Source organism: Tachysurus vachellii, chromosome 5 (genome assembly GCF_030014155.1).
Source record: "Tachysurus vachellii isolate PV-2020 chromosome 5, HZAU_Pvac_v1, whole genome shotgun sequence".
Classification (NCBI taxonomy): Eukaryota; Metazoa; Chordata; class Actinopteri; order Siluriformes; family Bagridae; genus Tachysurus; species Tachysurus vachellii.
In genome coordinates this window covers 14,050,980-14,123,068 of record NC_083464.1, presented here as the reverse complement: position 1 = coordinate 14,123,068, position 72,089 = coordinate 14,050,980, and the positions used below count along the sequence as shown (strand labels likewise).

At 36.4% G+C, this 72,089-nt stretch overlaps 4 protein-coding genes across 6 annotated transcripts in view; 1 reads left to right on the top strand and 3 right to left on the bottom strand.

Moving 5' to 3' along the window:
• cenpw (centromere protein W) overlaps nt 1-250 on the bottom strand; it is a 10,256-nt gene extending 10,006 nt beyond the window's left edge. The window contains exon 1 of the mRNA XM_060869892.1: nt 56-250. Within this exon, the coding sequence (XP_060725875.1) occupies nt 56-142 (87 nt within the window). The 5' untranslated portion in view covers nt 143-250. The remainder of the gene's footprint in view (nt 1-55) is intronic.
• A 22,603-nt stretch (nt 251-22,853) lies between these two features.
• trmt11 (tRNA methyltransferase 11 homolog) lies at nt 22,854-37,922 on the bottom strand. The gene is made up of 13 exons (XM_060869198.1): nt 37,779-37,922; nt 37,496-37,561; nt 37,159-37,232; nt 36,706-36,787; nt 36,521-36,613; nt 36,139-36,273; nt 35,698-35,854; nt 34,279-34,359; nt 34,006-34,170; nt 31,953-32,025; nt 31,038-31,172; nt 26,242-26,362; nt 22,854-23,591 (listed from the first exon to the last, which is right to left on the bottom strand). The coding sequence occupies exons 1-13, from the start codon at nt 37,902-37,904 to the stop codon at nt 23,439-23,441; spliced, it is 1,461 nt and encodes a 486-aa protein (XP_060725181.1). The 5' UTR covers nt 37,905-37,922; the 3' UTR covers nt 22,854-23,438.
• On the top strand, nt 37,852-39,741 carry si:dkey-29b11.3 (actin-binding Rho-activating protein-like). Of its 2 annotated transcripts, none has more exons than XM_060869199.1 (2): nt 37,852-37,945; nt 38,817-39,741. In XM_060869199.1, exon 2 carries the CDS (start codon nt 38,924-38,926, stop codon nt 39,380-39,382), a length of 459 nt encoding a protein of 152 aa, XP_060725182.1. In that variant the 5' UTR covers nt 37,852-37,945; nt 38,817-38,923; the 3' UTR covers nt 39,383-39,741. The 2 variants fall into 2 exon arrangements, with proteins under 2 accessions (XP_060725182.1, XP_060725183.1); XM_060869200.1 differs by having other exon boundaries at nt 37,917-37,957.
• A 4,962-nt stretch (nt 39,742-44,703) lies between these two features.
• On the bottom strand, nt 44,704-49,070 carry hint3 (histidine triad nucleotide binding protein 3). Of its 2 annotated transcripts, none has more exons than XM_060869890.1 (5): nt 48,908-49,070; nt 47,368-47,485; nt 47,111-47,180; nt 46,881-47,007; nt 44,704-45,451 (listed from the first exon to the last, which is right to left on the bottom strand). In XM_060869890.1, the coding sequence occupies exons 1-5, from the start codon at nt 49,034-49,036 to the stop codon at nt 45,413-45,415; spliced, it is 483 nt and encodes a 160-aa protein (XP_060725873.1). In that variant the 5' UTR covers nt 49,037-49,070; the 3' UTR covers nt 44,704-45,412. The 2 variants fall into 2 exon arrangements, with proteins under 2 accessions (XP_060725873.1, XP_060725874.1); XM_060869891.1 differs by lacking the exon at nt 44,704-45,451 and adding an exon at nt 46,482-46,644.
• Between the last annotated feature and the right edge of the window lie 23,019 nt (nt 49,071-72,089).

The following is a 72,089-nucleotide window of genomic DNA, read 5'->3' as shown; positions in this document are numbered from 1 at the left end:
CATAAACAAGTTCAACGGTAACTAACGTTAACTGACATTTTTACTCAACACTTACCATCAAGTCTGCGTTTTTTCCAATACGTATTTCCGATTTCTTTTTCATTTGAGATTTTAAAACTGCTCTCGGCGCTTTCTTCAACATGACTGACTTTATAAGTTACGCTAAAAGACACGTAAATACAAACAACACTTATAATTGTTTTGAACCTGCCCGCGCGTTACTCTCGTCGCATAATGATGACGCATTAAAGAGTCGACAACGGACGAATACCAAACGCCTCTTCTTAAGCTATGTAGTCCACTAGGTATGGCGTGTAAAAACAAGTCATTTATAGTAGCTGTAGTAAACATATAAAGGGAGTGAGATGTTATTTTAGATACAAGCAGTTTTAGAGTCAAAATAATGGTGCTTGGCGGTAAATCCGGATGATTTCGCCTTTTGTTTTCTTTGATAGATGACAAACAAACAGAAAGTGTTTGTACTTCTTGCAATTTTAGGCACATTTAGACTTTTGAGATTAATGCGACACTATAACGTAATATAACGCCGTTATTTCTGACTTTTTAATTTTTACACTCACTCACTCACTCACTCACTCATTTTCTACCGCTTATCCGAACTACCTCGGGTCACGGGGAGCCTGTGCCTATCTCAGGAGTCATCGGGCATCAAGGCAGGATACACCCTGGACCGAGTGCCAACCCATCACAGGGCATTAATTGTTACAGTGGTATTAAAAAAAAGATAAAACAACAAAACATTTAAACTGTCTCAAAAAAGTCTGTCCGACTCAGTTCATTTGCTAATTTATTAGAAAGTGCCTCCAGTTTAAAACTGAAGGTGGCATGTTCGATATACTATTTTATGAAAAATACCTTATTATTTAGGATAAAATTTTAGGAAGAAGCGTGAATGTATGTAGTGGAAAGTGACACGCGCATGCGCAGAAACGATTTTCAACATCTAGTTATTTTTGTATTAATTTATTTTTCAGTTAATTATTTCCGGGATGTGAGAATTTGTCAGAACAGGCAAATCATACAGGTGAAACCTTTTGTATAGTGAAACAGTATGATGGGCCGTAATTATTATTATTATTATTATTATTATTATTATTATTATTATTGTTGTTGTTATTGTTATTATTTATTTATTGCTTTCTGGTTGTGTGACACTGACAGGCTGATATTTGTCTATTTTGTGCTTCATACTAAGGAAATGCTTTTTTTGCTTTTTTACATCTTCCTTCATCTCAGTGTCATTTGACATCCACTAATATGGCAAATGATTACAGGCTTCTGTAAATTAGCATTAAATGGAAGGTTACTGCAGGTCTATGTGGCTGCTAGGTTATAGCCAAGGTGTTCAGTGTTATATCATTTACTACAGCAATGCATTAGGTAGTTCTTCTAAAGTACAAAGCACATGAGACATCTGCAGATCATTTGCCAAATTAAAAAAAATCTATATAACATATAAAATGTATCTGAAACTCTGCCAGAACTTTGAGTCCATTTTAAAGGCACAGGGTTTTTTTTGTTTTTTTTTTTTTATAAAAAAAAAAAAAAAATGTCTCTACTCTTTTGCTAGCTTTCTGCCTAACCCCAGGTTTTATATATCATACTTACTAATTGTATGTATCAGCTATACCTTCTCGCATATTCTCTCAGTGAGTGTTTAAATAACAAACATAAAATCACTAAATTTAAAAAGGGTCTTGTGCTAATATGTCAGAATGATAGATGGATTTGTACCAAACATTAATGCTGATTAAAGTTGTTATTAAATTCTCACACAGCAGTACAGATTAAATAGTACAAAATCATGTCTTGCATTCGGTAAAAGGTTTTTAAAAAAATAGTGGCCTGAAGTCTCTTTCCATATTATTCTGTTTGGATTTGGGATCATTTATAAAGCTACAGATAAATTACAGATGATGAAGTCACTGTTTACTGATTAAACAATAAAACATTATGGGTGGCTGAATGCTGGCAAAGAGCTGCAACATGGAATAATATATCCATTTGTGATTGTTTATTAAAAATGGCTTTGTTGCTTTTGTTTCAATTTCCTTTTAATTTCCTTCTGAATTACATACAATTATCATGATGCCCACATAAATCATTTCTGAATTAATTTAAATAACTCGCACACTTTAAAGTTAACTATAACAGACTGCAGTGAAGGATTTTTGTAACAATCTTTGACTATCATGAGTTTAAAGTTGTGAATGGGGGTTGAATTTTAACTCAATTAACCAAGCAAAAACATGACATTTAGTATACAATACATATCCAATTTATTTGGAAAATATGAGATTAAAAGTTTCTTAATGCCAAATGCCTTTCTTTTTGTAGCTTGTAAGTGGAAAGCACCTTATTTTCCCACTTTTTGGTTCAGCATCATTCTAGCTTTCTCTGAAATTGCGTGATCAAAGGTCTTTCATACATCATTAACTGCTAAAACAACTCCCGTTATAAAGCTTTATCACTCTCATCTTCATGCTCTGCTGTTAATTCCATTTATTCTGCACACAGTAAGCTTTGCAATTAAGCTGCTATAATCTCACTATAATATCCTGCAGTGTGTTTTGGGGAAACTACCCAAAAATACTGTTGTCAGTGAAATACTGGGGATTTAGATGTGTGCCATAATCACTCAAAAGTGCCCAAGTGACACAGATTTACAATATTCCTCTGGATATCCATGTTTTGATAAATCAACTAATGAGGGCAGATGGATCACATCAGCCCAGAAGACAACATATATTTAGCCTGGTAAATTACCTTGTCCAAACATTTTCCCAATGTGCATCTAATTTATCAGGTCTATAGTGAGGGAGAAAGGACTTGGTCCAAGCATCTGCTATCCAGGCTTGTGCTCTGTTCAGCCTCATATTTACAGTTTACAGGTATGTTTGAGTATCTGTTTCTTATTTTGTTCAAATCTGAGATAAGAAAGAAATATTAGGTATTACATTATTCTTCATGTCAAGCCTTCAGTATCTTTTTTGTTTGTTTGCGTAACAATATAGTACCTTCTATAAACTATAAATAGTACTAGAACTGATACTATTGCAGCTAACACAGATTGATGGTTTAGTGAAAAGGTCTTGAAACATTTAGTGCCTTGTTATATGTGATACAGAAAGTTCAGATGGCTAAGTCACCTTTGGGAAATAACAACTATCTGCAAAGCAACTCTCATGTTTAAGTTATCTGCAAATTCATACAGCAGTTGTAGAGTCCAGGCTCGCAATACAGCATTGCAATTTAAAGCAGGTGCATAAACGCCATAGTATAGCACACAAACTAAAACAGAATATATGTTACAGATTTTCCTGTCCCTTCTAAATATCACAACAGCTGGGGTAATAAGTTCCACACATGAGTGAGTGATGATTAAATAAAGATGTTAGTATTTCTTTGAAGGTCCATTGGTTTGCATTTCATTGAACCTCATAGTTATGAGTACAAACATTTATACTATTTATATCATTTGAAGAGTGGACTATACAGAGAATGTAACTGTAGATACTGAACTGAACTGAATACTCACTAAAAAGTCACTGAAGTGGTCAACCTCCGAATTTTTGATGAGTAAATGTTGCTATAGAAAATGAAAATATCAAATGGCCTACATGTGTTCAGATGTTATTAGATATACATGCCTATCAGAGTCGGTATACCATCCAAAATCACTACAGTCTGTTTGGCAAACACATGCTATCTGATACACTTAAATGTAGAGAAAAATAATAGATGTCAAAGAATAAAACTTACAACTCCTGAGTTGCATTAGCCTTACCCATTACTGAAAATAAGCATTTTCTACAGTTTTTCACAAAAAAGTTTTTCTTCCTTTGTTCATGGGCAATTTATACCCACCAGCAAGCTCCCCATCGCACAACAGCTTCCACTCAGGTTTCCGATAAGAGATACACAAATCCAGGCTCTGCATCTTTACAGTATAATATCCTCAAAGAAGAGCATTGCCTGAGCTATCTGCCCTCTTTCACATATATGAGCTCACAGATGCCATTGATTGGCTAGTGAAGCTGTGATTGACAGTGGAGAGAAAATGCAAACCCTCCCACCCAGACAGCACACCTAATTTGGCTCTCTTGACCTGCATGTGATGTTGAGTCACACCAAAAGACATTAGCTCTAGATTATTTTTTTCCAAGGGATTTCAAAATCAGCAAAAATATATTTTACTATTAACATGTGTTCTTACTCTAATGTGATAAGCATATTTATTTGAGTTGTATATTGAATCCTTTAGGTTGATATTTATTTGAACTAATATTTATTTATACTAGTGTAACAAACCTTCTGACATGGCAGGTTGTAAATCCATCCTAGAACAGGAGTCTAGGATAGCATGAACTATGTATGCCTGGGAACCATCGACCTCTGTGGGTGGCACAGAGTCCTGGCTGGTATTGTAGTGGGGGCAACTTCTGCAATTGGCCTGGGCCTCCTGATGCTGAATTGCCCTCTGGAGTTGAACATGAGCACCCTCCAAGACTTCTCTGCTCCTTTGGTGCAAGTCATCTAAGGCTGAGACATTGGGCGGTTCATCCGACCATGGAAATAGAGATGGTTCCTATCCAAGGATGCAGTGGAATGGGGTGAGACCAAGTTGACTGTGTCAAGGAATTTTGGGCGTACTTCACCGATGGGTGTAACTCGCACCAACTCTACTGTTCCGGACTACAATGTGCCTGTAAGTAATACCCAAGTTCCTGATTAAGGTACTCAGCTTGGTAGTTATACTGTATATAGTGGAAGGTAACTTGACATCAGACTGACATTACTTAGCAAACTTTTGCAGAAAGCCTTCCAGACCTTAGATATAAACACGACTACTATGTGTAATTATGAAAAACATGATCATCAGTGCCCTGGCAGTTTCCATCACTGTGGGGAGTCCCTTGAGTGGCACCATCTTGCAGGCCTTGGAAAAGCTGTCCCCTGCTACAAGCATGATGGTATAGCCCTGTGAATTCGGGAGGTTGATTATGAAGTCCACAACAATGAGTAACTAGGGAGGAAAGCGGTATGTGCAGTGGTTCCAGTAGGCCTGATGGCATGATGGGGCATTCATGAATGGGCACAGGTGCTGCAGGCTTCCAAATATTCCCAGACATACTGTAGCTCGCAGGTGAGGGCCACCAGAAGGTGTTTTGAGCGAAAATGAATGTTCTATGTATGCCTAGATTTCCTGATGGCCTGAATTGTCTGTTGTCAGAGGGCACATAAAGCCAATTTGGTTGGCACTCCGGGGGGCTTGTAGGTTAACTGACTTGGGCACATTGGATCTCTTTCACTGTATCCCAGTGTATAGGGGCTATCACCAATGAGGCCTCCTCAATGTATTTCTGCATAGCACATGTTTCAGGGACAAAGAGGGGTAGATCTTGCTCTTAGGAGGGGCTGAATTGTGAAGGAGTCTGTGCTGTCTGTGTGGAGGCAGCTTGGCAGCCTGTTAATTGATGAGACCCTAAAGGAGTTCGTGGTACCACAAGGAGCCATTGAAACACAAGAATGATGGGGTTGGCAGGTGAGGACATCATGTACAGCCTAGCTCCTCCTCGGAATAACCCGACCTGGACCTTGATAGGAGTCAGCCATGCGAGTAGCCATGGTGTAGCCATCCTGCTGGACTGATTATCCACTGCTGTCATCTTCAGGGGTATAGCGCATGATATAGTCGGTGGATTTCTTCAATTTGCTGGCTGTGCATTTTGTTTACCATGGAGCAGGAGTCTGTTAAAGCTGAGATAATGCTATATAGTGATAGTGATCTAACAGTGATATAGCTAATCTGCACCAGTAACAGGAGACTATAAGGACTGGTGTAGAGCCTCACCTTGGTCTTTTTTGTGGGGCCGGTCTCTTCGAGCAGCTAGCGCAATGGTGTCCTGCTTTGCCACAGTAAAAACAGAGCTAGAGGTGCAATCATTGCTGACGTTCCTCAGGTGACACTTGTATTCTGTCAAGCTGCATAGGTTCTGGAAGGCTTGGAATGGGTAGGTCTTTCCTTCAAATCGTGGGAATGGGAGTGATGATTGGCTGGATTGCTGGTTCCTGAGGAGATTATCCAGATAGATAAATATGGATTACAGATAAATTGAGCATGTTATATTTTGGTCCCTCCTGGAATATTGCCTTCAATGCTGTGTCATTCCTCCAACTCTGAGCTTCTAGGGTTTGGAACTTGCCCACATAATCTGCTGCTGAGTCTCTGTCCTTTGCTCTTTGCTTTTCAAATAATGTATTACTGTCCATTATGTGTCCAGCTATGTGAATTGCGGTTATTCATCTATATTATGTACCGTTTATCTAATACAGAGCCTGTAAATATAATATAAATAATAATATAATATAATATATAATAAATATAATAAACCTGTATGTTTATGTATATATATATATATATATATATATATATATATATATATATATATATATATATATATATATATATATATATAGTTTTAAAGATGCAGAGATTGCTTTAGTTGTGAAACAATAAATATTCAAAACTATTATTTTGTTTGTGTCTATTCTCTTCAGTATCATGTTCTTGCTATTCTATTTCCATATCATAAGTAACAATGCCTCACAGTTTCACTTTCCATGCTGGTGAGAATGCTGGATATCTTGAGGAGAGACCAAAACAATGTGGTGGGACAGTGTGGAATAATGTTTCAAAGTAGAAAGTTCTAGTAGTACCATGTGGTCCAAATTTATTTGTTGTCAAATCTAAGGGTTTCATATAAGGAGGGGGTGAATAGAAACAGGACAATGTTTTTTCTCATACAGTATACATAAATGTATCTTCTATATGGTTTGATTTAATTTTATATAGGTAGTTTTGGATGTTTCATTGTTTTATTTTATTTTTTGGTGTGTATTGAATTCACTGAACATGTGAAAAATAAGTCCTATAAGAAATTGACATATGCTGATCAACAGATTCACTGCTCCTACCCTGAAATATGAATTATTCAGTCTGGTGGTATTGGGTGTACATCCTGCTATACATCTGTCTTCAGCATTTCTATTTATGCTACTAGAATAACTACTTTACCTAACTGCAAACCCAATCCATCAGTCTTGTGCTTATTTAACTAAACGTTTCAACTCCAGAGCCGAGGAGTTCACTGAGAGCTTTGTCCGTGTGGCCTTTGAAATCCAATCTCTTGTGGAAGCGAGCTGAGGAGTATGGCTCTGAGAGAAAGTGGAAACAGTGAAGAGAGATGGAACATTTGTTTGCATTCCTGCATGGTGTTTATGTTCTGTGTGGTACAGTGCCTGACCACAGACCCAACTGTGGTCGCACAAGCGAGACACTACGGAGCTCCACATATTAAGAATGATAAATATTGACAAGGTTATGGATTAAGAGGGGGTTGTTCGCTACTTGTGACAAAAGGTTTATGATTGAAGAACAACTAGCAGCTATCAAAGGATTGCAAATTCATTACGACAATGAAAAAGCTGTCAAGGTATAGAATGTGTGTTTCTGTTGTGAGAAGTGTTGTGCTCATTCCATCATTCTCTAATATCTGCACATCTCACATGCTTTATATACATATCTTATTTCATCAAGCTTGCAGTAATATCTGTTTATTGTCTGTAAGACCGCAGTGGTTCTCAGTTTAACAATTTTTCCACTTCCTGACCATTTATCCAACTCCCTCTCCTGAACCTCCACTGCCCCCCATGGAGAGAATAATACTCCTGTCTCACTTCATGCAGTATGTTATCTGATGACATTCCTGGGTGTCAGAGACACACTGGAGATTCCAACAGCTTGCTGTCTTATCAGAACATCATGAGCTTTCACAAGATGCACTGACTGCATCCCTTCACCAGTGTTTCCCTCTCAACAGCCAGAAAACAAGTGTGGAGTGTGGCTTTTTTTTTTTTGCCTAAAAGCATTTCATCATGAAACTATGCACAAGCACTAGAACAAGGATTTATTAGATGTCTCAATCGGTTGAAGTGATTTGACCATTTGTATAACAAACTCTATAAAAGGGTATTAAAAGAACAAACGCATAGATTTTAAATCTTTGAAAAGAAACATGACAGAAAAAGACAAGGGAGAGACAACTATCAAAATCAATCATTCAGAAGAACTTTCTATTGATTTGCACTGACCCTTCTCTGTAATATTTCTTTTCCAAAATCATTATAATTAATGTCTTTGGCTGAAAAGACATTTTCCTTCTCTAACATAACAAAAATCATTAATAGTAGTCGAGAGACATGACTGCCAATGTTTATTGCTCCTCACCAAAGTCATTTGTCAGTTGGATTTAAGATGCCAGCAATGTAAATAATTTAAGCAACAATTCAATGTTTCAGATTCATTTTTATTTATTTGCCCACAGTCATGTCTTGTAGTCATGTAGTGTATCATACAATCCTTGTGATCCAAGGATCTATTCCAATTAAGGCAAATCCCAGTGACTCATTTTGTTTGGCCCTACATAGGATATAAAATATTCAGCTCCATTTTACCTTACCAGGTGGTATTCAGGCCCTTGTGTGCAGTCAAACTATTTTCACTAAAGATTAATTTGTTATCACATAGTGAAAGATGCCTCATCATCATACCACATCTATAGAACAGTGTCTGTGATTTTTAGTTCAGTAAAATAACAAGTGTGAGATCTTTGCAACCTAACTATAGTACACCAGCCTGCATAGTTGTGGACAGACTGTTCTGCTGGTCTGATCACATCCTCTGCTAACCTTCTCAATCATTCAATGAACAGTGCTCTTCGGTTTTCCTTACATGTGGCACTAATGCACACACAGAGTGCACAATTCCAACCGTATTTATTGATATCTTTCCAACAGCATTGTTCAGCATTTCCAAACAGTATGGTCGACTATTAATTGCTTAACTATCAGTGTTTGTGTTTTACCAGCCCAAATAAATCTTTCACCAGTTTTATACTTTTTCCAGTAAATTACATTGTAGTTACTGAATAGTTCATATCTGTTAGTATTATTTAAGATGAATAACAGAATAATAAGAGTTTAACCAGTTAAAAAAATTCTAAGCAGTTTGGACTAGCACTATGTTCATTATTTTGGTGTGTGTCTGTCTGAAACATTCTAGAGTGAGAAGGAGCACAGTTGATGGTTGATGGCATTTTTGGGGGAGTGGAGTGTTCAGGTTATCATTGCAATGCTTTTCTGATAAGTCAGACTGATTATTCTTTCACATTAACAATCATTGTTGCAAATTCAATTAACCATAAGACACAAACACACACACATGCACACACACACACACACACACACACACACACACACACACACACACACACACACACACACACACACACACACACTGACAGACAGACAAATCCAGCCTCCTACTGTCTCAAAGGATCTACCCGGGGGATTCGAGCCCATGATCAAAGTTTTTTTCTAGGATAAAATCAAGTAAATCTTGCCATCTGACTGTGAGAGCCATGAGAGCTCCTCCTGACAAGAATGTGTGTGAGGTGAGGCATGGTGCCCTTTGTTATCTTAACAGTTTGTTTTACGTGCTTGGGTTCGCTGACCTTAGAGTGTGAACATATGGAACTACAGGACCAAGATACCTCTTGTGCTCACAGTACCCCTCATTTAGTCTCCTCATTTTGAGGGCATCTCCTTATATGATTTCTATCAAGCCTTATCTTACCTAGCTCTACAGTTCAATGTGTTAATTGCTTGTTCTTGTGATTTTTTTCTACAAAGGTCCTACTCTGGTTTTGGAGTTCCTCACAACATCATGTAAGACGAGACGAGAGAAAACAGAGCTGTTGGTGATATGTTTAAATCAACATGGCTAATAAATCCTCCCTATCAGTAATTTGTTGTCTGACCCATGACTGGGTGGTGAAATTAAGCAGATCCAACAATTTATCATCGTCATAGTGCTACTGAAGGAGACATTATAGATCCTGGTAGGTTATTGTTACTTCGTCTGATTAGCAGCACCTGCTAATACTGTATGCTCATGCCAGTTGGCATGTTGAGACTAAATAAAGGGCATGGGCATTGTGGTATCATCTTCAAAAACAGTTGGCAGTTTCCATCATTCCCTCAAAAAAAAATGTTACTGACAAAATTTCAACAGTGCACACTAGGCCCACAAGATGTGGATCGGGCTACAGACTATTCTTCTATATCATGTCAATCACATCTGACATTAAGATACCCACTAAACGTTAATAAATAGGCAAACATAAACACCCAGGAGCACAAGGCACTAGCAGCTCACACCATCTGAAAGTAATAAACAAGGTTGCTAACACACCATCTGTGCTAATAACAGTGTGTCTATGAACCGGGTCACATGCTTTTTTGCACAGAGATTAAAAGAGGAGATTCCTGGAGCTCTGCCTGGCTGGTCAGTGCTTGTATCCCCATGAGGGGAAGGCAACCTTGGGGATTAGGCCAGTGTTGGTTCAGGCGGGTCCTGCGAAGACAGACAAAGATTGTCATACTGCCAGAAGCTGGAGTCACTGAGAGGTGAAAGCTGCTGGCTGAGAGGACAGGCAGGAAAGGGGGACTCGACCTTTGCATGGAAAAGACACCGGTCGAGGTGAGGGTCATAAAGGTTGCCGCAGAATCTTATGAGTGATGAATAGCACAGAGGCCAGATTAATGTGCTTATTATTGATGATGGAAACATGATAGGGGAATTCAGGGTCCTGACGGAGATACACTAGGTGACTCACCAAGGCTTAGGGGAAGGGTGTAGATCATAGACGGTTACTTATGTGGCATTTCAGTTTCAAGGATAAACAGTAGTCACAAGCTTTGCAGACGATATGAAATTCAAAGCCTAAAGATGCCACCAGTATTTTATACTACTTCCAATGTTATGGTGTCTGTTTAGATTGCTAGATATGAATACAAATGAATATTTCATGTCACTGGATGGCTGGCAGGTGCATGGGCTATTCAGTTTCAGAACAGGTCCTCTGTGACCCTACCAAAGAGGGACAGAACCCTTCAGCAGTATTTACCCTGACAATGAGCCCTTGCCATCCAAAATGGTGTGTGTGTGTGTGTGTGTGTGTGTGTGTGTGTGTGTGTGTGTGTGTGTGTGTGTGTGTTTGTAGTTTGTAAGGAATTACCTCATGCAGAGTTGCTCTTGTTTCTTCTGCATGATGACCTTGCCCTGACCTGGAAGAGTATCTTTTTCACCTGTCTACACTGGAATTCTACCTTCATCTTTATTCAAAACATATCTTTCAATGTCTCATAAATAAAGCTTTTGTTAATTCACCACATTTGAATAGCTTTTGTTTATTCTTGTATGGAAATCATTTGTGTTTATAGTTTTCAGGCTGACCAGTATTCAGTGTTCTTGACCCACTGTGGCTGTATTATGAGTATTATACATATCTCTCCCTGTAGCACATAACTGAGGCTACAGATTATATGCTGATTAAAAATGTCTTCAGCCTCTTGTTTTCTGTAGCTTGTTAGTTCAATACAATCGCCACCAAATCCACTTTGTATGATTGTGTGTCATTTTTGTTTGATTGTTTGTCCTGTTACCATATGCTGCTTATTAATAGCCTGAGATAATTTCTCATTATAAATGTAATACCATCACATTAGTAAACAAATATTCCAAAAAAATTTAAAAAAAAATTCAAAAAAATTTAGCTTGTGTCATGATAACTGAGTGGTCAGTTGCAAGACACTTGAAACAAACCTTTAAAAAAACAGTTGTTGGGGTGTCTAAAAGAAACTGCTATGACAAGAGAAAGATTGGACAGATGAGTGGCAAGGCCAGAAGGTGAATCCTATGGTTCAATGGCATACGGGCTCTGAGTAATTGAGGCATGAAGCAGAATGTCCTTCACCCTATACTGAACAAGAGTCACTGTAACCAGAGCACCAAGGAACACATTACCTCAAAGACTTTGTAGAGCCTGACTTGTGCACGCAGGACCAAACAAGGGGAAAAAGGGATCATAAGCATCTATGGATCTAGTGATGGAGATGTCCTGGGTATAGTTGGCCTTTTTGGATCTTCAAAAGGCACAGGTGAGAGCAGCATTGTGCTCTCTGGCTTCTCACGTTACCCTTTCAACTCTCAGAGGAGGAAGGACATCAAAGAAGAAGCTTAAAAAGCCTGTCACTGCTTTCCTCCACATACCTCTGCAAACTGCGGCTTTGCTCTCCTTTAGTGAGGCCCACAGCTATAAGGCAATGGTCTCTAACTGTTTTCTCTCAGACCAAACAATTGAAAACTTCTAAAGACCTTTTAAATTTGTCTGGTGATGGATGTATTAGAAATCTCTATGGACCTAAGGGTCTATACCAGTTCCATTCACAGCAAATGAAATCTGTTCAGCTACACTTTTTATGCTCAGTTTGAAACTACCTAGCCATTTTTTTTAAAAACCTGTCAGTCATAAGGCATTATTATTACAGCAATGAGATATTTATCAGAAAATCTAAAGAATGTTTATTTCCCCCACATTTCTCATGTTCCATTTGCTAGCACAAACTCTTGCGTTGTTGACATGGGATGAACTTTTAATGCTCACTGGCAAGCAGCTGACAATGCTGGCTAGAACTGAATGTGAATATAAACATAGTAAATTTCCTTAATATAAATCAAACAGGATTTTACATTTTCTCAAAATATGGCTTTTGACCAGGTGCTCCAAATTGTGGCATGGCATTCATGCATGTACAATCCAAAGAAATATCAGATCGGTGATTTTTTGCTACTTGGAGGGGAATAAAACAGAATTGTCCAATCTTGTTAGAATAAAGAGTAACAGTCTAGGGCCTATAAAGTTCCATTTATAGATCACCTGACCGAGTGCTATGTAAAGAATTAACCTACTAATGCCATACAAAGCATGTATCTGAAAACTAAAAAGGCACTATTGCACAATAGCTATTTAATGCTACATCATATTATATTAATTTTGCTAATTGGACAGTAATTTACAGTATAAGATCTGCATCACTATAAAGCATTAGTTAACTGATAAAAAGCTAAAAAAAAAAAAAAAAAAAAAAAAAAGAAGGAAGGAAAAAAAAAGATCCTGTGATATACTATATATTACATAACTGCTATGCTTATCCTTGCATTTGATCTACATCTTTTCTACATTTTGGGGTGCAGTATATAAGCATTAAGGCCTTTCTTGATGGCAACATCTTGTTTCCCTTAAAAGAACAGAAGCTCAAGACTGTCAGACCAACATCTATAAACAGGGGATACACAATATCTGAGGAGCTCATGATTCATCTTGAAATTCCTGAGCCAAGTTCACAAAATCCAAAAAAGTGGCAGGGGGCTTCTGATGAGAACATCTGCACAAATGGGGCTCACTGAGGCAGAATAACAAGGTCTAAGCACAATGAAAAATAACTTAAGCAAAGAAATCATTTATGTGCCGTTAAAAATCAAAATCAAATTCTTATTCAAATCAAGCCAAGTCTCATTTAGATGAAAGGACTGGTTATGGGATGACAGATCAATGTGCCTTTCATGACTTCCTGAAACTGCATTATGAAAAACAATTAGCTATATCATTCACAGATAGATAGATAGATAGATAGATAGATAGATAGACAGACAGACAGACAGACAGACAGAGAGATAGATAGATAGATAGATAGATAGATAGATAGATAGATAGATAGATAGATAGATAGATAGATAGATAGATTAAGTATATAAATATCAACTAGACTACACAAATTTATAACAAACAAACAAACAAATAAATAAATAAATAAGTCAAGCATATCTCTGACTGTAATATTCTGCAGTGTCTAGATTCCTAAAGCACATTTGTTTGATTAACTGTATTTTTTGGAGAAACTAGATCCTGGAACAATACAAGTAAGCCTTTGATAGATTGCATATAGTACGCACATATTCATTAATATTCATTAAAGGATGGTTCTTTTGATATTTAATAGATTATGTCTATGTCTATTTAATATATTATGTTATGTCCAAAATAATGCATGATGTTCTTTTTTCCTGGGCCAATGGGCCAAATCAAAGCCAACATTCTGAAATTCAGACTACTGGGAGATACTAACAAACAGAACCAAATATCCATGCACTGTTAGACAAAAAAAAAATCGAAAAATATTGCTGCAAGCAGCGATGGCGGGCCCTCACACGTTTTTTTATCGCTAAACGGTGCCTCCCAGAAAACAATGCACGGTGGGTAAGTGCATCAAGTGGGTAAATATCAGTGGACTATTTTATGTTGTTACTGACCCATTTGGGGACTTTAGGTAAATGAAACCCCACATTTTAGACAAACGGGGGCGCTAGTGAGCCACTTAAGAGACACACCTTTGTCTGACCTTTTTGTCCACACTTAACAGCCGACAAATGTGATGTATATGTCAAATTTCAAGTTAATCTAAGCACGCCAAAAGCCTTAAATATGGGACCCCAATTGGGACCCCAATTGGCCAATGTGTGTGTGTGTGTGTGTGGGGGGGGGGGGGGGGGGGGGTGTTTAAAAAATTTAAACACCCGGGGAAAAACAATAGGGCTTCGCACCATTCGGTGCTCGGGCCCTAATAAAAATAAATAAATAAATAATACTCCCGAGCAAAAACAATAGGGCTTCGCACCATTCGGTGCTCGGGCCCTAATTACAATCTTAAAAGCAAAGGTAAATGTCTCTAATGTCTGCTTTTCCTATGGTTACAAATAAATTAACAGGTAAATATATCAAACTCTAAAGGGAAATGATGTGGTGTTGCACTTGCTATTTTATGGTTTGCTGGGTTTTAGATTTCCAGGAGAATCTATGAAACCTAACTGCAAGAAGACCCTGAGACTGTTTATTGTGGTGCTCCTTGATTTCATTGCTCTGATTTATTAGAACAGAGGCCCACAAAATACACTGCCATGCAAAATTTCAAAATGTTCCTGCTCCAAGCACATCTGATTCAACTCATAAATGCCTGGATAATTAGCTAAAGTGCTGGGTCAGGTGTTTTAGAGAAACAAAACCTGGAAATTGGCCAGACACTCAAATTCCAAAACTGGAGTTGAAAATCTGTAAGAGTAAAACCAAACTACTCAATTTTACGGTGTAGATAGCACACAGGCATGGGCTTGATAATGTGTGTCATGTGCCATCAGCTGCAAAGCACCATATGTACTTGGTGAGGCTCAAGGCTTCATTTTTTATGGTTCCATCTGGCAGAAAGTGATGAGGTGCTAAGTGTCTCATAAACTACTCACTAAATCAGGTAAAGATCTTTCAAATCAAACCCCTCTGCTAACTGCAAGTAAAATACATCTACTTTCCACTGATATTGAAAGAATCACTCCATCCAATGGCACATTTAGGAGGCATCATTCATTTTGGGAATTTTTTATTTTTCACTGAACATGAAGACTGATGAAAGAGAGGGATATTAGCTTGAAGATTGCCCGCTTCAGGGAATCACATAAACACATATGTCTTCTGGTTACCATTGACAGATACTCCTGAAACCTTTCTCTCTGTTTCTTGTTTATTATTTTCATTTGATTTCAGAGAACCCCTGGGTTACATATAAATTACACCAACATGGGAATAATCTATCTTTCCTAGCAATCTAATACAACAACAAAAAAAAACTTTTGTGCCACCATCATGGCTTATGTACTGATGAGTAGTTTGCAGAGCCACTGTTTTTTTTATATTTTTATTTTATTTTTCTGAAACTTGTGGAAAGTTGGATCTGTAAGCTCTCCACATATAAAAATTCAGGGCCATTACAGGAAGTCAACACCAATAAAGTTGTAGAGTTTAATATTTTTCAAAAGTAGTAATAATCGAAAGGCTCCTACTATGGCACCCAGACAAAATAATTCTGAATGAATGTGAATAGCCTGCTGAGAGCAAAACGATTTGTGAGACATTGCTTTCCATCACCCTGGCCACAGAATCCAAACTGTAATCCACAATTTTCCAGCAGCACATATTATTCATGCATAGTTATATTTTCTATGATTTTCCTGTAGGTTTCCTTAAAATGGTGTACTGCTAGTGTTGTAAAGGAGAAAATACATTGTAAAGTAAAGCTATTAAACTTTATGAAAACTTCAGATTAAAGCTATAAATATATGGTTTCAGTTTGGGCATTCAAATCAGATTATTAGCTGTTAACAAAAGAGCTGTGATGTGAATATTGCTGTGAGTTTGATTCTGTCCAAAGTAAAATGGACAGAAGAGTATGAAGTGAGGCTGTGGCTCACTTCTTTGCAGCCCAGACAGTAGTGACAGTGACAGTCATGAAAACAAAAATTACATTTAGTTTCAATTGTAATGAACAAGGTGGATTATTTACCTCATGGTCCTTTTCAAACTAAATACCTTGATAAATATTCACTCAGATGTCACCTTGGTGTGCTCTGCTGAGCAGGTATAAGATATAATTTTTCATTTTTACATTATCTCTTGACTAATTAAGCATTCAAGCAGCTACCGTTTGTGTTGAGTGTGATTTTTATTTGCCATTATCTGCAAGGCCTCTATGCTTGTACAAAAAGGCTGGGAACTTAACGTTAGAGCCTGTGATGGAGGAGTCCATTCTGTACATTCCCAATTCAGACAATCATGAAAAATTGACAACATTAAAAAACCCTCAATGCAAGACCAATGAAATCAGAATGCAACTTGAATTTATTATTGTTTCCCTCTTGTGTTGCTACATTAATAGCTTTCTGAACTATTTGTCAAACTATTCATTAGTTTGGGAACTAATATAATCAGTAAGTATGGGATCAGTGCTAAAGGATCTCCATATAGTGGTTAAGATAATAGGCAGTTTGGAGGATGAAGCACAAAGGATGAATTGCCATTTGCAGCTGTGGTTCATAGACTAGCTTGTGTTACAACATTTTTCTCCTAAGGTTTAAGGAGAAAAACATGAGGCTGCACATGAAACCCAAGCCAACTGCCAGACCAAACAAAAAAAAACCACGATCGGTGGAAATGGGCCATTTATTTTTCCTTTCTTTGTTTGTCAACTTGAAAGAAATGTCCGTGCAAATAAAAAAGTATTGGGTTCAAGGGTGAGCTATGTGCCAAACCTCAGTGTAACTGACAGAAAAGAAAATGCTTAAAGAAAATCAGTTTAACCTAATTCTCTAATCATAAAAAAATGTAAATCACCAGACAAACCAAAAGACAATAAGTTGTACTTTAATAAATGCTACCTTGTAATTTACTTTGGCATCTGGCAAAGTAAATTTTGTATTTTATACGCCTCTTTAAAGCCATTTAATTTTAAAAATGTTATTTATTGTTCTTAACAGATCTATCTGAGTAGTACTGTATTTATTATGAAGAATGTGATTTAGATTTACTGTAAGTTTATATTTAAGTTTTTAATGTGTAACATCCATGAGTCTGATCTGAATCTCATCACAATCTGAACACAACTGGATAAATTCTCTCACTCTCACTCACTCATTTCCTACCGCTTATCCGAATTACCTCGGGTCACGGGGAGCCTGTGCCTATCTCAGGCGTCATTGGGCATCAAGGCAGGATACACCCTGGATGAAGTGCCAACCCATCGCAGGGCACACACACTCTCATTCACTCACGCAATCACACACTACGGACAATTTTCCAGAGATGCCAATCAACCTACCATGCATGTCTTTGGAGGAATGGAAACCCCCGAGGCACGGGGAGAACATACAAACTCCACACACACAAGGCAGAGGCAGGAATCGAATCCCCAAACCTGGACGTGTCAGGTGAACGTGCTAACCACTAAGCCACCGTGCTCATCAAGGTGAAAACCAAGACTCCATGTAAATGTTCCATTACTAATGGTTAATTAGACACTCCTTATTTGTAAACATTCCTCCCATTTAGCATCTAGCTTTATGGGCCCAAGAGCCAAGTTCATCTTTTAACTGGTGAAGGATTCACAGAATTAAGCTTCACCTGGACAAAGAGTTTGATGTAGGATTTGATGAAGACTGTGGCTAGACTGGATGCTTCTGTATCTCTTACTCCTGTGGGTCATAAACAGGTGGTACTGTGTCTCAGCCAGAAAGGGGCATGTTTACCTATACAGATGCACCTACCTTGATAAGGGTGTGTAGCTGTGAAAGAGAAAACAACATCCCTGCAGCGTATGTATTTCCTGGCCTTGGCTAAAGCATGCCCTCATCGTGAGTGCATTCCACTATGCAAGGCAGCCATGAGAGCAAAGTTTGGCAGCTATACCTCCACACACACACACACACACACACACACACACACACACACACACACACACACACACACACACAAAACCAGTGCACCCTCCCCATGTGCACTCAGACGTCGCTGAAATACAAACTCAACGACCCTCACAGCAAACACTTCAGAACGAGAACAGTTTACCTCAAAAAGATACCATTTCTCAAGTTCACATAAGATTTAACCTGGAAAGGATTAGTAGAACTACTATGGAATGTAATGTAAAGCCTCTTTCACCAATTAGTGAGGAAGTTATAAACATTACTGCATTAAAGGTTTCGCTTATCTCACACTTTTAAATCAAATATGTCCATGCAAATTCTGAACTATGGCCAAAATAAAGAACATCAGATAATATTAAGATTAAGAGCATTGACTCTTAGTCTGAAATCACATCTGCTTGCATAAAAAACGCAGTATAAGGTCTGCATATATCAAATGACAGAACTAAATCAATTATTCTACTGAAATATCAAATATCATAAACATAATTACTGGTAATGGACAGACTGACTTAGATTTCAAATGTTAACCTCATAGTTTTTGTTTCAAAATTAATGGCTTTGGAAACAATAGGAAACTGTAAGTGAACAGAAAGAAAAAGGTACTAAAGATGGAGTAGTGGATCACATTTGTCCTTTCATCAAAAAAATTACATTTATTTCATTTTAGCTAATAGAGCTGCTTTTAATCACTTTTTCCTCTTCCACCCAATTCTGCTGTATGCTAAGGCCCTCTTTACAGTTTATTAACCCTTTATACTCCCAGGATGGGAATGGCAGGTTCAGTTCTATATTCTTTAATCATTTTTCATAATAATTAATATTACTTTAAATTAATAAAAAATTGATTAATGAATATAAGACGAACTGAGTAAGCAAGTTAAAAGAGCTTTAGGTGCTGTGATGTGTTGAAAACAGACCCTCTGTGTACTAAAAAAAAACCTTGTTGTATAACGGTATTGTAATTAAGCCAGGATAGCGGAAGCAGACTTCAAGTTGTAGGACAGGCCGGTCATTGACATTGTTCATTTCCAGATCACTGACCTGTCCACATCCAAAAGGACATATATCAAATGTCCTATGTTTCATATCTCCAGGATTCCAGACATTGTTTCTTTCATTTGGAGAGGGAAGTGTGAAACAGTCTGGACAATATTAAAGGAAATAATGGGATTGACACAATCATTTGGTAGACTTACACTAAGCCAGACAGAATGTACCACTGAAGTTTTTGATAGCTCTTGAAATTACCTCAGTTAATTAAAAATCAAAAAATATTGACAATGACCCTGTAGAAAACTACCAGGTTTTGGGGAAAAAATGTAAAAACCTAAAAGAGTCACCATGAATTCTTACCACTATTTGCGGCAATTGAGTTGTCACATAGATATCCTAAACTAATTTGGTTCGTAATTAATCTTTAAATTGTACCTTTTAGTTTTAGCCCAAAATGAAATGAGTGGCACTGACCATGATTCACATTTTTGCTTCCTCCCAGCTCCCCAACACACCTGTACCAAGAACACTGAAAATGGACCCTGTGCTTGTGGCCCAAATACTCCAAACATTCTGGTGGTTTAAGAATTGTAAGAGAAAAGGTGTAGTTAATAAAACACTTGTATAGGTACTGTATAGAATGAATGGAACACTTGCTCTCATGTTACCATCTGCAGGGCAGTTTAGGTAATCACAGGTGACCTAAGAAGGAACAGTCACAAGAAAGTTACCACTTTTGACAGTTTCTGTATTTTATCAACAAACTGGCTGCTGCACTCCTCATTATATTCTCTACATTTTAATTTCAGTGCTAAGAGCAATAATGTCAAATCTATACAACATGTTGGTCTAGATCAGGCAAGCACGCCTGTTGGAGAGACAAGGTTTTCTTTGGACAGCAACAATGCACAACAGGCAGCCCAGGGGCTCTCACACATCTGGTGTTAGTCTTTGCGCACAGAGGCATATGTTTTCATTGAACTTAGCTGAAATCCTCCCACAGCTCCAATCATTCAAAGCCAGTAAATGAGGAACTTTATCAGATCGGCGCTAGGGGCACTTAATTGGACTTTGCTTCATGCTGCCCACCCTGTGTCTTTGAGTCTCTAAAAGAGTGATGACTATATCAGCCTGGCCTTAGATATTGCTCTTTAACCATTACAAACATCTGACTCAGCATTTCAGGGAGCCTTTTCACAATAAACCAGAAGGCAGGGACAGCAAGTTGATATACAAAATATACCACCAAAAGATACCTATTTAACAAGTTTCCTCTGTCACGGTCAGTCTATGCAACTGAGTAAAATAGATAGGAATATAACGATATTTTATACTGTATTTACACTGTAACCAATATACAACACAAATGTTGGAACAACACACAAGAATAACAGTAGCGGGTCATAAGAACAAGCATAAACATATATTGGACATCTTAAACTAAGTGACTACACTTCGCAAAATTAAAATGACAAATATTCAAAAAAGGAGGTCTTTTTCTAGACCTGGTGTCAGTTGTTACATGGTAGCAGATTTCCGTGCTGAGGATAGGGGAACAAAAACAACAAGCTTGGACTACACATCTGTTCTTCTGTATGGACTGTTTGTTTACTTGGGTTGAAGTGAAGGAGAGAAGGGGGAGTCCTCATGGCTTATCCCAAGAAGCCAGAAAGGGAATTTGAAAAACATATACACACTGAAAAAAATCCCTGTACATCTAGCATCATGGGACTGCCTTTCTTTTGGACAGTATATTCAAAGCAATAGCTCATTGATAAACATGTGGAAGCACAGAACACCACAAATTGTGGTGGAGAATTCTGAGGTGGATAATTGCATGGCCACTTGTAAACTGTGGTTGGGAAAAAAAACAAAAGCTGCTGACAAACTGTGAAGAATATAGAACTAGAGGGTAGATATTTGGTCTCGCCTCGGCTATTTGTTCTCTTCTTTCCCTAAACATATTGTGGAGTGTGTGGGTGAATGAGAAGCATTTGTTTTTTGCAACCATCTGTATGTAATAAAGCAGTCTTCTCTGTCTCCCTAAGTTTGCTAAATGAGCATGTGCTTGTTGTTTTTGCTGGTTATTAGTTTTATCGGCTGTTCATGAGAAACCAATTCAAACTTTACAGCTCATTTGCAAACAAAAAGAAGGTATGCAGATTAATGTCAATTAGGATATTTTCAAAGACTAATAAGAGTGAAAGCCAATCCCCAAATATAACACTTAATAGGAGTAAGTTATCATATGTAGCTTTTTTCCTAGATTACAACACGCTTTAAACATTGTGACTGACACGTTAAACTCATGCCCCAGAATGCATTATTTGTGCAACATAGCCAGCTAAATGATTAGAGTATACAGACATACAAATTCCTTTCAAAAAGTAAAAGCTCCATCAATATTCCTTCAGAAAATGTACATTTAGATGACAATATGATGGTCACTTAAGTTGATTGAAGAGTGATTGGCCATAATTAATGATGCATACAGCATACAGAATGGCTCGTAAGGTTTTGTTGGTGTGGAATGGTTCCCAAAACAGTTTAACTAGTTAACTATTATTTTACAATGAGGAATCACCAAAAGCACAACTAAATACTGTAGGTTTGGGTTATTAACTATCTGTATGCTATATGAAAACAAAATTCTCATTCCAGATTTTGTCCAACTTTGTTGATACAATAACCTCCACTCTTTTGAGTAGGTTTCCACTTGATTTTGGAGTGTGACTGTGGGGATTTGCTCATTCAGTCAAAAGAGCATTAATGAGGTCAGGCACTAATATCAGGTGAGGAGATCTGGGGCATGTCAACGATCCAATTTATCCCAAAGGTGTTCAGAGGGGTTGAGGTCATATCTCTGTGCAGGCTACTTCAGTTCTTCCAATCCAACCTTGGAAAATCATGTCTACATGAAGCGCCTCTTGTGCACATTGTCCAGGCGCGAACATGTTTGGGTTAGACCCCTTGTGAAGGGAAACTGGAACTGCATAAACATCCTATACAATTGTGTGCTTCCAGATGTGACAGTCAGGTGTCCTTAAATGTGTAAGTTGAGGATCACAGCCACTTCATCTCCTCAATGGCAGAATTATTACTACAGACGTTATTAATAAACGTTTCTATCAGATTGTGGCATTGATATCTGTTGAGGATCTATTGGCTGATAATAGCAGCTGCATTACTGAGCTCTCTAGACATGCTGGACTTGTGGACATTCATGAAGTGGGACTCTGTATGCCAAAGCATTTATTACAAATACTGCATTGTCATAAAGCGACATACTGGAAGATCCCTGTACTTACCTACGTGCTTCATCCACAAGTGTGGAAGTTATATGTAGTTCACAGAACATTTTCATATGAAGCTATCAGTATTGTGTGCATGTTCAAAATACTAATGTTCAAAAAGCCTCTCCAAAATACATACTACTGTCACCTCTAATAATAGACTGCTGTCTCTTTAGACATTTGACCATCAGACAAACAAAATGAGGGAAAACTTGAAACTAAAAAAATTATAACAAAAAAAAAAATAATTATGAGATTCGTTGACAGTTGGAATGTACTTGCAGTAATGCAAGCCTGTACAAAACGACTTCTACCTGAATACAATCCTTGCAGAAACACTTGGATATGCATCCTTTTGATTTATAATATTAGATTAATGTCCAACCAAAGAAGAACCATTGCTTTCCTTAATGTTCATGGATCAAATTTATGTTGAACATAAGTCTCCCAAATGATTTTCTTGGAGTTAAATTCAAAAGTGATTCATTAATCAGCTATCTTAACTAAGTTCATACAACAGGAAGCAGCAGTCCATCATCCTCCCACAATGTACAGTAGGTGAAACCGCCTCTACATCATTGCTGCATTTGCTACGTGAAAGGGATTACTGCAATCCCTTTCACACTTTATCTAAATACTCAACAATAATGCAGTAATAAATAACATCAGATCCCTTCGGGCTGGCCTGAGGTAAGATATAAATGAAAGCACATTTAAAAAACAGACAAGAAGCATGCTTTTTTAATTGAAATCACATTCTGAGGTAATGCAAGTTTTAAAAGAAGTCAGAAAATGAAATTACAAAGAACGGTATTAAAACAAATACACAGTATAAATATGCTCATTTCAAAACTTAAATTTCATCCATCATTCTCCTTTGTTTGATGCAGTTCTTTTCCGCTGCCTTTTCCGTTCTTTTTGGTGATGCCACTAAAGTATTTCTCCCTGAAGGAGTTATGGCCTTGGTATGGGTTGAAGCGTGGGTCTGCTAACTGTGCTAGCATATCTGCCTTCTGCAAGAAAACACAAGTGTATGTCAATATGACAGCATATTTTTTTATTATTTGATATTTCATACTACTATTAGGCCATGATGTTTTTGGCATAATGTTTGACTTGCTGTCCAAGCAACAGTATTTATTAAACACTTTTGGTGAATGCAGCAAGATGTTCCACACACAAGACTTGTTTTCATTTTGCATAAATCCCATAATTGCACAGACATTATTAAAAAATGGACACATTTTCAACATAAGATTATGTTGTTCCAAATTACTGCAGTCTAGAGTGCCCCCATATTCTCTTTTTTTGTTGTAAATATAGTCCCAAAAGAGGGCTGTTAGTCTGTTAATTTTGTAAATTCATTAGAATTCAAGAACTCCACAAATGATACACCACCACACCAAGGACAATTCACTAACAAAAGCAATTTCTATTCTGCTATTTTGTTTGTGTAGCTCTTAAATCACAGTGAAATGAGTAATGACAAAAGTATGAAGCTCCTCAGTTTTTCCTGTATGAAGTTAAGGCCAGGTTGTTAGTAGGGCCTAGTGATGGAGGCCAGGAAGAAAACACATAACGAGGTGCCAGAGACATGAAGAACTGGAAGTGACTAATCCACCATTTCGCATCATCAGTGCCACCTTCAACTATTTCCATCCATTTTACACGTCGTTTCTGCCAGTCAGGCTGAAGCCAGTCTAACCCCAACACCAAAAACCCCAAATAACAGACTGAGTTAAAGTGAAGCAATAATGAGAAGAGAGTGAGTACGTGTGTGTGTGTGTGTGTGTGTGTGTATGCGCCTGTGGAAACGATGGGAACCAAGCCTTCATCAAGCCCTTAGTGTCGTTTGACAAACTAACACAGTGAAGTTTCGAACAACCTCACAACACTCTGTATATCTGATACTAGTACAATACAGATCCAGTTTTCATTTCTCAATTACTTGTATCTGTTAATTAACCAGGAACACTTATACAATGTTTAACATTTTCACATAAATCACCATCTTACACTACTAAAATTTTAACTAAAATTGAGACGGGGATAAATCAGCTTTGTTTGTTGTTTTTTATGGCAAAAATCTAGGAATAAAAAAATGTCAACGATTTATTAGCAATTTTTTTTTTAATCTGATGGATACAGCCAGCAGATACATTTATTGCATTTAGCAGCCACTCTTTTCCAGTACGACTTACAGGAGTGCATTGTATTTTCTTTCGAAAACATATCCTCATGCTAATTCACTAGGTCAAAGACTAATAATGCAGTCAGTGTAAAAATGCCTGTTGAACAAAAACACAAGAAATTACTCTTATTTAATAATAGACAAAGTATTAGTTTTGTTTATTTTTTTTTTTTCAATAAAGAGGTAGTGCTTTAGTCTTCTTTTAATGACAGGGAGTGACTCAGATGTTTGGACAGCCAGGGGACCTTCATTCCACAATCTGGGTGACAGAACAGACAGAAGCATTGATGCTTGTCTTCTTTGTGCCCTAAGGGGTATTGTGTCCAATCAAGCTGTGCTAGAGGCACATGGTATAGAGCTGGGTCTGATTTTAAAGTGCATTAAAGTAGGGGTTTGCTGGTCCTTTTTGGCTTTGATGCTATGATGCCTTTCAAACTTTACCCGTTTTCTATTTTAAATATATTTTGCCAGATTTTAAGTTGCTAATGTGACTTCTTTATTAGTCCAAAATCTTTCCTAGTTATGATTTTCATGTCATGTCTAATTTCTGTCTTGTTCTATTTGAAGATAAATCACATTGTGGGTATTCTCATAAAGGAAAAAATAACTATGAAATATTTTTGATTTAAAATGACTAAGAATGAGTATGAAATGACTGATGTGGAATTAATATTTTTTCTGTTTTATATACAAAAAAGGTCAAGTGTATGGAACTGTGTTTCAAGGTATGGAAAATGGAAATTCACATAACGCTGTCCCATTTTCACATGGAAGAACACTGCTGCCTTTACTGTCTAACCAATCACATGATCTGAGCATTTATTTATGCATTAAAATAGCACACAAATTGCTAAATAAAACATTTATAAAGAGACAAAGTTTCACAAATGTTGAATTTAGTACTACTGTTTCAGCAGGAAGCAAGCCTCATAAAAAATGACTGAGAAACTCTGAGTGGATAAATTACAGATGGCTGAACTTACATGAAAAATAACATATGCCATGCAAACTAAATATTTATTTCTAAGAAACCCAAAGCAAAAATATACTCTTGGCTGAGAACTGCAGTCGTGATCACATGAAAGTGATCAGGTTCTCCTGAAAATAAGGTGGGGGAAAACAGCAGCAATGGTATGAGCTATGAAATGTGACACGTTATGTGTTTCCAGGTCTGATGTGTGAGCTGCTTGAGACACATGCCAGTCTTCACAGATAAAATACTGCCCCTTTATGTGTGAATGATTCACACAGGCATTTATGGGAACAATTTGGGGGTTTGAAGTGAAACGGTTGTCAAATACAAAGATTAATTATTTTCTGTACAGTGTATGTTTGAGACATTAAAGTGAGGTATAAAAAAACGAGTCAACCGCAGCCAGATGGTGAGATTTGCAGGATTATTAACCAACACATCTGAAAACATACATTCTACATCTGAAAACATACGAACACCCACACCCACAGAAACAAACCTCTGGTTCCTTGGTCTTCCCCATAGTGATAAGCCTTCGAGATGTGTGGCTGGACAGAGTCTGCTCACAGTTGCTGATAAGTGTGAGGCAGGGATGTGACGGCACCATCTCGTCACAGTACCTATGACACAAATGAAACGTATTATCAATCGTCACGCTATGTTTAAATGACTGTTCGGTTTCTATGTGTGTCTGACATGGAGCCTGGATTTCAGCAACAGCAGCAAGTAACTCAATTCCATACAAATTAGAAGCCACAAATCCAGACTAATTGACTTGATTCCTGTTGTGGATGTAGTCTGACGTTTCTTTCAGTTTCCTTCAATTTTCCACAAACAACTTCAACTTTAATTCCTCCAGTGACTGGATCTGAATTACTGAACAGTATACAGAACTGGAACTATATACAGTAGAAATTATGACTATATGTAGCTAGTACACTTTGTAGCTAGTTGCAATATAAGATAGCTTTGCTTAGTACATCTAGCTTGTAGTGTAAGATCAGATCAGATCAGATCAGATCAGATCAGATCAGATCAGATCAGATCAGATCAGATCAGATCAGATAAGATAAGATAAGATAAGATAAGATAAGATAAGATAAGATAAGATAAGATAAGATATACCTCTATTGGTCCCACAATGGGGAAATTTCTCTGTTACAGCAGAAAAGAGAAAGAAATACAAATATATAAAAAAATAAATAAATAAAAGACAGCACAAAAGCCTAGTACATCAAATGTACATCAAACAACCCACTTTTATTGGGGAAAAAAATGTACATTTATTTCATTCAAATGTGTCCATCAGTTGTTTGTGATTGAATTGATTAACATCAACAATTTTTTGTTAGCCAAATTTTTTGTACATATATTTTTCATATACTATATAATGTTCTCATTTTACTTTATTATATCTTATTTCTTAGTGTTAATTGGCTCTATTTTTATTTTAAGGATAATCATAAAAAGCATGTCACTACATGTTGTACTGTGTATGATTGTGTATGTGACAAATACAATTTGAATACATCAACATGATTTGATCATGTATTTTCAAAAGCCCTGAATAAAACCAAACACCGATCTCACAGCTGAGCTGAAAATCAACCCACAACACTTAGGTTCTGCATGCACGTTTTCATTAAATACATTTTATACTACAGTTATAGTTCTTATCAGTGGCAACATCTTCCTGAGATTTCACATGCAAATATGTGACCTGATCAATCTCACTGTACATAATTTAACCAAGCAATGAGAAACATTATTCTTTCATTTAAACTAAACGTAATATTTTTTTCTTAAATCTGACTGCCCACATATATGTACGTATATATATACGCGTATATATATATATATATATATATATATATATATATATATATATATATATATATATATATATATATATATATATATATGTGTATATATATATATATATATATATATATATATATATATATATATATATATATATATATATATATGTTTCTCATCAAAACAAAACTATGCCAAAACTAAATCACTGGATTTAGTGCCTTCAAGCAACCACAGAAGCATTCAATGCCTTCAAGCAACCACAGAAGCAATCGTGAGAAATTGGTTTTGTTATCTGAACAACAAAACCCTCCTTTTTTGTGTTACGTCAACTTGTACAATTCATGATGTCTTCCCATCCCTTTCATGTTTTCCCGGCACCAGAGATCATTTACACGACCCACTGAAAGATATACATACAACCTCCATTCAGAGGTTTACATGGTGCTGCTGCTGTCACCAAGGAGAACTATTAAACATGGCTTCGTTCCGGGAAAGTGCGCTCTGGAGCCCCAGTTATAGAAATCACCTGACAGCTCCCCTCTTCAGAATATAGAGCCGTGAGTCAGAGTGGATTGATGTCACGGCTGCTGCTGAATGCTTTAATAAGACTGATTAAGTCAGAACTCATGTGGATTACATTCAGTTGGCTTTAAGACTTGTGGTGCCTGTGCTGTTTTAAGAGCCAGACATATTTCACCTGAGCCAATGTTTGTTAGGATTAAGCAGTGAAGGCCAAGACAACAGCGATGAGAGGAAAGCTTTCACACGATTTATTAGCTTGCATGTTTTTTGCTTTGTGCTATGGTGTACAGCTTATAGGACATTGTGGATCCTTTCTACAACTGCTACCGATCAGACACACCATTAATCTTGAAACAGTTATTAGAAAAAAGAAGCGCACAGTTCAGCTAAATTTGATTAGATATTAACAGGTACACTGATGTGATTTTCTCTATAATTCAAAACTAAGATGAAAACAAATTGCCCTTTCAGCCCAAAATAAAAGTACACTCAAACCATTTAACCCATTTTTGGTGTTTCGGGTCGAATTGACATTTATTGTAAAATATCCACATTTGCAGATACATTTTTTGAGAGCTGTATTTTATAGTCATGTTCTATTGTTGTTCATCAGTTGTATTAGCTAAATCAGTTCAAAATAATAAACAGATAACAACATTATTCCATTTAATTTTTTTTCAAGATTTATGCCACCGAGTTCTTTATTATAGTACGTATTTGGTTACACAAATTATAACTTTATCACAAAAGCGAATGACACTCAGTTTTGTTAAATGTGATCTAGTAATTGCAAACATCAATCCCAAATGTTATCTATATTGTTTGGGATTGAGATTAAGACGTGTCGCATATTCTAACTCACACTGACTCATATTTGTGCTGCTCTGGTGACTTACAAGACATGGCAGAAGAAATTACAGTTTTACAAGCCTGCATACATGCTAAGCAGAAACTGATGTTAGTCCTTTTTTAATGAAAGATTTGTCAGATAGACACATATGTTCTGGCCAAAGAACATAAAACATATGTTCTGTCAGAGACTAATGCTGCAGTTACTGGAAAATCAAAACGGCTCTGACTGGAGTGGAAAAGGAGGCAAGCTCAAGAAGAGAGAGTGTGTGTGTGTGTGTGTGTGTGTGTGTGTGTGTGTGTGTGTGTGTGTGTGAGAATGCATGACATAGGTTGTGCGCAATCTTTTCTGAGGTGTTCAATTCAGTGGGAGTAGATGATGGTAAGCTCACTGGTCAAACCTTTGTGTTCCCATAGGGAAAGTCCACTGATTCCCGAACTGACTGTGGGCTTCCCAGTAGCACCGCAGCACCACATTACTGTTGCACTCATCCGTTCTTTAGACATTGCTGTTTATAAACAACAGCGTTGCTACATACACAGTTACTCTAAATACAGTTAAATAGTCAAAGAGATCCTGGAGATCATCAGTAAGAGTAAGAACTACTTATAGACCTCCTGTTCCTCTTTCCTTATCTGCTTAGTTCCAGTATGAGGTTGTTAGTCTGACACAGCAGAAAATAAGCCAATTGGAAATTTGATCAAATATCACCAGTCACTTTGCCGTTCCCTCTCTAGCCACAGACTAGAAGGCCTGAATGCTAATGCATTAGTCAGTCCCACCAGGATGTCATGAATTTTGCGATTGCAGAAATGAACACAAAACTCTGCCATATTCTGAGAAGCTTGTCATTTTTCTAAATTACAGCAGATTTTCAGCACATTTGGGTCAAAGATGCATAACATGGTGTTATCACAGCACGCATTTAGCCAAAGCTCTCTTTGATTCATGTGCATCTAACATGAGCACAGCTATCACAGAATGTAATTACATATGTGAATTCACTGCTAGTAATTTAAAAGCAGACTCTTGTGCTTGTAATTTCAAATTCAAGCAGTTTTTTCACACATTTTGGGAAAAGAAATACACCACAATCAAACAAAAAAAAACAAGAAATCCTGGAGGGACTGATAAGAGTTAGTTCAGAATAAGTTTCACAAATCGACGGATAACATGACTGACAGGCAAGCAAAGGCAATTCCAAACACATAATTAAAAGCCACATGAATGGAAGATGAACATCATCAAATTTTACTGACCGAAGATTCACTGAGCCCACCTTTATAAGACATTTGTTCTAGCGCTCTAAAACCAGAAAAAGATCCATTTGCATATATGACAGGAACTTGGCCTCCGCTGAGGTCGGTGTGGTCACGGCTCTCACTTAAATCCCTTTATGTCTGTCATCGGAGCCTGACACTTTCAGGTCAATTGAAACAGGACACCAATATCATCCCTAAATTAGAGCATGACTATTAAATCTACACATGCATTACTATGGATTAACCCCCGACTCACTTCCCTGAATGTCACCCAGGACGAGAAGGGCATCGTTATTATAATTCTTCAGACAGGGAGCAAAACAATACTTTTAACTTCCAGCATTACCACAGACCACATAAACAAGAATAGTATATTACTGCCTGAGTCCGTAAACCTGACGAACCGAGTTTCCCAACAAAGATAAAACATCCATTGATTGCGGTTTTCATATGTCAGATGAGGTAAGTGCTGACTGTAAAAACTGATCACACGCCTCTTACTCAGTTTTGCTCTTAAGCCCTGTAATCAGCGTCCGAGTGGACACGTCTGTGTGTAGTCAGCATCCGCATGAACAAAGTGGAATGTCCCTTATTCCCACCTGCTCCACAGACAGCAGGCCTCAGCAGGTCAAAATGAACAAACTCGTACTTATCGAGCAGGTTACAGCTCTCACAAAGCGCCACGCTGCCCCCTAGTGGAAAGGTCTGCCATAAAACTAAAGGGTTGACTGTAGAAATAAATGACATGAGCTCGTCTTCACTCTGCCCATAGCTACTGTAAACAGAGTGTAGACATGTTAATATTTCAGCAAGTGATGCAGAACAATAACTCTTACTTACTCTGGTCTGTAAACCGGTAGCCAGTAAACCAGGCGTCCGCCAAGGACCAAGTGATGAGCTGCAAAATTCAGGAGGTCAGCAAAGATGTCACTTAGATGGTATTCCATGGAAACAGGGACATGACTCTCACCAGCACTGCACCACATGACAACATGAAACGACACAACATGACAAAACACAGCAGCGCATTAATGCACAGAGCTTCATTCAAACATCTTAGGTTACTGACGTATACAAAACAGGGACGTCAGTAACGTATATAAAGTAAAACAAACTGTTTTATTGGTTTGTTGTAGAAAATAGACAAAATAAATGATGCCACATGGCACAAAAAACATGCTGCACATTATTTTACATCTAACTGTAGTATTGTTTCTACCAAAAATATTTCTTTTGTGGTTATTCTTGGAATTTCTTGTTACAAAAAAAATTACCCAATGAAGTTAAATGGCAAAAAACATAACAGATAAATAAATGCCTTTTTCATTGCCTACTTTGGCAAACACTTCAAACTGCTAAAAAATTTTTTTGCACAAAATACCTTGGACTGAAAACTAGCTAATGTTACACTAAGTACAAAAAAAGCAAGGCGAGTTTCAAAAGAGGCTGATTATAACTATTAACATAATGTGTTTGCTAAATATCTAAATGCATGTTTCCTAAAATACTTGGTTCATGAAACCTAGCAAATGGATCTTGACTTTTTTTATGTGTTATAGCCAGCACTAGCTTTTACAGAGCATGATACAACAGACTTTAAATTCTTTATATCTGACTATTTTGTCAAAAGCATTTTACTGTTTAAGAACCATTTTAAAGGACAATACATGACATATATGATGCACAAACATCACCAGTATTTGTTGCATGGCTGATAATTTAATTGGTCATGTTAAGAGAACAGAATACACTTACAAAGTCTCAGGAGGAGTCGTGATCTCTTTGTGAGAACCCGTCCGCCTTGTTGATTCACGAATTCCGTACGGAGCTGAAAAGTGGCCAAAATAGAAGAGTTCTAGTGCTAGAAACATAAAATGTAATAAATGATAGATAGAAGAGAGAGTGTCAGTGTCACAACGATTAAATAAATTGTGTTGTAGTGGTGGCTTAAACAATTAAGTCTCTGTGTTTTTGATCAGAGGATCAGGATTCAAACCCCAGCAGTGTGAACACTGTGCTTTGACCTCATCCTCCAAAGTTAGGATAAATAAAGATAAAATGTCACTGTGCTGTAATGTATATAAGATAAAATAAAGGCTTCTATTCTAAAGAAAGCATATATTCACTAAGCACATTATTAGGACCACCTGTACACCTATTCATGCAATGATCTAATCAGATGATCATGTGGCAAAAGTGCAATGCAAAAAATCACAGATACGGGCCAAGAGCTTTGGGTAACATTCACAACCACCATCAGAATGGTGGAAAAAATGTGATCTCGATTGCTGGTGCCAGATTAGCTGATTTATATAACCGCTGATCTCCTGGCATTTTCACACTCGACATTCTCTTGAGCTTACTAGAATGGTGCAATTTTAAAAAATAAATAAATAAAAATAAAAAAATCCACTGGCACAGAGAAGCCTTGTTGATGAAAGAAGACTATAAAGAACAACCAGATGGGTAAATGCTACAGTAACACACATAACCACTCTACAATTGTGGTGAGCAGAAATGTATCTTAGAATGCACATGGTGAAGCACATCGAACCCTATCCAGAATTCATAAAGTGCTCAGGGTTTGTAGAAGCAAGTAAATAGAATAAGTGATTATATATTATATTTCAAAGAGTCTCTTTCTCTCTCTCTCTCTCTCTCTCTCTCTCTCTCTCTCTCTCTCTCTCTCTCTCTCATTTATATCAAATACACATTTGCTGATTTATCAGTTTGTGATAGATATTGAAAATTTGCTGCTGGATTACATAGATATAAACATTTATATACAAAATTAAATTAAAAAAAAATCTGTGCAACGATACAGACCATCCTGCTTATTGCAGGACATAAAAAAATACAAAACACAAACCCTCTGTGCACTGGTTCAAGTTTTTTTTTTTTTTTTACAGATTACTCATAATTAGAATATTAGAATATACATAATCAACTGTGAGATACAGCTGCAAATGATATCCATGCACCTGCACCTCCTTCATGAAATACTTGGCAGTTGATTTCTCCTGATAATAATCACCTCAGAAATATTTTTATCCCATTCCTATAAATCTACAAAGTCCTATAAAATATTAGAGTAAACACTTCAGAATATTGGACCCGCCTCGAAGGTTTCCTCACCGCACATTATCAGGTAATGTTACGTTCCTTATCATTTTGTTGTCTATTGATGTGAACAGTGCACTTCTTGCTCTGTGTTACATATAAATCTGTGTTATGTGTTTTTTGACTTCTACAGCCGTAATTATTTCTATTCTCATTAGGGTCTGGTTCCTCTCAATGCTTCCTCTTGTCATCTCATGGAGCCTTTCCTTGCACCTCACCTCTGGCTTCTTCTTTAGTGATTTAAATCTACATCTGGATTTCTGTAAAGCTGCTTTGAGACACTGTCTATTGTTAGGTGCTAAACAAATAAAACTGACAGAAAAAAAGGAACTGAACTGACAAGTGCAAACAGTATAAAGTTCAAAGCATTGAATTTTTACAGTACAGATGTCCAAGTGAGCTACCGGACACAAATCATAGCAATAGCCAACTGAAAAATCTGAACCATCTGGATTCATTTGCATTATTGACAAAATTACATATAAATCTGAGTACATTTCTAAGTGTTCCTCACAAATGTAGGGGAAATAACAGCAGTTTAAAATTACATCAAATGTACACTACTGTACATCTAAATAAATCTGTGACAAATATTGTTTTTCTTATTTTTTTTTTAATGTAATAAACTTCTAGTAATAAATTGAAACAGGTGTGATGTGAAAGGGTATGAAATCCTATGAAAACATACGGTCTGTAATAATGGCGTCAAACAAGGCCCCTTTCCTCCATGCAGGTTTTGAGGCGTCAGACACCATGACATCCACATAAAAGCACTCTGTCCCGTACTGCCGCAGGTTCGCTCGGATATTCTCATCTGGACCTCTCCATTTCTGATTCTTCCTGCTGGCTTTCCCTGTAATCAAGACATGTTTCTTTATCACTAGGTTTCTCAGAGAATAAATAAGAGATAGAATAAATAAGCACAGCAAGTAGGTTCCAAATAACAAAACGTCTCATTTACCTACTCCATGTATAGTGTTATAATCGATGTCTGTGCCACACACATAAGCTCCAAAGTGTGAGCATGCTACAAGGAGACTACCTAGAGAAGATAAAAAGAAAAAAACAGAAAGAACAAAAAAAAAAAAAATTCAGCAATTTAAAAAAAAATCCAGAACGTTTCTTGTTAATGCTTTTAACATTGCAGGATCTAAAGTTTGCATAGAGAGCTCTGTCCAGACATGCCCAGGTCTTCCACTGAAGCTAGTAGGGAATAAGCACATCTGGCCAGCAGATCTCACACCTCTCAGAGAATCACTGGCACAAAAGCACACGCCTGGCAAAAAGCACAGGCTCTACAAACACACAGAAAGGAGAATGAACCTCAGAACTGTTAAATGTGGTTATAGTTTGATTCCACCCTAAAACAACATAAGCTCCTGATACAAATATAAATGTTGGTTATTTTCCACAATCAGTTTTAACTTTGAACATTTTCAGTTATTAACTTTGACATTAGCTTGGAGTGTCATGATCTGAGGTTGAATAGAAGCAGCAATTTCAAAGGGAAGACAACTGAAATTAAATACTAAAAATGATCATCACAAAAAAAACATTTTAACATACATCTCAAAATCATATTTTGCTAAGTAAAAAACAAAACAACAAAAAAAAAAACTGTTTGGTTTGGTTAATTTAACATGCTTACTATGAGACTTACTATAAACTGCAGCATGGAAGCTGGAGTTCCAGGAAGCTGAGTCATCTGTTCAATTTTCACTCAGATATATTTTTTCATTCATTGATTTTACAAATGTAATAGTATCTATGCTGTATTGCACTGTAATGTATTTAAAATTCAATATAAATAAGATCTATAGAATGTGGCATGGCAGTTTCAGGAGTTTATTCAGGTTATTTTCTGTCAAGAGTGTCTGTGCATGTTCTTCCCATGTCACTGTGGGTTTCCTCTGGGTTCTCAGAAAACATACATTGGCTGTGTTTGTAGAGCTGTGCATGTGCGCTTTGAAATTAAAGCTTGTGCATGAGAATAGAAAAAGTGTAGCTTTAGCAGCAAGCTTTATTTTGGATGTAGGAAAGCCAAAGGCATTGGACATCAGGTGTATGCAATAAATAAATAAATAAATGAATGAATGAATGAATGAATGAATGAATAAATAAATAAATAAATCCATGGTAAATATATTTGTACAAATATAAAAAAAAATATAAAAACTACTGACTGTGTTGAAAAAATGATGTAGAACTTCAATTAGAAATGAAAATGTATGTTTAAATGTATGCACCATGGCTTAAACCCCATTGTCTCTCTTTATAGACTTCTCTGTAAACTGCACGTTGTATACACACTTATACACATGCTGTAAAAATAAGCCTGACCTACACATTATGCTTGACTTTTGAGTGTGTTTTATCTCACCTGTTCCAACAAAAGGATCATACACCAAATCATGAGCTTTTACTTTGCCATGATTTGCCATTATAAAAGAAAGGCCTGCGTCCATGCTGGTGTTTCCAATGAAGTGCCTCTTCTTCACGCTGTGGGAGCGGATTAGTTCTCTCTGCCCATCTGCAATCTGGGAGAAATTAGTATCATTAAATGTCTAAAATATACCAAGTACTACTTTAAGATAATCAAGATAAAGAGTTTGACTAGTTAAGACAAAACACACCTCCTAAAAAGTAAAAAAAATTTAGTCTTAAAGTTTTTAAGTACAAGTTTTACTTGGTTATATATTCAGAATTACAATATGACTTGATACCAATTTAGAATCAATTCATAATAATGGCATTTACAGAAAAGACAAATTAGTATAAAGCACGGTCTAAAATAAATTTATTGCCTAAAATGCTCACTTACAAATCTTCCAAAATACATGTAGAATGGCTCGTCAGGAATGTTATTAGGATCCAATCCATAGTCTTCTAATAAACAGAAAATGTGATCTGGATCCTTCAGATTGACTTTACCTTGAAAAGGGAGAAAGTCCAAGGCCTGTGGGTGAAACGTTGGTTAATTTTCTGTATTACTTAATAACTAATAAAAAAATAAATGTACCCAGACAACAGAGATGGTAGAGATAACATTTTTAACTAAAATGTATTTTCACATTAACACCTTGACTTATAGTTTATCTAATGTTAAGTCTGATGGGTATTCAGTACTATGAGTATTAATACCCTTGGAAACAAAACATCTCCTAAACTCAAAATAAAATACTTTGCAATAACAGCATACTTACATCTATCTTCTCTATTCTGTCTGTGAACACTAAAGTCTTGTTGAAAGTGTAGACATTAATTTTGTATGTTGATTCTTGTTGTAGAAACGGCATCTGTGTGCACAAAATGCATGAAAGTTAGAGGCACGAAATTTGTACAAAATAATAAAACGCTTACATTTACCAATCAAGCAATTAACACACACCATGCTCTCTGTGGGATATTCCAGTACTGACGACTTCAGCTCTGAGACTGTTCTTCCATGACCCCAAAGCTCAAATGCAGACCTAAAGGTGTATTTAAATATATAAACCAAAACTGTAGCTAAAAGGCTTTTACTGTATAGTTACAGCACAGTGACACAAACTCTTACATTTCTATATCAGTTCAATCATCTGGCAATCACTTTTATTTAAAGCACACTACAATATTGAACAGTCCAAGGATACAGATAAACATTAGTACAAAACATACAACATCTTGCGGGAAATGAGCCTTTCTGGCATTTCTTGGATTTTAACCAAACTTTCCAATTACTAACAAAAACCGATCCCACTGAACTATAAGTAATGTACAGTATATAATTTATTCCTTATGCCTATCCTTTGCCTGCAAAACAAACTGATTAGTTTGTCTGCTTAATGTCACTCACACCTACTTGGCACAAACTGTTCTTGCCATCACACTCCTCACGTCATCCTCTGATAGACCATGCAGGCGCCAAAAGGGTGACTGAAAAGGGGGGAATCACACATTGGTTTGTTAACAGAAAAGCTGTAAAGATCTAAGCTAAGACAGAAGACAATAAAAATGATCGTACACAGATTTCACAGCAATGCGTACATTTCTCTGCATAATTAGATCTAGAAAGCCATACTCTTTCACATGATATATTCGGGTCTATTTTGAAACGTGACATGAACTCACTGACTTCTTACTTCACTACAACACGAATATAAATGTTCTGTTAAAAGCACGGGTCATGATTGTTCTACCCTTTCATTGAAGGATTCTGTTGGAACACACTGCCGACCCACAAGAGAAAGCAATGATTTGATCTCCTAAAACAAAACAACAAACAAAATATTATACACATACACTCATATATTTAGCTTGATTAATTAAGTGCTTCTGATTTATTTTAATATTTCTGATGTATTACTCAACCTAATACTCTGATAACATAATTTTACAGTAAGCCATGCTTAAAATTCATAACCTCAAACATCATCGAGCATAAAAAGAAGCTGTGATGTTTAAAAATTCAACATTACATACCGGCAATCTGAAGTCGACACTGTCGTGTGCTAAATGCAATAAATATTGCCGGCATGTTTTCCCACAGTGTAGCGCCATATCGTAGCGCACCAAACAAAACAGTCCGATAGGCAACGATGCCCACATAAACACAGTTCCTACCTGTCGTCGACACCCAGATAGTTACTGTAAGTGTATATGTAAGTGTTTGTTTATTTATTTATTTATTTATTTATTTATTTATGTATTTATTTTTAAAAACTTGTTATCATTTGTGCTTGCTGTTGAACGAAATACTTGGTAAAATATCGGTAAAAGACTTGCTAATGATGCAGCCGATGAAATGTACGTTACTGTTTACATATTACTTTGAAACTAAACAGATAGTACAATTTTAACCAGTTTTACTGCAGCAGGTAAAATGTTCAAACTCACAAAACACAAACTTTTACAAATTCTTGGCTAAACCAGAACAATGAAACATATTATTTATTTATTTTGTCTCAAGGAATTTCTCCTGCCCTTATTGCCCATAATTGGATAAATAATGCACTAATGCCTTCTATTCATCAGAAGGTACACTATATAAAAATATAGTAAATAAGCTCAGAAAAAGGCAAGAGCCGTATTTAATTATTTACTGTAACTATTTCACTGTATAATTTTAGTATATTGTTATATTATAACCCAAGAAAGACATATTCCTTAAGCTGCCTTAAGCTCCAACAAGATAGAGTTGTTTCTTCTCTTAATTAACTACAAAATACAGTGTTTTTTTAAAACTATTTTTTAATATGTGTATTTTGTATGTCTTGTGATTGCACAGTGGAGTTGTATTTTCTGGCAGCTATCACACACACACACACACACACACACACACAAAGCTTAAATCAGCTTCTGAGACGTGTAAACCTTCCCTTCCCATTCATAATTATGACTTTGTGGTGGCCTTCATGTGCATTCAACTTGTAAATACGATCTTTCCATTATGATTTGAAGGCAACATACAGTAAGTACAGCAGGTTCACCTTGTTTGTAATTCTCTTAAAATATTCATAGGATTGCTGTAGTTGGATCTCCCTGGTGTCCTGTTAACAACACATGAAGCTGAGTATTATCACTCCTGGTCTGTGTCCATCCAAAAGAAAGATGTTATAAAGTGTACCATGGAGACAGACAGGCTATCAAAACCCCCTGAAGACAAAGTAACTTCAGTGAAAGGACTGACACAGACCTGGCAGAAATGGTCTGAAGATCACAAGGATTATCAGAAACACAATCCATTTACTAGTGATGAGGTGATGGCCTTTTGTCCCATGTGGGGTCAGAAGGACTATGGCAAACCTCCGGAGGGATCTCACACTGAGCGCAGAGGGATGGAGGCTCACTCCCACATTGGCAGGGAGGTGACAGAGCTGTGCCAGATTATTAGAGAAATTGGGCACAGGCGAGAAGACGGGAGACGGGAAATTGAGTTTGGCACGCTGTTTGCACATTATGTCTCAATTTCGAACAAGCTGGTGGGAGTGCTGCTCCGGGCACGGAAACAAGGGCTTGTGCAATTTGAGGGAGAGATGCTGTGGCAAGGGAAAGATGATCGAGTGCTTATCTCACTGCTTCCATAAGCAATTATTAAAATACAAATGAATGATAAAGATTAAATGCTTTTAATTGTATGGAGTGCATTTGGATCTGGCCAATATTCCTGGCCTTTCTCTTACTGAGTTCACAGTTGCAGCAAAACGTCAATTCTGCCTTGATTGAGTGGACTTGACTCAGTGACACATGCATTAAAGGAGCAGTGTGTAATCTTTAGGGTCTTCTGCAGTCTGCTCAGGAACTTGCAACTGCAGTGAAAACATTTACACGATTTCCCAGCTACCTCTAACCCCTCTGCTGAAACTATTTATGCCTTGTCATTTTCTGTTTAGGATAAAAGGGGCATTTTTTTTGCTGTCTTTACACCAGTTTTAAGGTATCCAAGGTGTCTACACATAAATATTTGCCTTGACTGAAAACGACAATGTATTAATTTGCCCATAGAAGATACCAGTGTATGTTTTTTTATTTTTTAGGCTACAAATCTTGTATAATTATCATATTATATAATTTATTAACACTTTATGAAGCAGGTTTTACTGGAAACAAAGTAACAAAACAAACTAACTGTGTTTTCACAATCAATAGAATGATATTAAATTGATGCACCGAAAAATAAATATAAGAAACAGATTTTCAGTCTGAGACCCAATGCATTTAAATTCACCACTTTTACTTTTAGCCTTTTTTGCCATTTAGCAGTCATTTCAGCTTTGTTAGCTTTGCCTTTTTCATGTTTAAAATATATGCAGCTGGTAAAATATATGTGGCATATATGTGGTTGGTAATTTTCAGCTGAACATATACTGTACCCACAAGTATAGATGTATATAGCTTATAGCTTCCAAATTTGTTGTAAATCCATCGGAAATGTATAGGTTGGTTTGTTTGCTAATGCAAACATTTTATGACTTTACTAAAAAGACTGATAAATGAGGCCCATTTACTTAACTGAAATTCATTAGAATTAAAATACCCAATAGAAGAAACACATGCTACTAATTCTAAAGACATTGTACTCGGCACAGTATAGAGTATAGACGAATTTTATCCAGATCTTTGGGCAGACATAGTTACCTACTTAAAATTATATTTGCCAAGGACTGTTCTGTAAACAGATTCTCAAGCACTCACCAGTTAAAATAAAACTGTCCACTTACAGTATCAGTCAAAATAACTGTTAATTAAAACGTTCATCCGCCAAAAAGTTTCAGACAGTTGCAAATTTCCAGTCTGTCTGTGGAAAGAGTAAAATATTTATATTTTAATATTTTAATATTATATTTTAATAATATATTAGCCTGGAGGAACTTCTCTTTTTAACTCTTTTCCTTAAGCACACAGCTGATATTAATGTAAAGGCAGTAGGGTCTTAATGAAACAAAACACAAGACAGTGTACATGTTTTATTTGCGTCTGTTGTTTACACATATTCCTTTTAATATGATGACCTCCACTTATTCTTGAACAGGATACAGATTTCATTTTCTATTTTAATTCCTGAAAATGCCTGTAACACATGAACCACTCAAATATCTCTGCTTCCTCCATGATTCTATTCCAGTAACTGAGGACAGTTTGTTGGTAATATAACACTAGTAGTCGATGCTATTTTCTGGCTGACTCTCGATTTCTGGCTAAATGGAATAATAAGAGTGGAGTGTAAAAAGAAAGACTAAGAAAAGTTGTTCTGAATAAGCATAAGTTGATTGTTAAGCATACAGTGTATTGCAGTGTTAAATGCAGTGTTGTTAGTGTGGGAAGTTCATCACCTTCCTGAGTTTCATTCCAGCTTCTTTCTGGGCCGACCTGATCCATCCTGATGCCCTCTGCTGGGGATAGATCTGAGTGGACAGTCCATGACATATCTGATTGCTTCAGATAAAACCACATGGAGACAATCATGTCATCTTTGAACTGCCTTTGCGTTGGTCAGCTTTGTGCTCGGGTCTTCATCAGTGAACATTTGAAGATTCAGCAGGAAGGAATTATTGTTAAACTCCTCAGGAGCGCTTGGTTGCACAATTCCACTCCACTATAAATAGTTGACATTATTGACATTATTTTCATTTACATTATTTACTGTCCAGTGTCACCCAAATAAAGATGAGTTCCCTTCTGAGTCTGGTTCCTCTCAAGGTTTCTTGCTCATATCATCTCAGGAAATTTTCCTTGCCACATCACCCCAGGTTTGCTCATCAGGGATAAATGTTAGATATAAACTGTAACTTAATTTTAAACTTTAAAATGTTTCTTCTATGTTTTACTTCTGGGGGCACGGTGGCTTAGTGGTTAGCACGTTCGCCTCACACCTCCAGGGTCGGGGTTCGATTCCCGCCTCCACCTTGTGTGTGTGGAGTTTGCATGTTCTCCCCGTGCCTCGGGGTTTTCCTCCGGGTACTCCGGTTTCCTCCCCCGGTCCAAAGACATGCATGGTAGGTTGATTGGCATCTGGAAAAATTGTCCCTAGTGTGTGATTGCGTGAGTGAATGAGAGTGTGTGTGTGTGTGCCCTGTGATGGGTTGGCACTCCGTCCAGGGTGTATCCTGCCTTGATGCCCAATGACGCCTGAGATAGGCACAGGCTCCCCGTGACCCGAGGTAGTTCGGATAAGCGGTAGAAGATGAATGAATGAATGAATTGAATTGAATTGGGGGGCATGGTGGCTTAGTGGTTAGCACGTTCGCCTCTCACCTCCAGGGTTGGGGGTTCGATTCCTACCTCCGCCTTGTGTGTGTGGAGTTTGCATGTTCTCCCCGTGCCTCGGGGGTTTCCTCCCCAGTCCAAAGACATGCATGGTAGGTTTATTGGCATCTCTGGAAAATTGTCCGTAGTGTGAATGAGAGTGTGTGTGTGCCCTGCGATGGGTTGGCATTCCGTCCAGGGTGTATCCTGCCTTGATGCCCGATGACGCCTGAGATAGGCACAGGCTCCCCGTGACCCGAGATAGTTCGGATAAGCGGTAGAAAATGAGTGAGTGAAATGAATTAAATAGATCACCTATAGTACATGTGAGTTAGCAGTGCTTTCCACTGTGCAAGTCCCTCTGTATACAGCACTATACAATTTTCACACTTAAAAGTTTCATAAAAGGTTATAAAACATGACAGACAATTTTATTCAATTTCATTGTTTTACAATAATTAAAAGTTTGCACTTGCCATGATGTAAAAATGCAATACATGCTTGTGTCTGTTATTTGAAGGTGGTGATAAAGACTGAGTGATGGAAATAACTAGGTAGGTCTAGGTACATCTAACTTTGGAGTGGAGCTTTAAAACTGCAGCAGATGTTAAAAACCTGAAAAATTATAATCAAGTCTTTTTATTATTATCTCAGTGTCTCTCACGGGTTTTCAAATAATTCAAGAAAGGGGTATTAAATTAAAACAAAGTTCTATCTAATCAATGCATTCAAATATACAGTGTACTGTGACAACCTTCTAAAGGGAGAAGCAGGATCAGATGAAAGGCTCTTTCACAGATATCAACTACAACCGTATTGTTTTGCCTGGGCAGAGATAAACAAAAGAGCTTTTCATTCTATGGCAAAATACAATATCAAGTCATTTTGGTTGTGTTAAATTGAACAAAAGGTCATTGACTTACTCACTGAGCAGATTTAGAATTTGTAACAAAAATTTTCCTTTCTCAAATCTAATTAAATAAAGTTTCAACAGACCTCTTCTGTAAACATTGAAGCCGCCTACAGATGATCAGCAGTAAAACTGCTTTGTGCAGATGGAGCCACTGTTTCCCTATGGAGACAGCAATACTGCTTTGTCCACAGGAAACTACATAAAACTTTTATTTCTTTCTCTCATCTTCACCAAAAGACAACTAAAACCAGAACCTTTTTTTTTTTTTAGATATAGATCCAGGCCAGGGTATTTATAGCATTTAGCAGACATCCTTATCCAGAGTGACTTACATTTTATCTCATTTTTATACAACTGAGCGTTAAGGGCCTTGCTCAGGGGCCCAGCAGAGGCAGCTTGGTGGACATAGGAATCAAACTCACAACCTTCCGATTGGTAGACAAACACCTTAACCACTAGGCTACCACATCCCTATAGAAACATTTAGCATAAGCTACCTTGAATGATCTATATTAAAAAAAACCTGTATGACTATGTCACAGAGAAAAAATGCTTATCGTATGCACAGTACACCTAACTACAGTAAGCGAAATACAAAACATGGCTCCTCTGTAGGTGCTCCAAGACCAAATTTGGTCCTAGATATACTGTAGAAGTATTTTCAATGCAACAGCAGAAATCAAACCGTGAATCATTTCATAAGAATTCTTACCATGATGAACCAGTTGGTTTTGATTTAATTTTCTATAACAGCAGCTTTAACAGTAGTTCAGATAACTGGTTTGTACTCATGTGCTCATCCTAGTGTGTTATCATGTCTATAGTAGTTCATTAACAGGGTCTTGTATCCATATAATCTAAGGTTAACAAGCTTTAGCATCATCATTAAAAGAAAACATTAAATAAATGTTTATGGAGTCTAATTGTCATTAAATTCAAGAGAAGAAAAAAGATTGGTGAGATATCTGATTATTTAATGTACTGAAAATTGCCTAATTATAGTGATATTAGAGGACTAAAGCACTTCAGGCAGTACTGCTATTAAAATGAAAAAATTAAACCATCTAAATGTTGATTACTTTCTAATAACAGCATGCACACACATGTGTAGTACATGCATATTTTCCAGTAACACTGTATTCCTACCATTAGCCTGACTTTAGGAATACACATGTCTAAATTTCAAACTAGTAGGAGTTCTGTTCTGGGCACAAAAACAAGGGCTTGTAAAGCAATTAAGATAGAAAAGAATGATACACTTAAAATCATGCTTTGAGAAATATTTTTTCTTTATTGCATGGTGTGGACTTGTATGAGGTCAGTATCCTTGGCTTTTCTCTGAATGAGTTCACGTCTGGCTTGCTTGAGTGGACCCCACTCAACCACACTTGTATTAAAAAGGAGCAGTGTGTAATCTTTAGAGCCCTCTGCATTCTGCTCAGAAAATTGCAACTGCAATGAAAACATCTTCATGACTTCCCAAACCTCTCAGCTGCCTCTAAAAGCCTCTGAAAGCAGAGAATAAATTAGCGAGAGCACAGAAACACAGCTTCAATTCTAGGCATTAACAATTGCATGAATTCTAAATTACAAAATATTTAACACCAGAAATTGAAAAAGTAACTGCTTTATTCTGGTATGAGTCACAGTGGATCATATGCATACTGGGTATGAGGTGAAAATACACCCTGGACAGGTGTCAGTCAGTCCATCTCAAGGCACCATTGTTAAAGAAATGGGCAGAGTACATGAAGAGTAAATAATAACATTTAATAGTAAATTAATAAAAATTGTATTAATACATTATTATTCAAAACTGAAACTCTGAATCACTGGTTGCAAAATCAGACACACTTGGTTGTTAATCTCCATAAATACACAAAAAAAATAAAATTAAATTAAATGTACAATAAAACTTTGTATACATACAGTAATATAGTTTACATCCTTGCACAACACAGGTATTCAGAGTTCAGGACTAAACATGTCCATTGTATCAGCAGTTCTTTCATATATACACACCCACGCCCTTTATTCTCTGTTATGTGGATTCTTCATACATTTATTAGTGGTATGGAAATGTAATTGTAATTAGCTAAACTTCATTTTATTGGAATGCATTACACCTTAAAAATACCCAATAAAATGATCACATGCTATTGAAAGTTATAGCATGCTATACAACTATGCTGTATATAGACATGTTATTTTTCTCAGCAATAGATGAAGTTTTATCTGGTTATTCAGGCAGGCATCGATATTTCTTAAAAATGCATTCGACAGGGTTTATGAAGTAAAAGGTAGATTTTTTTTTCAAGAATTCACCAGTTAAAATAAAATTAAATAAATAAAATTTCTAACATGCAAGAAGTAATGACTAAAATAATCATAATCTACGGGCACTTCAGCTTCACCACTTTTCCTTAAACATATGTAATGGCAGCATGACAGCATTCCTTCAGTCCATTGATTTTAGTCTTTTGAGTAACTGGTCAGCCTGTAATATAAAAAACAAGAATAAGAGAGTGTTCATGTATTATTTGTTTCTGTCACTTAGGTACACAATATTTCTTTTAATGTATTGACCTCCACTTTGTCTTGAACGGGATACAGGAAATTTTATTTTCTACTCTAATTACTGAGAATGCTTTCTACAACATATAAAATACTCAAGTATTTCTGCTACCTCCATGATTTAATTCCAGTAACTGAGCACTATGTGCTGGTAATATGACACTATAAATCAATGCTGTTTCCTGGCTGGAGGAAAAAGAGGAATCTTTAAAGCAGGGGTGTCAAACTCAAATTGTAACAGGGCTACATTAGTATATTTGTGTGCCTTTAATTTAAATCTGTACATTTATTATGGTAAGTGAAAGTGGTATAAAACATAAGAAACAGAACTCCTAACACACTATTCAAATGTATGCACTATTTGGTCATAACATTTATTATGCTGATTTTTTTTTTTGGGTGAAGAAAAAAAAGCATGTTGAGGGTTCTACTGGCTATTTGATTATACTCATTTATTAAGCACTATAATTACTGCTATGAGTATTTAGGCTAGTCAGGAAAAGGCTGTGGGGCAGATGCTAAAGAAATGCAATCAGATGGTAGAGAACATAAATATATCAGATGAGGTTAAACAAATTCTGCAGTTAGCTGCACATTATGCAAGACTAAGCTGGGAAAGTCTATACTGGGATCATTATTCATGGAAGTGTACAGCCATGAACAAACATTCACATTAAAGGGACATTTAGCATATTTATGTAGGGTAAAATGGTGTTCCCAGAGCACAGGATTGTCCCGGTGCCCTGAAGTTAAGAGGTGGCAAGCTGTGTTGTAAACTATCTACATGCTATTTTCACGTACAATATAAAAGTTATAACACTATGCAGATTCCAAGGTGTGAAATGTTGACACATACATATATCAGTTATTTGATTGTGAATGATTGAAGAAAAAAAAACAACAAAAAAAAACACAGTTATGTCAAGTCTTAAAATGAGAACATCACTACTACGGAACTTTTAGGCTTTTATTGGTGCAAATGCAGTAAGGGTGAAACTTGACAAAAGAGCTGATTTACATGTACCACCCAGTGACATTTTTTACATTTTTACTGACAACCTAAACATCAGTTAAAAGGTTCTTTCACAAATATGAACTACAACCACGGTGTTTTTCCTGAGCAAAAGACAAACAAAAGAGGTTTTAATTCTTTTAAAATAAAATTACACAATATCAAGAATTTTCAGATACGCTAAACTGGATAAAAATTCAGTATATTTAATTCTAAAGTGTTAAACTAAATAAAATGTATAGACTACTGTGAACACTTAATCTGTATCATTGGTTCCAGGCTTTACAATGAAATATCCAATAACAAACTCTAAATCATCTACTGTTCAAAGAATACTTACTGTGATGAACCAGTAGGAGTCTAGGCGGTAGATGAAGCGAGAGAAGAAGCCCATTTGACTGGCAGGTGCCAAAACGTGGAGATGTAGATGTGCAACAGAATGGAAAGGAGGCCAGTGGAAACCAAACCTAAAGTACAGGATGTTGAAAAACACATCGGTACAATTCAAAATGCCACCTGACTAGCAACAATTGGAAAGAGACACAAGATTGTAAAATCATTTAAAATTACCTGACATCATTTAAATCAGTGAAATCATTCTTCTGAAGAATTGCTTTTCCCGTTTCTACCAATTTTTCCACTAAGAAAAACATAACAGAGAGACACAAAGGTGAACACACTGTAATGAACTGCAAATAATAGAGTAAAAACAAATAATTAAATAAAAACCCATATCAAATGCCACGCTTCATAAAATTCATTCACTGCTCGAGCAATAAACATTAGGATCCCTGAAGCCAGAGCAAACCAAGTAATTGAGAAATTACCAATTGGAATGTGTTCTTTGTTAAGTGATTTGCAATTCCCTATGTGTCTTGTGGGCACAACAAGATAGTGATGAGGAGCCCCCGGTTTTATATCTCTGAAACATGTTGTCTCTTCATCCTAAGAAAAAGAGAAAGTTTACTGCTATTGACTGAAAAAAATTAACTCAATCATTTACTGACAAGTATCACACATACAAGAACATGGATTTCAGGCCAATAATGAATCATGTGACTATATACGTTATAGGATAACAAGCACAAAAGCCTATGTATGGCAACCCAATAGGTTGGAGGAAAAAAAGATGGTTTAAAACTAGTGCTCATATTATGTAATATGTGAATTATAATTCACATTATTATCAGAAACACAACATTTCTTACTAAACAGAATGTATATGTTTAATACATCATATGTACTAAGTGAATAAATCTGCATCCTACTTTCAGCTCAAACTGAAGTCAGTCACAAAAAGAGTCAATTTACTCAGGCACTGAAAAAATCTGTTTACTCACTGCTTAATTATTAATCTTTTACTTGATTGATGTTGCTGAATTCTCAAATCTGATTGGTCAGCACTGCTCAGATAGTTGTGCCATTCTTAGTTTAAATCACAGGTTTATACAAATGCACTTCTGATATCGTATTGTGTCTATAATAAAAACTCTTTCATATGGACTTGCATGGCACTCTAAATAACGTAAGCCTAATTAATAGCTTTAACCAAGCCTGTTAGTATTTAACAAAGAAAAATTTATAATTCAATCAATTTAGATTTTTGAACAAGGTGATGTTTTCTGTTATTTAACAATTATGAACAACAAGGTTTGAGCCTCATTGTTTAACGTTTTTTAACTTTTTTTTATTCACCACAAAAGTCTGAGGCTTATATTTAAATAAATATAATAATTTAATCAGTTGTTTCACTTCAAATGTATAAATTGGGAAAGTATGTATACATAAAATTGAAATTTAATCTGCAAATTGATATAAGAGCAAAACACACAACAGGGCAATGAATGTTTGTGATTATGATTCAGCTCCAAACTTGACAACAAAGATTTAAATAAAAGTTACACATGAAATGCTGAAATCATACGAAGTGTGTATATAGTTTTCAGTAGCACTGAAATTTTCCTTACTATATATCTGTCTAGTTTGTTTTTCGTTATATAATGTAATGCATTTTGCAGTAGTGCCTGAATGACGTTTTATCTAAATACACAAACATTCACTAAAGCAGCTTCACTACATAAAATACTGTACATAAACATTAATTACTCAGCTGTCTGAATCCTCTTTCCACATCTCACACTAATATTCATCCGTCTGTATTAACGCACCATTTTGTCAACACACTGACAAATAAAAAGCCCTAACAGGAAATGACAGTAAATGATAATTATATAATGCGTTAATCAAAAAGATTTCCAGTCAGTGTGACTTAGCTAGTCATGCTAATGTCATGCTAAGTCATTATGGCTACTTTCACCTGTACATGATCACCTACAGTAACATTAACGTTAGTCTGTCAACACTCACGCTGTATAGAAGCTCAGTGTCCATCTCCTTGTTTACAATCTTACAGAAAATACACTTTTTATCATAACTGTCTTGTTCCTTTTGAACAGACTCGTCGTCTGAAGTCGGTGTGTTTTCATTGCTTGCCATTCTCAAAGCCCTGTGTGAACGCGCGCGACTCTCGCTTATGACGTCACTTCAACATGGCGGACGTTCAATAGTCTTCTTCGGTCTGCAAACTGTTTTGAGTCTGAGTTTGTGAAGATTATAACATTTAGAATCAGAATCAGAAGGAACTTTGTTGCCAAATAACAAGGGATTTGTTTGTGTCATACGCTTCCAGTACACAGAGACAACAACACACAGACAATAAAAATAAGATGAGAATAAAAATATAAAAATACACATGTGTAAATACAAATAGACCAAAAGATACAGTACACAAATACATTAAAAAATAACTTTATTGTATGTACAGTTGTGCCATAGAGGATAGAATGGAATATAACAAAATAGAATGAGATATTCTAGGATTGAGGCGGTAACAAATAAATGTAAGATTATTGCACATTGTTATTGCGTAATGGGGACATTTAACTGTCCATGAGGTAGTTTGCCTGGAGAAAGAAACTGTTCTTGTGCCTGTTTTTTTGTGCTGGTATTTGGGGCTCTGTAGCACCGGCCACATGGTAGAAGTTCAAAAAGCGGATGACTTGGATGTGAGGGATCCAGAGTGATTTTCTGAGCACTTTTCCTCACTCCGGATATATACAGTTCTTGAAGAGTGGGCAGGGGAGTACCAATAATCCTTTCGCCAGTATGAATCGTTCTCTGTAGTCTTCTGATATCTGATTTTGTAGCTAAGCCAAATCAGACAGTTATTGATGTGCACAGAACAGACTCGATAACGGCTGAGTAGAACTGTTTAAGCAGCTTCTGTGGCAGGTTAAACTTGATCAACTGGCTAAGTAGGTGCATCCTTTGTGGGCCTTTTATACAATGGTGTTGAAATGAGTGTCCCACTTCAGGTCCTGGGAGATGGTAGAGCCTAGGAACTTGAATGCATTCACTGCAGCCACAGTGCTGTCCATGATAGTGAGTGGGCATCTTTGACGTATTGAGCTCAAAGATGTTGTGACTGCACCAGACAGACAGCTCTTTAACCTGTAGTCTGTAGGTAAACTCTTCTCTGCCCTTGATGACGAGAGGGGGAGAGGGGAGTTACTGGAGGTGTTAAAGGATGTGTAAAGGAATACAATAAAACTAATTCAGATCTTCAACAAGTTGTTGATTCGCCACAGTGCTGGGGGATGGTGTCTTGTAATTGGTGATGCCTTTCGGACCTTTCCAGACTCCATTTCTGTAGACATCCTCTTTGGCCTGACAAATTTGTTTGAGTTTTGCTGCAAACCATGGCTTATTATTGTTGAATATTAGATGACTTCTGGTAGGGATGCATATGTCCTCACATAAACTGATAAATTAAGTTACAGTCTCAGTGAGCTCGTTCAGATCATTGGCAGCTCTGTATCATGGTTCATGTCTTTACAGTTTTTACTACAGGTTTAGCAAATTTAAGTTTTTGTCTGTAGGTATAAGATGAACCAGGCAGTGATAAGAGACACCCAAAGCTGCCCGTGGGGCTGAGCGATATGCATTCTTTATTGTGGTGTAACAACGGTCCGGTATATTACTGTCTCCGGTGGAACATGTACAGTAATGTGGGTAGAGAGCAGAGATTCCCCAGATGGATGCTGGCCAGCGTCATTCGAAATCCTCACTGTCTAAGCTTCACGAACGCACCAGAGTTCTTTCTATTACAACTACAGTTATTACTATAACTGCAGTGATTATGCTGGGCACTGTCTTGGTGCATGCTAACTGGTCAGTTTATTAGACCTGCATATTGTATTGTCACCTTCTATGTGTACACTGGCAAAGATATTCCTTCATTTGGTGTTATCATAATGTGTGCCTAACACAGTGGGTACTATTTCATATATGTTCAGTTGGGATGCTATCTGGTTACTGTTAAGTGTCACATATGATTTCCTTATTTTTTTCCACATCAAACTACTTAGTAAGCTTTCGTGCTTTTCAGTTTCATCATGGAAGAGAGTACTCTCAGCAGTTTAGATCAATTCAGATTTATTTGTGTAGAAGGAGGCAAAGCCATTGCAATATAAATATTTCATCATATCAAGGTAATCAGTCAGTATTACTTTGTAATAATTTGCAGTGACCCTTCACTCAAAGGGGATAGGAGATAGGAGAACCTAAGCCTTGCCAGCAAAATGACCATACAGCAGAGTCACTGATTTTCCATTTAATTTGTCATCTGTTGTTGTTCTTTCAGCTGTTCAAAGTTCTGGGTCACCACAGCGGATCGTCTGGTCCATATATATTGGTTTTGCACAGGTTTTACACCAGTTGACCTTCTGGATGCAACCCTCCCATTTTGTTGAGGCTTGGGACAGGCCTCATCACCTTGAAGTTTAAAACTGATGTCATGTCTTTTGGTTTCAGCTTTGAGTGATTACTTGTTGTATTGATATAATTAGAATGCAGTTTAAGTGCAGTGTCTGAATAATTAATTTTATGCAAACACTTGTGTTTGCAAAATCATAGAGCACAGATGTAAGAATTAGTAAATTGGAAACACTCTTAGTGCAACAAGCTCATTCATACAATTGAAAATGCTTAGTTTACAATACAAGTTGTTATTGGTGATGTGCTAGCCAATAAACATTTTTAGATGAGAATAGTTATCTTACTAGATAACATGGAATGAGCAGAAAATGTATTACAGAAGTTATACTGTATCATCAGATAGTTCATACTTAAAGACAAGAAGGAAACCATTTTTACCTCGGTGATCATGTCTCTACTTGATAGATGAGCTTTATTAATAATGTCATAATAAATAATGTCTTATGAATCAGGATATGAATTAAAAGAGAATTTAACAAAGAAAAATCATGTTATTTGAGAGTTAAAAATGTACAATTTACTAACTGGGCTAACTAAACTAATGGGATTACATTAATAACTTAGCCTATCTCTAATTAGCTATGAATTTGTTTTGTTTGTTGTTTGTTACAAGATTTTTTTTATAGCTGTTTGAATCCTACTTTGTAAAAGTAACTGCTAACAGTTTCTTATACTTCATCCAAATTCATTTACTATCCATTCTAAGTAGTGTTCCAGATTAGACTTAGTGTATTCCAAAACATAGTATTTTGAAATGAGTATTCCAAAGTTACCTAGATGGTCTACTATGAGTTTTGTGATGAGCTTGCTTTGCTGAATTAAATGCGAAAATATGGTGGAAATGTGGAAAAATATATAAATGGAACAGTAGATTAAATTTTGTAGTCTAAATTATATATGGAATAATGAATATAGGAAAGCTGGAATGCAAAAAATCATGTTCTTATCTTCTTCAAGTCTTTTGCTACACACTGAAAAATATATACATTTTCTTCAAAAAAGAGTACAAATTTTGGTCCTAATTTTAGTAGGCTTGCAGCATCACTGTTAAAACTGATGTATGTACACAGTGCATTATGGGTAATATACGCAGTCTCATGGACATCCATGGCTATTTATAAGCACTTCTACATATATAAATATCCTGTTTCGGCACAATCTATGATAAAGATGCATTGTGTCCAGGACCAGGATAATGCATTTAGAGAGGAAGAATGAATGGATATAACCTACAGTAAATTCATGTTAGTGACAACTTGTTTTGCTGTCATTTTTCCAATCCATAATAGTTAATCTATGTATCGTGTGTATGTCTCAGTGTACTGTACATGTACCACACTGGGTTACTGTACTTTCATCATGCTGATACATGCTGATACAATTCTCTATTGATAGTGACAGTCACATTTCATAGTCACAGTCCATATAATCCTAGTATGAAGTCAACCGGAACAATATTTTTTTTTCCTGCTGGAAATTTTAAAAACACGATTGCCCTTCTTTATTTTATTACTATCTAGAGATATACCTTTATGGGATTTTGTGTTCCACTGACTGAGAGCAATTATGCAGATAAAAGATGTGAACACACTGCCCTAGCATTCACACACACACACACACACACACACACACACACACACACACACACACACACACACACACACACACACACACACACACAGACACGCACGCACATGCACACACCAAAGAGAAACTGTTGTAGTCTTCACAGACAAGATATGACACATGTTTGTTTAGCACTCCTTGTATAGCATTGTGAGTAGTGTCCTTATATGTATATCAATTATAGATTTAATGCAGTGCAGACAGAATAAGTTTAACTAGTTAAGCTTACACTACAGGCCAAGGTTACATCCTCGACTCCATACCATGTTCAAGTATATATCCCATGCTTGTTTAGTTTGTTTGTTACTTTGTTTTGTCTTATTCTTGTGTTTCATCTTTAATATAATATTCTGCCCTATTAGCTGTCTCCAAGCAATCTGTGTCAGGTAGTTTCTGTATACCTTTACATAAACATTTCCTCCATAATCAGCTATAAAATTTTCTGAGCAAAGCTTCCACATTATATATTCTATATTACTCATGTGCTTAAAAGCAGAAAAAGAGCACTTGATGGGTTAACGTTAAGCAGTCAAGAAAGGCAAAGAGGATAAGTGGATGCCAACTTCATCTTCTAAACTGGATAGCAGGTCAGCCTTCCAATTAATCCTGTGCACTCCAGTATGTTAGTACATCACATTTAGCACAATGTAATGTATGCAAATTATGCCATTAAAATGCATGTTCATGTTTAGTTTCTAAATTAAGTGCTCATTTGCACTACTGGCAGCATTAACAGTCCAGAGATTCATTACAACAAATTACAAAAATAATCATGACTTGAAACATCAAGTTGACTCCCCTCATTTGTTGTCTTCTATTTATTAAAATAAATAAATAAATAATTTGTTTTAAATAAAATCATTTAAAATCAAATATACTAACATAATTTAAAAGCCAGTCAGTAATTTGCAGGAACAATATAGAACGTCATAAGCTTGCCAATGCTATTATGTTAATTGTTGTGTGGCTGCTCCCATACAATAAATCATGACCCAAATCCTGCTGGTGTGCAATTACAGCCTGCAATGGGGGCATAATTACAAAACTGCAAAGTCAAAGAATTACTATCGGCTTAAACTGTAGATTGACTGTACATGTACTGATATTGTAGAGAGAAAAATGGATGAGATGCAGGCTTGTAAATCTACAGAATAATCAGAAAAACCTCTTCCACCTTTCTTTCTAAATCATTCATGACAAAAATATCAAGAGAGTCCTGGTGAAATTACAATGTTTTTGTCCTGAGGTGGTTGTGCAATTATTCATGAGATGCAGACTTTGTAAATAGATCCTGCTGATTAAAACAGGAGAAGCAGAAAGGGGCAAAAGCACCTAGGGAACGCTGCAGAGGACAACATGGCATAGAAATGGCATAGAATCACTTTCTTTAATCATCTCCTGAGTTCCCCTGGAAATCGAGACATCCTGCTGAGATCAGCTCTGCTCTCAATGGTCGCTGTCACACATCATTAGATGAATATGAAATCATCGTATGCATTGCACTATAAGAATGCGTTCTGTCTAATATCCTACCGTGCTAACTCCAAATGTTGCACCGCTGCCCTCCAGGCTTTCTGTTTACGCCTTTATGAACACTTAATAAGGTGTTCTTAGGGTTGCTGATTAGAGGTGACATCTTTCCAACAAACCACTGCCAATGAAATGGTCCTAATACCTTGCTATCATTAAATTAAGGTGTACAAAGTTCAAAAGTGTAATTAAGGTGGCCATGAACCATATACTGATACTCTTATACTGATATATTACACTGTATTATTCTTTACAGAATTAATGCCTTTCATAAGGTATTTTACCTGGATACATCTACACTTTATAAAAAATGTCAGCAGCTAAAATGTACAAAAATGAAACATAATGAAGGGAAATGCTGCTGTAGCAAAATGAAGAAACAATACACTGATCTGAAAATGTTTTTTATTTTTATTTTTTTTTTTATCAAAATGCATTTATAGTCAAACTGCATGATATGTTAAAGGTCTATTTAATGGTAATGCATGATGCAAGCACAGGGATAGATAGGAAAGATAAATATGACACATGAGGTTGGCAGTTTAAAAAATGACTGCATGTAACTTAAAGCTCGACAGAACACAGCTCTACGGAAACCTGCTTAATAACACAATACCAGACATGCTGGGAAATCTAATCACAAAACAGCAGCAAGACCTAACAGAACTTAGTATCCAGTAACAGTACCCAGGGGCTATTTTATGTTTTTGTTTTGTTTTGCTTAGTTTTTAGACTGTATTCTATGGAGTTTTGTGCCAGAAGCTAAGAAGGAAAACACTAGGGTTTATTAGTAGAGTTTGCATTAATGAATTCCAACAACAGGAGGCAGTGTTAGCATACTGAAATGCATTCAGCTTCTAAATTGTGCTGTGTGAGTTGCGGTTCCATCCCCACAGTGTATATCAGCACAACAGCTTTTCATTTTTTGTTCAAGCTATGTTACACATAATTTGTGATGTCAGGTGGTTATATAGTTCAAAGGATAATGCAGTAAAAATGATGTGAAATTGCTCTGTGCTGTCATAAATCAAAATGGTCAGGTGCAAGGTTAATTTTCTTACACTGGAGAGATGTGACTGGAGTTAGATGTGGTTTACATGGAAATATAGTGCAGTAGCTCATAGATGGCTTTAGCTCTGTCTACTGAATCTTTCATACTCTCACCACATGCTCTCCTTCATATACAGTGTATATAGAACGTCTAAACACCATGTATAAAGATTGAACCAAAATAAATAATGGCAAAGCATTTTGCACCCTCAGTGTTAAATTATATTGCATATAAAAAAAAATAGTGAAAAAATAAGTAAACATTGCATAAGTGTGTATACCCCTAAAATAATATTTTGTTAAATCATCGTTTGATTTTATTACACCACTCATTTGAGGTATCAGCCCAGTTCATCTTGCCTATATTTTTCCACTCTTTCTTGCAAAAACATTCTAGATCCTCCAGATTGTAGGAACATCTCCTTTAGACAGCTCACACCAGGTCACCTCATAGATTTTTCATTGGATTCAGGTCTGAGCTATGGATAGATCATTCAAAAACATTGATCTTCTTTTAGTTAAGCCATTCCTTTGTTGATTTGGATGTATGCTTTGGGTCAAGCTTATTTCATGCTGAAAGGTGAAATTCCAATTCACCTTCAGCTTACTAGCAGATACCTAAAGGTTTAGCATTAAAACAACTGGTATTTGATACTATTCATGATTCCCTCTACCTTGATAAAAGCCCCAGTTCTGGCTGAAGAAAAGCAGCTCAAAAGCATGATGTTGCCTCCACCATGCTGCACTGTGGTGTATGATGGTCTTTTTGCAACAAACATACCTTTAGGAGTTATTATACATTTTTGAATTGGTCTCATCAAACATCAAACCTTAACATATTTTGCCACATGGTTTGGGGTGATTTAGCTGAACTTGTTTTTTTTTTCATAAAGACGTCTTGCCATCTTACCCCATAGCCAAACAATTTGCGAGATTGTTGTCGCATGCAGCAGGTAAACATTACTTCTTAGATATTCCTGCAGCTCTTTAATGTTGTCATAGGTCACTTGGCAGCCTCCCTGGGTTTTGTTGTGTCCCTTAATTTTGGAAGGGCATCCTGTTCTTTATGATGTCACTGTGGAGCTCACATTTCTCTATTTCTTAATGATGGCTTTTATGATATTGCATGGTACACCAAATGTTTTGGAATTTCTTTTAAACCCCACTCATGATCCATACCTTTCAACAAATGAGACAATGGCCATGCATGCTTTGTAAGCTGTTTGCGGACCACGGCTTCGACGGTTGGATGAAACTAAGAGGATGTGAAGAATATCCTTAAGAAACAGCTGTTCTTTATTTGGGGTTAATCTGAATCATTTCACTGATAACAGATTATGATTATTAATTTTTGCACATCAGACCTAATGTGATAGGTTCATTCTGAACACAGCCACATCTCCAAGTAAAAAAGGGTGTGTGCACTATGCAAATAGGATATTGTAATTTTTCCTATTTTTCCCCTCAAATGTTTCAAGATGTTTTTTCACTTATTTTTTTATATGTTGTAATTTCATACTGAGGGTGGAAAAAGTTCTGACATGATTTATCTTGGTTTCTTTTTTGCATTACAAATCCTGCTATTTTAACAGGGGTGTGTAGAATTTTTTATATCCATACATTTAATGTATGGCACATTTATTGCAAGTGCTTTTAAGAGTGAGACATATTTGCCTATGCTAGTAGACAGATTTAAATAATGATGGCAATAAGCTAAGGCACTTCAAAAAAAGGAGTCCGTGCTAATAAAAACATATTTAAGATAGTATGTAATACACTCTCACTCTCACTTACTCACTCATTTTCTACTGCTTATCCAAACTCTCTGGTCACGGGGAGCCAGGTGTCATTGGGCAAGGATACACCCTGGACGGAGTGCCAACCCATCGCAGGGCACACACACACTCTCATTCACTCACGCAATCACACACTACGGACAATTTTCCAGAGATGCCAGTCAACCTACCATGCATGTCCTTGGACCGGGGGAGGAACCCGGAGTACCCGGAGGAAACCCCTGAGGCACGGGGAGAACATGCAAACTCCACGCACACAAGGCAGAGGCGGGAGTATGTAATATATACTTTATTTATAAAAAATAAAGGTTTTTCTAGTCTCAAATAAAATTATTTGTTCTCTGTATATTTTGTCCATTTGCTACTTTCAACACAAGAAGGCCAGAGCCAGTTCCACATGTGACCCACATGGATCATTCTCTCCCTTATACCACATCCAACACTCACAAACAAATACACAAACCATGTTTACATGAAAGAAAATCAAGATTTTATAAGAAACACTCATCCAGCCATCCAAGAGTCATCCAAATCATAGTGATTGCAAAAGAATTGCTTCACCAGCGCACTAGTGTGGTCTTTTCAAAACACAACAATTACATGGCTCCCAAGTGGCACAATAGAAAATGTTCGCCTTGTTGTTGTGAAAGACATGAGAATCCTTATGATGCCACTCCTCTCTGCAGCCCTTCAGGCACAGCCTCACCTTCAAGCAGCCCTTCAGACTCAGGCCTATCTGGCAAATGAGACAGGCTCCTGTCTGGTTGCAACTGAGAATTAAAAATATGTATTTAGCTGTAATTTCCACTGCAGTGGCCAGCTCCATTAGCGCCCATCTTCTGGTTCCAGTGCTAATGATGTCTGAGTTACTATTGTTAGCTTCATGCCACTAATCCTGTTTTTAGCTTGATTTTTATTGTGCTTTTGCCCTATCTCTCTCTCAGTGTCTGTTCCTCACTTAAGCTGTACTTTCTTTGTTAATCTATGTATATGATACAATGCTAGTTCTATCTTATTATCATAAATCAACCCTATTTCCTACAGTATCTATTTTGCTTGTACTCAAGCTAGGGGGCACGGTGGCTTAGTGGTTAGCACGTTCACCTCACACCTCCTGTGCCCTGTGATGGGTTGGCACTCCGTCCAGGGTGTATCCTGCCTTGATGCAGGCTCCCGTGACCCGAGGTAGTTCGGATAAGCGGTAGAAAATTAATGAATGAATGTACTCAAGCTTCCAGTGCAGCTTCTTCTACACAGGCACCTGGTGATGCCTTTATATCTGCTCATGCTCTAGGTTTAACCTCTGTACATTCTCCAGCTTATAACTAAGCCTTAGATCTGGTGCCATATTTGTTTTAACTTCAGTCTCTAATCTTTTTCAGGGCCAAGACAATCACCTGGTTTTGATCTGCTGCTTGTCCCAGCTCCTGACTTTGAGGCTGGAATGATTCGTGTTACAGAGTTGTTGGGATCAACTTCCTCCTTTAGTTGTTTCCGACATTAGACCCAACTACTGAATTAGATTTATATATGTTTCCCCACAAATCTTCAGTCATCAGTTCATTTTTTTCACTGAGCTTTTGACATACCCTGTAATGTGTTCTATCCAAAGATCTCCCCAGAGCCAGGAAGAATCCCTAAGCTTTCAATTGTGTGATGCTCAGACCCGAAGCCTTCCTGTGTGTCATGTGTAATTAAAAAAACTCATCCAGTGGCATGTCCTGATCATTTTCTATGTGCTATTCCAGACCACTCCAGTAGGTGAGTCAGAACCCTGATTGTCTTCCCCTCCATTCACCCAGTAAAATAGTAACTGTTCTTTCCAACTCTGCAATATGAATAGTCTGTTTCAGCTGTTCGGTCAGTTTCCTTGGCTGTTTCTTAGTATCTCATTCGTCCTCTCTATATGGCACTGTCTCTCATTTTGTTTACGGTCATATCCCAAAGCCTTAAGCCTTGTTACCCATAGCAAGTAGGAGCAGGTGTGTTTATGTGTGTGTGGAGGTCTCTGTCTGTGTTTGACCCCATTACTTTCCATAATATGTACACATGTTCTTGACTAACTTTGCTTGCCACTTTTCTTATTCTGGCTTTGCAGCTTGTTCTTTGCTAACATACTCTTCCTTTTTTTGCTACGTATAACGTTTATTTTCTGGTAGCATTTTGTGAGCTTTTAAGTTTCTTACTGCAATTGTTTACTGAAAAAGCTTTTTTCAGCCTTCATGGCTAACTGTGCAAGTTTTAGAAAGTATGGTGAATGATGTCAAAACTAACTGTATATCTATCTGGTTGATCCCAACTGTTACCACTATGCTGGTATGCTTAGTGGTATACCACAAAGCAAAACTTTAGATGCACCAACTTAGCTATGGGAATGAGGTAATAGTTTTACACAATCCAGAATCACAAAGATGGTGCCCATTAACTGGGTACATTACTATGGCTCTATATATTGTAAATTTTCAATCTGAAAAAAGATAACCACATGATGTCCAAACAATTCCCTAGAATACATGCATCCTTAAAATGTCACATTTTCTTGAAGATTTCATGTAGTTTGAGGTTTTGCATTGTGAGAGGATCTCTGCAGTGTAAGGGTTTTAGAGGTAAAGATATATTTAGTGTTATACTGAAGCATATCAGCATAAGAGAGTCATATTATGTTTAGCTCATTGAGTCTCACGTTAAAAACTAATTTTTTTTATACATAACACTCTGCTGTGCACATTGATTTGTGTTTCCTTGTATGTTGTAGGGGAGGCCACATGGAAAATTAAACTACTAGACTGTGTGAATCTGCAAAGACTATCTTGAAGCAAATACTACTTGTATATTTGTGTTCTCTGTTTACATGCACAGTCAATAAAAGTATTTACTTATTAAATAGGAAGTAGCTAAACTAAACTGTATATTGCACATAAATTGTTGTATGAAATATTTATTATTCCATCTTGAAGCTGTCCTTAAAAGGAATCCCTAAAGTAATTACTTCAACAGACTACTAATGATTAACTTTTCAAATTACTGTTACCTTAAGAGTCATTTTGTGTTAACAGAAAAGATTTTTTTCTCCTGTGTTTTTCCAAGAGCCTCGGAAGCACAATAATACTCGAATGTTTTATGTAATTATTTATTTATATATTTTACAGTGGTTTAATATAACTGATTGTTTATCAGTGTTAATTAAACTTTTACAGATGCAATTTTCCAACACTTTGAGCCAGCTGGTGATTCACCTCCTTATATGCATATGATAGCAGACTTAGGAAGGCCTGGATTAAATGAACAACTCTACTACCAGTCTGCTTAATCACATAAATTAACCCAAATTGAATGTTTAGTAAAGTGTTATGAGTTATATATATCCAGAGAATGCTCTAGGCCACCATCTAACTTTCACAATTCAGTATGTGCTCATTTAAGCTTCATCATGTACATATAACCATAATTAAAGCAGTAAGTGTGTATAACATCTCAGATGTCTGCTATGAGATGATTTTACTAAAGCATTTTAAGTGATAATGCTAAGTGTTTCCACTGATTTTCCATCTCAGTATTCTGGAGAACCAAGTTTGAAGGTTAATTTATGTCTGGGAAACTGTTCTGTGCTGTATAGCCAGCACAAAGATCAACACTCATGTAACCACAACTATCCATACTTGTGGTTCATACTTGTACATACCATCCAAACTAAACAAAATAACTGATTTGTTGCATTGAGATGCAAGAGTCTCACCTACAGTAACTGAATTCAATGACAAGTAGTAGAAGAAGAAGCTTTAAGCTTCCATTAAAAGTTATTAAGGTCTAATAAAATAACAATAAAAAGTCTCACTGTTGAACTGTAGAGCACATACAGAGATTCACACTTACAACATGTGAAAGCCCAGGGTGTTGAGTATTATGAGTACTAGTCTTTGATTTCAGACCTGAAGTAGGACACTAAATTACAGTCTGGTTCATATGTTTTTACAATTGTCAGAATAAAAGTGTTGTCATGAATGTACAATGTATTATGACCTTAGAAATATTAAGTCCAAATGTTTTCTTTAGAAATAAAAATTATGTGGATATAGCGGCCCATTTCCCCCATTGCCATTTTTCTTTCTTTATAAAAAATTCTGTTAATGGCTCTAGCAGTAGAGTCTGTGCAGTATGACTGTGTAAATATCCTAATTCCTACAATAACAAGAAACTTGAGATGAGGAAATCCAATCCATGGGAAACTGATTGAAAGCTTATTGCATTAAAATGGAGAACAAGTCTACAACAGTTGAAGGATTGATGCTCTTTGGGGTCTCAGGAAGTTTTTGACTGTGCCCCATGTGATAACAAACCATACTCAAAACATTGGCAGTCAACCTAGTGGCAGAACAGACCTCTCTTGTGGAAAGTTCACAGAACCATTTGATTGCAGGAAATATGGAAAAGATTTCATTTGGTTTTCTGTTGGAGTTGTTTCTGAATCGCCAGGCTGAGGAGAACTTTGCACAGCTATTGTGGGCAGGGCATTCCAAGCCCTTCCTTTATTTTTGTTTGGCCAATTAGACAGCATGATAACATCTGGTGTGAGAAGACAATGTGGCACCGCTCACATACCCTTAGTGTGTCTCAAGCACAGAATGCCAGAATAGCTGTTCAGGGGAAATTTGAGCATGGAGAGCATATGGCTTCGGTCACTCTGATATAGTGATTTGCTATTATCTGTCTCGCACATGTACACACAGATATGTAGAGAAATTTATTTAGGCCGGTAAAAAAGGATTAGAGGGAATTCTAAGAATAGAAGAGAGAAATGTTTGAGATAAGTCAAGATTTGATTGAAATGCCATTTAGTCTTGTGGATGCTGTTAGGTATAAAGGTTTTTAGTGAATCCACATTTGATTGCACAGTATCTGACTTAAAACACACAAAAAGACTTAACACTTAATACACAGTGTGAACTGGATTATAAATGTACTACAGTAGAAAAAAAAATTATATGAACATCAAATTTACCCATGAGTATATGCTGTTTGAACGCAGGACTAGAGAATGATCTCTCTCTCTATCATTTCTACAGAATGGGTCTGTTAGAGCACAGAAGCATGAAATGTGTTCATCTAGGTGCATAACTACATCAGGTCAGTAATTTGCAAATCAATCACAAAATGGATGAAAAACAAATGTAAAAGCTTGACCAGACTAACAGTCACCATGCACCTCTGGTCACCCGTGGCTGAGTGAACAAATTGCTCTTTTAATGAAGAGCACTCATTCCACACTGTTAAAGTGCAGACGTAAAACCTGCCCAATGAAAATACTGTGGATTAATATGTACAGATGGAGTTCTGAAGCATGGGACATTGGATAATTCTGAATTATTTTAAGATGCAATTTTCAAGCCATTTAACTTCGAGCTATTGAACTTTACATCACAGTATGTTCTCAAGAGGGTGCTCTACTGTAATGCATCATGGTGAAATTAATCATAACATTTTTTGCGATAAGCTGGTCCACAGTATTTTTTTCCCATGTCCCAAGAAAATGAGAGTAAAGACGTCAGGTCAGTTTTTAATGTAACCCAATCTATATAAACATACAGATGGTTTCTGTACAAATGACTACATAAAGTGCAAAGAGTGTGAAAAATCCAATGATATCATGCTATAAAGTAATAATGTTAATTATTCTGACATTTTGAAATGTGAAATGCATCAAACTTACTGTTTTGCAAATGAGCAAAAATGATACCATCAGCCACTGAGTTACAGGTTACGCTGGAGTCAGCATAATATCTCATATCCTGCAAGCAGATGAACATTAAGAGTTCATTTAGAGCATTCAGACCTTTGTGAACTACAGGCAGAACAGTGAACCTCCACTGGGTGGCTGAAGGTCACATCCTCTCCCTGCTGTTCAGTTACTTTAGAGCTGTATCGTTCCCTTACCTCGGCAAATGCTAAAAGATAAGTGTGCTTCTGGCTCGTGCAGGCTGTCTGACCATATGGCCACATTCATCATCTATCAGCTCTCATTAAAGTAGCCGTCATTAGGTGCTGGGGCTCTGTTGGATGCAGTTGCCCACACCTGACAGCTTCTTTCTTCTCACCTGGAATCTGCATCATAACCAGCCTGTCATACGTTAATGCAGAGGCAGTGTTTCTACTGCACAAACAGCTTCACACGTCCACACAGCTGCCTGATCAGCAAACACAATAATCAGATTTAGTGCACAACAAACTCTTCTGTACACCTGTTATAAAAAAACCCTAAAAACATTATTCAAGTGTGTCCTTAAAGAACCTATGTAGGACATAGGAATTTATCTGCAGTATAAAGAGGTGTTAACATTGTTATGGCTGAGGGTTGAAATGAACTAGTGGTCTAAATATGCCACTAATCTCCAGAGTAGATCGTATGTCGACACACTACTTGTTTAGTCTTGTTTCTAGACCATGCTGTTTATCTCTGCATGACTCTCATGTGACCTATCCTACCCACGCATCTGCAAGTGTGTACAGTACTTGGCAGAAACAGTGACTTGCCATGCGTTAAAAGGTGACAGAATCAGAGGGTTGCCTCAGCTTGCCAGCAGATTGCAGATTTCATTTGCATTGTTTCCTTGTTAGCATCCATCCATCTTGGATGACTATTGGCTTTGTATAATCATGTAGAGGGATTTCCCTCTTCATATACCACTGTGTGTGACAGACTTTCAGAATGTACTGTTATCTTGACCTTTGGTTCTCTCTTTCTCTTTTTTCATAATATTAAATGGGTGAAGGTTGCCAAACTATATATTACATAGTGAATAATCCTTAAAAATAAACTCTATATACTTGCTATCAGTAATCCATATACCATCCATGTACCATCATATCAGTATGTCTGTGCGTCCTAGAAGAAGTAGTAGAACACATTTTAAAAACGAGGCTGTTTTGTTTTTTCAGAAAAAGGCTGGCAAAATTTGCTAATAGTTTGACTTGGCACTGATTATAGGGGGATGTTTCGCCTTTCTGGAAAGACTTATAGGTTGGGAAAGTATTCAGTTTTTTTTATTATAACTGTAGTAATTATTGTTACCGGGTCAGTGTAGAAGTGGATCCAAAGTTGAGTACAGGAAAGGCAGAAGGAAATAATACACCCTGGACACAATGCCAGTCCATTACAAGCCATTACACACACATGCTCACAAACATTTTCACTTAGGGGCAACTAAAGAGTTTCTTTGCTGCTTTGCTGATTTTATGGAGATTTACTTTCATTAGACTTAAAAATAGTATCTGTCTCTTGTGCAGCCTTAGACTAACTGGACCCCTGAAGTGTGCTCCACTTCCTCAGGAATAAAACTGTTTCTTGGCATTTCCATTGTTTTTATGGGCCTTAAAATCACAACTACTTGGTATTTCAGTACCAAATAAAGAATGTGCTCAAAACAATTAGAAAGTATTTGATGCAACAATAATGAAATATTTTTTTAAAACAAGTTTGGAATTAACATTCCTGATAAAATCATGTGTGCAATGGCTAGGACTAGGGTCTGTCATTCTGCCAAGTAAAAGTTGTTTCACTTTCAGCACACCAGAACAATGGATGCTTTTTCATTTGCTGTGCTTTGGCATCATCTTTAGCCTCAGCATTATATGTGCTTTTGCCTCTGAGCTACATAGAACATGGTGTTTTTGTACGACATGAGCTAATTGTCCCTGGGACTTGGGCTTGGCAGTTGCTGTGATTCTATGATCCAGCAAGAGGCCCTTAATGAAGACTTACGAGGGAAGAGATAGCTCATAGTGATGTGAGGGAGTGTGTGTTGGGAACAAAATCTACAGAAAATCTAGACTATGTTTAGGGCTTTGGCTGATAATGTACTTCAAGTTCTGCTATTGAGCTGCTGCATACTGTCATTTATGAATATGGATTCATTTTAATCATAGTACATATCTGTCATTTCAATGATACCCTGGTAATGACCAGTGAAATAGGCTAATAATAAATTTGAGGCATTTGCATTTGTATGTGTGAACTTTCTCTTCCTTCTGGCAAATTACAGCCTAATTTCTTTTTTTGTTAGTCATTAACAAGAATGATCTTTAAGTCAAATGACAATTGGCATTTAATGGGTTTGGAAATATGTCTAAACCATCCGTGTGTAGTTTTATGTGATAATAACGAACTATAGACAGTAATAGCAGTTTAACCAAAATAAACAATAAAACTTTGGAAGCTAATATGGCAACTTGAGAAAAACACCAGAGGAGTTCCTAAAAATTCACATATTCACAATGATTTTGAGACATAAATTATCATAGTTCGGAAATACTGTCCAAATTTGGAACAGGTTTTTAAAACAAATCCAAGAAACAATAAAGCTCACTTAACTTTTCTGAGTCATGTAATAAAGGCACTATTTGTAGCTAGTAGGACTGGTTAATTTGATTTAAATTCATTCAATTATAGATGATCTAATTCAGAGAATGGGCTGAAAGTCTGCTGGCAATGAAACCAAAACAACATTTTAAGCAAAATGTTCTTGCAATACAATTTGATGCATGCATAATTATATGTCAATAGTAAAGCTATAGCCACCCAAAATCCATTTCTATTCTTAACCTAAGCACGTTCCTGTGCATTTATAGCTTGTGTAAAATTTTCCTCATATGCCATTGTGAGACTATTTAATTCCATGTGTGCGGTGATATACTGTAATACTACTGGGTGCTTGCTAATTAATTTGGACATTAAAAACAATTTTGTGTTTCTTATGCTTACAAAAGACCATAATGTTTCTCTGGCATGTCCCATGGAGAATTAAAATAGTCTAGGAAATTTGTCAATGTGATTTTTAAATTACTGCTGGGATTTAAACCCCTGTATGACAACATTAAAAAAGAGATGAAGTATTAAAACATTCAAAATGTAAATGCCTTGGTAAGTTGTACAATATTTAAGAAATATATTTGTAGATAGCCTAAATTTAAGCACTTCATTTGGAAGAAAGGGACAACATTTAATTTCTTTAATTACTAACCATTAATCGGTACTTGAAATAATAACAAGTTAATTAAATTAATAGTAAACATTAATAGAGATTGCATTTATTGAGCATACTTCAGATTCATGGAATTTCTAAATTTTCTCCTAATTTGGTAATATGGCAATTCCCACCCACTAACTCACCTCTATCACATGACAGGTACCAACTGGGAAGACTAGCATGTGATTTCTCTGAGACACATGATGCCAGCAAACACATCTTTTCACACTGTTACATTACAGTGCAGCTGAACACACTTAGAGGAAAGCATTAAGAGCCACCTTCCACATTCATGAGCACACAGACGGCTAGTGTCTGTCTGCTTGACAGAGATAGAATAAAAACAGCCCTTCCACCCAGACAGCATGGCCAATTTTGGTCTCTTGGACTCTCTGCTACAGATGGTTGTAGCATCATTGTGATTTCCTGATGACAGGGTGAACTCTGTTCTGTTGAGCCAATTATCTATTTAAATCTATTTAAATCTATTTCAACTGTCTCTTATATATAAATTTATTCAAATAGTCTCACAAAATATATGCATGAATATCAAACAAGTGATTCCAAACTCAGCTTTTTATAATAACTAGTAAATAATGCAAATTCAAGTTGTATAAACACAAAGCTAAAGTGAGCGAGCTGGCAACAATTTCCATCCTAACCGTTTCTCACTGCATGTCACCTGAACAATGTTGTAGCAGGTAGCAGTATATGGGAAGTATTGGAAAGGACGTTAAAGCAGTTGAAGTGATACAGGCATCTGCTTTGTGGAACATGGAACAAACAGACAAGAAAAAACACCCATGATGGAGCAGAGTGTAACATGTGCAAAGAGTCCTGAGGCCAAGACTGTGATTAGTTGAAATTAGTTTTGTTTCTAAGGACCATCTGGAAAGCACACCCTGTCTTTCTAATTTGTCTTTGTTTCTTTCTCTCTTACACACAATACCCTAAAATGCACATACAATATGCACACACATGTTCAGACACATGCAAACACACAAAATTGCTAAGTGCTGTAGCATTTGGCCTGGCAATAGAAGCAGGAAGTCTCTCTGTTAGGCAGGAAAATGTGGCAGCAGTTGTGTATTATTCTCCTTTTGATAATTGTAACATCTGCAGCCATAGTGACTTTTTGCACAGCTTCTTCTCCTCAGTCTCTCCCTGGAAGCAGCCCACACTTGCTTTCAAAATTCCATTAAATTCAGTCGGAACAGACCAATCTGTTCATCTTCTCATTCTTTTTTTTTTTCCCAGGAAATAAGTGTTAGTCCAATAAGCAATGGGAAATAGAGGAATGGGAAAACAAAGAAATGAAGGATTAGATGAGAGTCCACCAAATTAACCCACTACTGATGACTCTTCTTGTAAAGAATGTGTTGAATCTGAGAATGGTGAAGTGCTGAAACCCTCAGTGACATTAATTAGTGTTGCTCATGAGTCCAGTTTTCATTTTGATGTTAATAATGTCATTAAACTTTCTAGCTCATCTAGTGTGAGAAAGATGTGAGCTAAATAAAAAGCCTATATGAAGACACTCCAAGCTTTCAGAAGAGTGTAGAGTGGTGCAAATTTGGCCAAAAAAGCCAGGATAATGTAGTCCTCTTGGCAATTTCTGAAACAATTTAATGCCTACCTTTAACCCTTAATTACAATGTTGTTGTGGTTGTCTTTCGGCTGCTCTCTGTTCAGGGTCACCACACAAGATGCACTTCTACGCCAGATGCACTTTTTGATACAACCCTCCCATTTAGCCTCTCAGTGGCTGTTATCCCTTAATTAAAATAATGCACTAATTCAATCAATTCTATTTCATTATTGAGAAATGGCAATTCAAATACATTTCAAATAGATATTTACCTTTTATCTTTAAGTATACCAGATACTCCTTTCACCCCTAGGAACAATTAATGCATAAATGTAATTTAAGAAAACAAAATTATATGTATATATGTATATGTATGTGTGTATATATATATATATATATATATATATATATATATATATATATATATATATATATATATATATATATATATAATTTTGTTTTCTTAAATTACATTTATGTATATATATATGTATGTATGTGTGTGTGTATATATATATATATATATATATATATATATATATATATATATATATATATATATATATATATATATATAAGGTAAGGCTTGTAATTTAGTGACCTTAGTTGATGAGACAGAAAGACTGATGTAAATAATGCTACATATAATTCTTTTAAATTTCTCAATGCTATTTCCATGCTAAACATATAATTCTTTAAATGTTTCCCATATGTAGAGATGATTAGATTAAATGATTAAATTATGGGTTAATTGTGCATCTTTTAGCAGAATTCACCTTTTTCACTTTGTTTCATCTAACTGCAGAATTCATGGTCTACACAGCTTACAAAGCATGTATGGGATCTCATTGTAGACAGGTATCAATCAGGAGAGGGGCATAAAAGAATTTTCAAAACTTTGAATGCACTGTTTAACACTGTAAAGGCCATCATCATCAAGTGCAGAAAATGGGGCACCACAGTACCAAGAACAGGATGTCCCTCCAGAATTGAAAGCCAAGACAAAAACTTATCACAGATGCTGCGAAGAGACCTACAGCAACATTAAAGTGGCTGCAGGAAAATCTGACAAGTACAACTGACTGCCTGAGCTATATCTTGGCTATGATTGGGCTATGGGGTAGGTGGCTTGGCATCAGACCTCACATAAATTTAGCAAAAAAACATACAATCACTAGAAAACAATGTGATATATATTTCTAAATATAAATTTCTATAGTTCTGCATAATATATTATGACCAGACTAATATAATATATTATCATTATGATCAGACAAATATATTATACTTGGTAAAAATGTTCCGAAATTATATATCTGTGAGAGGCAAAAGTATTTGAATAATTTCAAGGTCAAATTCAAAATCAAAGTCTGATGTTCATGATGTGTGTTTGTGGAAGGGGATCATTGCAATGGAGATATCTGAGGACTGCAAAAAGGAATACTTCTAAGCAATGAAATGCCGCTTTTACTTTGGCTTATGTTAATATTCATGAGTCTGCCATCGGTTGAACACTGAACAACCTTGGTGTCCATGAAGTTTGCTAAAGATCATGTGGAAAGCCAGAGGACTATTGGAAAAATTTGTGTACAAAGGAGACCAAAATAAGACTTTTCTTGTTTAAAAAAAGAGAAACATTATTTTTAGAGAAAGGAAAATACTGAATTCCAGCATAAGAACCTTTTACCGTCTGTGAAGCATGGTGGTGGTAGTATCATGCTTTGGGCATGTATTGCTGCATCTGGTCCAGGACAGCTTTCCATCATTGATAGAACAATGAATTCAAAATTATGCTAGTGATCTCTAAATGAAAAATGCCAAGACATCTGTCCATGAACTGTATCTCAAGAAAAAATGGGTCATACACCAAGACAACAATCACAAGCACCCAAGTCTGTCTACCAAAGAATGATTAATGAGGAAAAAAGATAAAGTTTTAAAATGGCCAAATCAATGTCCTGAAGAATCCAAAAGAAAAATTGTGGAAGGACCTGAAGCAAGCAATTCATGTGAGGACAACCACTAAAATCCACCTGTTGAAGCTCTTCTGTACTGAAGAATGTAATAAAATTCTTCTAAGCTGTTGTGCAAGAATGATCAAATGTTACCGGAAACTTTACCTACAGTTATTGCTGCACAAGGGCTTACAACAGATACTGAATCCAAAGGTTCACATAAGGTTCACAGATATGTAATGCTAGATCATTTATCTCAATAAGTAAATGAAGAAGTATAATATTGTTGGCTCATTTGTTTGATTGTGTTCACTTTTTTACTTTTAGGAAAATCTGATTATGTTTTGGGTCATATTTATGTACTACTGAAAACCTGTATAAAAAAACTTGTAAAAGGCTGTGCACAGGAGATCCTCACAGATCTGCATCAATTGAAGGAAGAGTGGAATAAAATTGCCAAATTATGGTGTGCTAAGTTGGTAGTATTTGTTCAAATTTCAGAATATGACCATGTTAAGAGTTTTCTCAGGCTGCCACACATGCAAGAAAACTCTTTCCCTCGCTCTCTCTCCCACAAAAAAAATCTCTCTCAAAAAAAAAACAAACAAAACAAAACAAAAAAAAAAAACACTACACAATCACTTTCAGGACAGGATGTGCTCAGCTGGGGTTATGTTCTGTTTATCTTGGGTTGGAGATATCTTGCCTACATTTTTTTCCAAAACTTTCCAACAGCACTGCTCTGGTGACGAAAAGAATATTGATGCACGATGAAGCTTGAGAATTTTGGTTTATAGAGAATAAAAATATCTAACATTTGCAAATGTTCTGCTAGTCCTGCATCAGCTCTGACAGACCCACTATATAGTGCACAGAAAGTACTTTCTAGAAAGGATAATAATTTATCTTTTTTTGCAGCATTTCAGAAGGAAGGACAGTGGTGTAATGGGTAAAAGTCTGAGCTCAGCACATGCTAGTCTAAACATTTTTAGACACCTCCTTTATCTGACAGAGCTGCTGATTTAGATGACAAAGCTCTACTCATTGGGAAAGATGTCTATTAATGTAAGACAAGGACTATGTGAAACAGATAGCAAATGTTCTGTGATTGTCAGCTCTCAGAAATTTCTCTTCTCACTAGATGTTGCTCAGGGTGTCGTGTCATTCAGAGTAATTACAGACCAGTGAACATTTCAGGATCAGTAACACTGTGGATATGATTGGAAAGTATGCTCTTTTGTGGTATCTGTTTGCTTTTCTCTGCACTGAATGCTATCCTCCATGCTGGGACTGTCTTTGTTAGCCTGATTGCAATTAAGTTAAAAAAGAGCTGCATGAAAACAACAGAATAGAGACCCTCCAGTCAGTCTTACCCAGTGGGATTTTTCAGACTACAACTTCAACACCTGCATGTTCTCTAACCCTAACTGAATCCCTAAGTCTGGAGAAAAACTGATGGGGGAAAAGCAATATAGTAAGATAAATGACTCTAAACTAAGTAAATGTAGTATTTAATTAACCTGAATCCTGGTACTAATGTGCTTCCTGGTAATCTTTCATTCATCATTATTACATCAACATCTATGTATAATTTAATACAAATGTTATTATTTATACATATATTTATACATATATTTATACATATATATATAGTTATTAATATAAGCTATTATTTGTTTAAATTTAAAAACCAACATTCGATTGCTTTAATTCATTCGAATTGCTTAAATTTAATTCGATTGATACATTTTACAGGCATGAAATCACCAGCAAATTTCAGAATCAGCAGTTGTGCAACAGAATTAATAAAGTAAATTAATAAATCTAGCAACATTTAAACAGTTCTGTAAATTTTATGGTAAAGCTCTGACTCCTGAATTACTATCTATTATATTTCTATAAGATTATTATAGTAAAAATTACACTAAATACTGCAAATAATTAATGTGACTGCTTATATACAGAAAATAATATTGTAAAAAAAAATACAGGAGAGAAATAATTAAAAAATCTGATCTATGAAATGATTCATGAAATACACAATGACTAATGACTGGGGCAGCTGGCTCATTAAACAATGCTTTAGGTAATGTATTCCATTTGCTATATGGCTTTTAGGAAAGACTCATTTTAATGAATAATTTTAAG

What these genes read in the sequence shown, in the direction of transcription:
- trmt11 (XM_060869198.1), bottom strand. Translation starts at nt 37,904, where the DNA reads ATGTGGGCATCGTTGCCTATCGGACTGTTTTGTTTGGTGCGCTACGAT. An exon ending in TAACACTATACATGGAGTAG is followed by an intron (nt 34,171 to 34,278) that starts GTAAATGAGACG and finishes TCTTGATTACAG; the next exon opens with GGAAAGCCAGCAGGAAGAAT. An exon ending in CTACCGGTTTACAGACCAGA is followed by an intron (nt 26,363 to 31,037) that starts GTAAGTAAGAGT and finishes TTTGTGTCATAG; the next exon opens with GTACTGTGACGAGATGGTGC.
- si:dkey-29b11.3 (XM_060869199.1), top strand. Translation starts at nt 38,924, where the DNA reads ATGGAGACAGACAGGCTATCAAAACCCCCTGAAGACAAAGTAACTTCA.
- hint3 (XM_060869890.1), bottom strand. Translation starts at nt 49,036, where the DNA reads ATGGCAAGCAATGAAAACACACCGACTTCAGACGACGAGTCTGTTCAA. An exon ending in ACACTGAGCTTCTATACAGC is followed by an intron (nt 47,486 to 48,907) that starts GTGAGTGTTGAC and finishes TCTTTTTCTTAG; the next exon opens with GATGAAGAGACAACATGTTT. An exon ending in ACTGATTTAAATGATGTCAG is followed by an intron (nt 47,008 to 47,110) that starts GTAATTTTAAAT and finishes CCTGTACTTTAG; the next exon opens with GTTTGGTTTCCACTGGCCTC.